Genomic DNA, 72,089 nt, shown 5'->3' with positions numbered 1-72,089 from the left:
AGGTGCTGGACAGGCACCTAAGTCAGTACCTGACCAGCCAGGCTGTGGTTCGTACGTTTGGTTGCGTGCGGCCAACAGCCGCATTATAGAATAATAAGAAAATATTATAACCTTTATATTATAATAATATGGTAAAAGGACCCCAATGGAAATAAGTCACTCTGTCTGACTTTTTTTGGGTTATCCTAGGTTCTCTACACATGTGCTGCTATGTATGATAATTCTATGTAACTGTATTTGTGTATACCTGAATAAACTTACTTACTGGTTGATCAGGCCCTGATCCACCATGAGGCCTGGTTACAGACCAGGCCATGGGGGGCATTGACCTCCAAAACCCACTCCAGGTATATTCCAGGTAATGGACCTGTTAGCCACTGCTTGTAGTTTTCATAGTACACCAGCATGAATAACCATCCTTCATGCCAACTGTGCTCACCTGGTCACACAAAGCATGAGATACCAGTTGTCCTTGGTTGCCGAGTAAAAAAAAAGAAAATGGTCCATGACTCTTTAGTAAAGCCAGTCTCTGGTGTCTGCATAGCAAAATATGTAGATTAAATCAGATCCAAAGTTATACTACAAAATGGATTCCACAGTTAATAAAAATTAATTATAAAGGAAGACTGAAGAATACAAAAGAAAAACTGCATATAGCAGAGAGGAGCTTACGACAACATTTTGGTCTGACCTGGACCATTTACAGTCACTATATGTGGGTTATTCGTGTATTGTTCCAGTCATGGTACTGTGCCTTTTTTGTTCTTCAAAGACTGAAGAAGCCCTTACTGGTAGAAAGGATGAAAAATGAGATGCATAACCACATGACTAGACTATGGATTCTGTTGATTAGAGTCTTTTCTTTAACCTCTGCTTACTTGAGTTATTAAACTTTTCTGCAATTAAAATAAAAAAAAGTAGCTTGCTACATTGATCAACATGTCATAGTCAACTGATACAAAAGTCTGAGAAGTACAGTCTGTAATTTGGCAATCCAAAAATAAAGCCCAAGTAACTGGATATGTTTCAAGAACGAGTTTCCTCGCATTTTTGCCTAGCTGGTGAAAACTAGTACCAATATTGTTCAAAAAAGAGTTGCTCCTTCTAGACAATGCCTAAAATAATTCCACTTTCAACAATTTTTTTTTTTGCAGTGTTGTACTTTAAAAAAAAATGACATACAGTGGACCCCTGGTTAACGAACTTTTTTCATTCCAGTAGTATGTTCAGGTGCCAGTACTGACGGAATTTTTTCCCATAAGGAATATTGTGAAGTAGATTAGTCCATTTCAGACCCCCAAACATACACGTACAAACACACTTACATAAATACACTTACATAATTGGTCGCATTTGGAGGTGATCGTTAAGCGGGGGTCCACTGTACTTGGTTCAGTCAATGTAATCAAGGTGCTAGCCAAGCCCATAGTTTATTGATTTAGAACATTCCTGACAAGTCAGAAAGAGATAGTAAGTCAACCCTTCTGTGGCACTGGGAAAAATTATATCATGGATGCTATTACAAGCATCTATAAATATTGGAATGAACTCATGGTGGTCACATAGTGAAAAAATCTTTGACCCAGATGTGTTAATGACTTCCATGAATTTTAGGAGACAACTGCAGACAAACACAAATTTGCAGGCCTTACCTGATAAATTCTATTTGAAGATGTCACTGAGAATGATGCAGTGGAGTTGGAGTTTCACAGAGAGACCTAGTTCAATGTTGATTTGCTGTACCTTAAATAACAGAGCTGTGATGGGAAAAGGTAGGGAGGATGACAATGTTTAAACACTAACCTCTTCGTTATCTCTGATGAAAATGTTGATGCATATCTTCCTTACTGAAGCAGGCTTGGAGGTCTTCAGAAATTAAGCTGCTTTAAGGCTGAAGCTTTACAGTTAGTAGGAAGGTCAATAATCCATTGTAGTTCCAAGAGGTACTGTATGAAGAACAAAACTAAATCTGTACAGCTTCCATGGGAAAACTATTTAAAAATACACAAATAACCCGCACATAAATGAGAGAAGCTTACGACGACGTTTCGGTCCGACTTGGACCATTGACAAAGTCACAGTGTGACTTTGTCAATGGTCCAAGTCGGACCGAAACGTCGTCGTAAGCTTCTCTCTTTTATGTGCGGGTTATTTGTGTATTGTTCCAGTCACGGTATTGTGCCTTTTTGTTATTTATTTAAAAATGGTCCCATTACAGTCAAGACAGCCTCAAAGACTATAATTACTATAAAAGCCTCTATAGGACAAACTCATAACAGCAACTATTACAACCCAGGATTCCAAATGGCCTGTTATCCCGGGTGTAATGGGAGCAAAATAAACACAGCAGAAAAAGTTTAGACTTATATTATCCTTCACCAATTTAGAACAGCAATATGTACACTATGTACAGTGATAAGTACAGTGCACTCCACAGTAAGCAAGGCAGAAATAGAAGCCACAAGCTAGCAGACCGTGCTTCAACCAGCTCTAGAATGGAAATGACAAGGGCAGACAGGAGAGTGGTACCCACATAACCTCTGCAATTGCCAAAACCATCTTCTTATTGGCTAGAACCTGGTCACTAGTTGAACGACGGGGCCCCATCATCAACTCTTAGCAACCTGGTTCGCTGGTTGGGGGAGATAGCCTGTAAATGAGGGTGTGTACATGCGCCAAATAAAGGTTATGTACTCTTTGCATGCCACACCCCCACCCCGAGAAGGCTCAGGATTAGGCTGCCACCTCCCAGTGGTAACCGTGCCGCCATGGCACAAAATAATGGGACTGCCTTTCCTCTCTACCATCCAACTCTTAGATAGAGCTCAGCTTTTCTCGTGACAAAAAGCCAAACCCTAAACTCAAAGTGAGACAGCAGTCAGTCAGGCTAGCATAGGTCCAAGATACAGGTGGACGGTACCCCGCATCCCCTCACTAAAAAAAAAACCCCACACCAGGGGATAAAAAAAAAAGAGCATGAAAAGAGGTTACCACAAATATAACACCCTAACCTAAATAAATAAAAATATTAGACTCTAGATAAAGAGTCCGCCAACACATTTTCTTTGCCGGCAATATATTTAATTCTGAGTGAGTATGGTTGCAGTCTTAGCGTCCAGCGCATGAGCCTTGTGTTGTGGTTCTTCATGGCTTGGAGATATACTAGAGGATTGTGATCACTGTAGACTGTGACCACCTGCGATGTCTGGCCCACATAAACATCGAAATGCTCCAAAGCCAGTACCAGCGAGAGGGCTTCTTTTTCAATGGTAGAGTAAGCCCTCTGATGTGGCTGGAACTTGGCTGAAAAGTATGCTACAGGCTGCAACTCCTCATTCTCGATTTGTAATAGTACTGCCCCAACCCTAGACTCACAAGCATCAACCTGTAATGAAAAAGGTTTGGAGAAGTCTGGAGACAAGAGAATGGGTGCAGTACACAATATTCTTTTTGCTTTATTAAAAGCAGTGTTACAGTCTGAGGTCCAATTAAAGGGAACTTTGTGACTGGTAAGAGAGGTAAGAGGGGCTACAATATCTGAGAAATTCTTATAGAATCTTCTGTAAAATCCTATCATGCCTAGGAAACGTTGAAGAGATTTCCTATCATGAGGAACTGGATAATCTTTAATAGCAAGAACTTTAGCAAGTTTAGGTGCAACTTTACCACTACCTACTTCATGGCCTAGAAAAGTGACAGTGGCCTGGCCAAAGGAAGATTTAGATAAATTAACTGTTAAATGGGAACTCTTAAAGGTCTCAAAAAGAGCCTTAAGTCTAAGTAGGTGTTGATCCCAAGTATCAGACACCACAACAATATCATCTAGGTACGCTGCCGTGCCTTCAAGTCCTTTAATAACTTGATGGAGAAGTTTCTGGACTGAAGAGGGGAGATTCGTCTGTAAAAACTTGCATTTGTGGTCACAGAGAATTTTTCATTCCAAAGGGGGTAACTGTGTATTGATAATGACCTCCTGGAATTGCAAAGGCAGAGATTTCCTTCGCCTTATCCGTCAAAGGTACCTGATAGTAGCCTTTAAGATCTAACTTGGACACAAAAGTAGCCTTACCCACAAAGTCAATTACGTTATCCAGACGAGGAAGAGGGTAAGCATCTGTAATTGTGACCTCATTCACCTTACGGTAGTCTGTACACATACGAAACCCTCCATCAGCCTTCTTCACAAGGATGCACGGTGAAGCCCATGGACTAGATGACTCCTCCACTAAACCATGCTTTAACAAAAATTCTACTTCCTGCTGAAGTAGCCTCTGCTTTTCAGGATTAGCTCTGTAGGGGGAGAGTTTAATTGGTTTAGAGTTTCCCACGTCTACATCATGATAACCTAACGTACATTTTTTCGGCACATCCGAAAAAATATTAGGATATGACTGTAGAAGCTCAGTTAAATTTGTTGCTTGCGTTTCAGATAGTCCCTACATTAAAGGGCTAGGATCCTTGAGGAGGACAGAATTTGAAAGTTTAATATTAATTTCAGAGATAGAGTGCAAAGAATCAGAGTCGTCCTCAGAGGTAGAGGACAGAGTCATTACTGGGACTTTATCTGGTGTATGGAAATATTTTAATTGATTAATGTGGTAAGTTTTAGTTTTTGAGGTCTTATCAATGGGAGCTACAACATAATTTACATCAGATAATCTACTTACAATCTGCATAGGTCCTGTAAATCTAGCTTTCAAGGTGTGGCCAGGTATAGGTTCCTGCACCAACACCTTGTCTCCTGGATGGAAGGAGCAGAATTTTGCATTTCTGTCATACCTCTGTTTCATCTTACTTTGAGCTGTCTTTAGGTTAGCCTTGGCTAACTGACGTGCCACCTGCAACCTTGAAGACGGGTTGTAGAGTGTTGAGCTAACGTCTTCTCCCATCCATCCTTCTTTGAGCACCCGAAGAGGACTTAGTACATTGTGTCCAAAGATCACCTCAAATGGACTATACCCTGTAGACTCTTGCACCGTCTCTCGTACTGAGAACAGCAACAAAGGTAGTGATTCATGCCAGTCTGTAGGAAAGTGCATGCAAAAAGTTCTCATCATAGTTTTTAACGTCTGATGGAATCTTTCCAAGGCGCCTTGGGACTGAGGATGATAGGCAGTGGATAAGTTGTGGATTACCCCTAACCTAGTTAATACTTCCCTAAATGCTTTGGCAGTAAAGTTAGTACCTTGATCACTTTGAATAGTTTTAGGAATGCCAAAACAAGAAATGAATTTTGTTAAAGCTTTGAGAATAGCTTTAGTATTAATACTGCGCATGGGAATTGCTTCAGGATATCTGGTTACTTTATCCATAATCGTAAATAAATATTGATTTCCAGACTTTGACCTAGGTAGTGGACCTACACAATCTATAATTAAATCTGCAAAAGGTTCTCCATCAGCAGGTATAGGTTGGAGAGGTGCAGGTTTAATGGAATGTCCAGGTTTCCCTACTTGCTGACATTCTCGGCAACACCTAATATGATTCTTCACATCTTTCTTTAATCTTGGCCAATAAAATTCTTTTGTGATTCTATACAAGGTTTTTGTAATTCCTAAGTGACCTCCTAATGAAGTATTATGAGCTATATTTAATATTTGAGGTCTAAACTTGGTTGGAACCACTAACCTGTCATACAATTGCCGGCCCTCTATCTCCTTACCAGTCTCAGTGCAGATCAAATAATCGTTTTTAACTTCATACTTGACCGGATGACCCAAAGAGGGTTTACCCATGGCTGCCTCAAAAGCGAATTTTAAAGAAGGGTCCTTTCGTTGTTCCTCCCGGAAGGACAGTCCCTCGGGCATGGAAACAGAGACATCTGGCAATCCTGCAACCTGGGAATAGGAAGGCTTGATCGGGGTCTGTTCACTTGATTTACGAGGCTCCGGCCGGTGTGCCTCATAAAACAACGTGGCTATTCCGAGATCGGAGTTGTCCAAGGATAGGTCAACATTCTCTCCAGACAACCCTTGGGATGTTGCCCGAGTTATGGCCAACACCGGAGAAGAATTACTCATTATAGGTTCAGGACACGCACTAACAGTAGTAATGTTATTACCCAGTTAATAACATGGCATCTTTCATGGGGAATCCTTTTGAGACACCTACAGTCAAGTACCCAGTGTAATATTTGCACTGTACATAAATTTTATGTAAAGGAACAGAATATATAGCTCCTCCAAATGCTTCCAATAAAACAGAGGAATTCAAGGAAGTGTTCTCTGAAAGGGGTAATATTCCTTCTCTTACAAGTGAGCAATATGCTCCAGTATCTCTAAAGGTCTTTACTTCAGTTGTTTCTGAGTTTTCCTGAAGGGAAATAAGACTCTTGCAATAATAAGTGGCCATACCTTTTTCTACTTCTCTAGGGGACATGTTACTAGGGACATTAGAGATTTACCCAATGGGTTGGGGTTTGTGGGGGCAGTTGGGACGGATATGACCTACTTTGTTACAAAGGAAGCAGACGACAGGCTTGCCCTTTACTCCCTGCGGACGTTGCAAATGGTGTCGTTCTGGCTGGTGTCTCTCTGGATACTGTTGTCGAGATGCACCATGAGTAGTTTGTCTCTCCGCAGGTGGACCATAAGTTGAGAAGAGTGGCTCACCAGGTGACTTAGTTGGCTGACGTAGACATTCTCCCTCCGGCTGGCACTTCATTCTCCAAGGTTGACGATCTCTGCTCATGCCAGGCTGTTGAAAAGAGAGACGGGACTGCTCGGAAAAGGAGCGGTTAGTTTCGAAGGTTTCAGCCAACCTGGCTGCCTCCAATGCAGTGGTTAAGTCACGATCCTGCAGAAAGACTCGAACCTCTGGTCCCACAGACTCCAGCAGGTTATCAATCAGAATAAGCTGTACCAGCTCCTCAAAGGTAGAGACACCACTTGCTTTATACCAGCTGGTAAAAGCTTTGGTTTACTGTCTCACAAAGTCCACTAGGGATTGACCAAGCTGCCGCCTGCTTAATTTAAAAAGCTTAGGGTATTTGGCTGGGATACATGTATATGCTCCCAACACTGTGGTCTTCACTACTTTATAATCAGAAAATTCAGCGTCATTTAATGCTGACGTAAATTCCTGTGCCTTACCCAATAATGCTGTATGAACCAACGATGCCCAATGCTGTTCCGGCCACCTCAAGGCTCGAGCCTGATTTTCGAAGCTTTCGAAAAATTGTTCTGGTTCGGCCTCATTGAAGCGGGGAACAAGCTGTACTGCTTTTTGTAAACTAAAATCATTTACAGAATGCAAAAACTGCCTCCTTTCTCTTTCCCTATCAAATTCTTCCCTTGCGAATGCTCTCTGTTCCCTAGTTTGCTCAAGATTGATTTTTGCCAGCTCAAGTGCCAACGACGCTGATTCACCTTGAGACAACCCAGCTGCACTATACTGACCATTTTGCTCCGTAGGTGTATCATCTTCCTCCTGCGAGAACATAGTAGTTTTTGCCCTAGCTCCTGTAGAGGGAGGAGTCTGATGTGCCATCTCTTCTTCTATAAGTTTGCCAGCAATCAGTGAACGCAGTTGCGCAGCTGTGAGAGTGCATTTGTATTTAATGCCAATGGAACGAGCAATTTGCCAACAACGCTGTAGGGACAATTTAGGTAGGTTATGCAAAGTATATGCCGACACCAGACGTCTGACTCGTCTAGGTGGCATAAGTTATTCGCTATGCACAGTACGATTGCAGAATACCCCAACGTAACAGGTTAATTTGCAGAACACGCTTAACTATGCACAGTACGATTGCAGAATACGCATACAAGCAAAGCTGACTGCAAAATTCTCCACACCGAACAGGCTAGTAACAACTGACATGCAAAATTTGTAAAGCAATGCCAGACAGCTACACTGTTCTAGAAGATTGACCGTAGCGAAGCGAGCACATCAAACAAGCTAGTAGCGAGCTGTTGAACGATCACAGAATAACAAGGCTGACCATAACAGTAACTGACACACAAAATTTGTAAAGCATAGGCAAAGCTAATGCAATGCCAGACAGCAAGCTGCACAATGTTCCTGCTACGAGCTTCACCCTAAGCTCAACCGTTTCTCTAAGTCCAGCTCCAGCTCTCGGACAGGCTACCCATATTACAACCCAGGATTCCAAATGGCCTGTTATCCCGGGTGTAATGGGAGCAAAATAAACACAGCAGAAAAAGTTTAGACTTATATTATCCTTCACCAATTTAGAACAGCAATATGTACACTATGTACAGTGATAAGTACAGTGCACTCCACAGTAAGCAAGGCAGAAATAGAAGCAACAAGATAGCAGACCGTGCTTCAACCAGCTCTAGAATGGAAATGACAAGGGCAGACAGGAGAGTGGTACCCACATAACCTCTGCGATTGCCAAAACCATCTTCTTATTGGCTAGAACCTGGTCACTAGTTGAACGACGGGGCCCCATCATCAACTCTTAGCAACCTGGTTCGCTGGTTGGGGGAGATAGCCTGTAAATGAGGGTGTGTACATGCGCCGAATAAAGGTTACGTACTCTTTGCATGCCACAGCAACCATTGTCCCAAAACTGATTTCCCAGAATGAACCTGCCTTTTCCTGTCCCTCCAACTAAAACCTAGCTTAACATCTCTCAAGTCATTATGCCAATCCAGTCATGGAGGGTGAATATTTCTAGTACAGTACTGCATTTAGTCTGTTTTTATTTTAACAGTACAGTATTATGTTATGCTGTCATTTTATGCATACACACCATAAGTACACATTCAGTGCTTTTATAAATTCAGTACTATTATTTTTTTTTTTTTCAACAAGCCAGCCGTCTCCCACCGAGGCAAGGGTTATTTGGTAGTAATCAAATTGCTTGGATTTTTTTTTTCTCAGGGATGCAGTTCCAATTAATTAACAGAAATCTACGGGAAAATGTAGTCAATTATATTGCATGAAGTACTTTTTGTTGAAAGGATTTTGTGGAAAGTAAGTCATTAAACAGAGCATTCCTGTACACACAATACAGTGGAACACCTACTTACGGGTTTAATCCATTCCGTGACCTTGCTCGCATCTCGATTTGCTAGTTTGTCGAGTCAATTTTCCTCATTTAAATTAGTGAAATGGAATTAATCCGTTCCAGTGGAATTCCGGCAGGACAAAATGTTTCAATATTTCCTTAATATCAACTCTACGCCTTATTTATCTATCGAAATTCATCTAATATGACATGATAAACAATATAAATAACATTATACTCTAGAATGAATAAAATATGTCATTACATACGTAACTACGTAAAGGTGCCGACAGCGAACGAGAGTTTGTTTGGAGACAGGACAAAATACTCCTTCAATATTTCACTAATATCAACTCTACAGCTTATTTGTCTATCAAAATTCATCTAATATCACATAATAAACAATATAAATAACATATACTCTAGAATAAATAAAATATATTATGTGACAGGTGGAGGCAACCATAACCGCTCCCGCATTGTTGTGGTATTCACTGCCAACTGTTGGCCTTTTGAAGCCGTCTATTATAATTATTATTATAGCACATTATTATTATACATGTATTATTATTATATGTATTATTATTATTTATAAGTATGTATGTACACCTACCATCCGACTTATGACCTGCTCAACTTACGACCACTCGACTTATGACCGTGTTTTTTATGCCAAATTTCTGGGAAATAAACAACTATTTGTGTTGTACACAGTGTTTATCCTAAACCTTGCAGTATAAAATACAGTACTAACAACATAAAAAGTAAAGTAAAACATGAAATGCCAAAATAAAACAATAAAATAAAGTAATTACAAAAATGTTGATATTCAGTAGTAAAGTTCGACTTACGACCATTTCAACTTACGACCGGTTTCTCGGAACCGAACTCGGTCGTAAGTCGGATGGTAGGTGTATTCTTAAAATAATTTATATTATTATATTAGGTATACGGTATTATATAATTATATTATATGTATTATTATTATTTATTATTGCATATGTACATATTCTTATAATAATACTCTTGTTTACCATTTGGAATTTTTATTCACACAAAAAATAGAAGATTTACTGTAATGTAGACTACTGCATTATTGTAATAATTGTATAAATAATGTCAACCCATTCATGACTGCGTATTGGAATGACCAGTCGGACAGGTATTGGACGGTGATGTCATTTGTTTACTCTTGAACATCGCCAAAGAATCAAACATTTCTGCTACTTTGAGCTCAATTTCAAGGTACTTTTCATCGTGAAACCAATCAAAATCATATCTATTTCTGTAATATATCTTCCATTCTATCAAATGAGACCAAAAAACGAGAATACAACCATAAAAACCATACGAAAATATACCGCTAAGGGGCACCTAATGACTGAGGAGTGAGCTCTGTTATTTATGGTCTGATTTCTTTCAATTTTGGTGTACGTTAAGAAGCATCTTTCCATACATTGCCCAAGTTTCAATAAGATAGTCCAACAAACAACTGAGATCCAATTCCCTAGATCAAGAGCAAGAGCCTCTCACCAGCATCAAGGAACCTCCCTTGAGGCCCACTCGCATCTGGAGACAAAAAATCGACCGAATGACTGCTCATATCTTGAAAAATTCACACGTTGGGGCACTCGCAAGTAGAGGTTCCATTGTGTCCCAATTCACTCATCCAAATTGAAAATGAGGGCTATGAGGAGGTCAGGAGTATGTAGAAGTAAGAATAGGAAAGTGATCACTGTCATGCAAATCTGGGAGAACAGACCATGTGTAATCAAGTGCAACTGACGAGGAGCAGATAGAAAGATCAATGCAAGAGACCGAGTGTGAGAGTCGAAATGGGTGGGAGCCACTCATATTTAAAACATGAAGAGAATGAGAAGTGAGAAGTCTTTCCAACTGATCACTACGAGAAACAATGAGACCCTCTCCAAAGATAATAATGAGCATTAAAATCACCTAACAAGATGAGCAGCAGCAAAGAAGAGATCAAGAGTGCAACATCCAAGATACTTAATGCACAAGAATAGAGCAATAGAGATATAGAGATATAGAGAGAATAGAGATATAGAGAGCAAACTGTATACCACCTGTGCAGATAGATACAGGCCTGAGTATAATGCAGCAGAAATCAAACAAAGACCTGTTGAAATGGTATACCAATGTACACAAGAAGTGCACTCTCATTAAAAGGTTTATCAGGAAGGGGATCAAAAGAATGGAACAGCACACAGCCCAAAATGGGACAAATAACAGCAGAACGAACTTTAGGCTCTTGTAACCCGACACACACTGGAAAACTGGAAGAGCAACACCTGGAGCTCTCCCCAATTACTCCAAGGCCACGAATATCCCACTGTAAATAAGTCATTATTCACAAAAATGGGTATTCCAACAATGAGAAACAATAAAAATCTAGGGGCTAGTAGGGTCAGTGAAATCAACGTGTGGAGGCAACGGAAAGTGAGTAAGCAGGGAAGAATCGAAATGCTGTGAAGGAAAAAGACTGCTGCAAGGGTTGTGAAAAATAAGAAGGGGCATGAGGGGGCGCACCGGTGTCCATTGAGGGTTTCGTATCCACAATATATTCGGAGGTAGCTTTAAGTGTTTCAGCGGACAAGGAAGACGCCGATACCATGACTTCAGAGACACGTGAAGGAGAGCAAGTAGAGATCAGGGAGGCAATGGAGGAAACCAAAGAGGTCTGAGAAAGGAGGGGAGTATGAACCTGGGGAGAGACCTGTGGGGAAGAGGAGACAACATGAGGGCAAGGGTGAACCTCTACCTTTGTGAGAGACTAGAGAGGGTGGTGAGAACTGGGCTCCGAGGCCGAAAAGGAGAGATGTTGGGGAATTGTAAGCGCTGGAGGAATGCGAAGAGACTTGGGCTTACGGAACAGGTTCAAGCTCGCAGGTGAAAGGCGTGAAGAAGGTGCAGGCATGCGAGGTCTCGTAGACTTAGAAGCTAGTGGGCGAGAAGATAAAGCAAAGGTAGTAAGAGGTAAGGAGGTGGGGCTTTCAGAGGGCAAAAACCACAAAAGAATTAGAGACGTGGGTAACTGCAGAAGACACGGCACAGGAGGAGCTGGTAGGTGGAGGGACCGCTGAGGTCGGAGGTCTCCTAGCCACTCGAGAATAAGGAACACGAGGAAGATTTCCCTGAAGGCGGAGCCGAGAGACAGCCATAGCATAAGTAAGGCCCCACTCTCCTATGACAATGAATTTCATGTTAGACCTGACATCGGTGGGAATAAGAAGGGTGAGCTTTGTTTCAATTAAGTGGAGGAAAGTCTGCAAAATGTATCGGCATGATCCGCAGCACTGCACATTGGGCACTCCGCCAAAGACTTGCAGTATTTAGCTGGGTGGCCGAACAGCCAACAATTTTGACACTGTTGGGGAGTAGGGACCACCTTATGGACCCTTAAGCGATATTCTGTGATATAATTGGAGGACAGAAGCTCACGGTAGTCAAAGGTTAAGCAGGCAATGTTACTGGGGAAGCTCCTCTGCCCGTGGGCAGGCAGGACATACGTATCTACTTTGTGAATCAGAAGGTCCTGGAGGACTAATTGCGCTAAAATATTGTTACCCGCAAGATAGAAAATCACACTGTACAATGGCATGTGGCAAGACCACCATACCACTGCAAGAATTCAGAGTAGCGTGCTTATGAAATGTGATAGGAACGTTATCAATAGAAGTAAGATGGGAAAGATCATGAGCTTGGCCCATGTTCTGAACTGTAACAATGCATGCACCACTCGGAAGAGTGTGAAAGGATATACTTTGGCCAACATGTCGTAAGAGAACTTTACCAATACACGTACTATGGTGTGAAAGATAGTAGGAGAAAAAGAATTTGGTCCACCATGTACTTGTAAATGTGGTACGCAAAGGAAGCAGATGTTGTGTAGGTCATTTCTGAGCTGAATGAGCAGAAATCAAAGGAACATCATCAGCAAATGGTCTGGAACGTTCAGGCGTAGGACTGCAGGTGGCCCAACCTGAGGCAGGTAGGTGATAAGAAAATTGTCACACCACATTTGGGGAAGCCGGATGCATAGTCAAAGACGTGCAAGGGTCAGAGGCACTAGAAGAGATAGGTAGAGCCTCGGCACCTGGAGCAGGTAATGAAGCATCACCAGCAGAAGGTACAGGGGTATGGGAAAAGTCTGAAGAATGGTCCAATAACAAAGCTGGTCAGAACAGGATGCGGTAATAAAGAGAGGCCTGGGGGGAGAAGGGGGGTCATGGAATGAAGACTCCATGATTGTGGTACTTCTTTCTTATTATTATTTTAAGAAAAAAAGAAGGAAAGAAAAAGGAGGGAAAGCAGAGGGACAGTTACTAAAAGGCATGAAAGGGCCATAAGTTCCCCTCTGCATCCAAGAGGGCCTTGACACTGCCAGCAGTCCTGATGCAATGTGGAACCTGTGCCACACCCCTACCCTTCATGCCAGTAAACCAGCGCTCCAGGAGAGCAACCACACATCCACCAAGCCACCTCGGCGGACAAAAGAGAGGGCAGTTGGATACCCATCACAAAAAGCATACCTCCCTTGGCTGCCACCTCCCAGAACTGACAGGCAGCCTCTGGAGATACACCCATCATCTGCTCTGCAGGAATCCCGCCCCACCCCATGGAAATCCGGGAAGGGAGCAGGGACCCTCCAGACGATCCAGATTCCAGGGCAAACTACACCACCCCCGAGGGACCTCATGGAATGGGATGAGCCCTGGCACACTTCCCTCTACCTAGGAACCATAATGCCTGAGGGGAGGACCCCAGAGGCTACAAACAGGATGAAAAAAAGAGAGAGATGTGAAGGAAGGAGGAATGGGAGGGAAGGACAGGACTGGGGGGGGGAAGGACTTAGGTTCAGAGGAAGAAGACCAAAGGGTCTAATTCCTCAGACTGAGATTGTTACCAGAAAAGCATACAACAGAATCACCAAAAATTCATGTGCTACATTGGCAAACTAGACAACAGTTTTCAAATGTGACACTTACCAATCATGTCCTTCCTTATTTGATGCCTGGGGACAATATGTGTTATGGTGCCCCCTTTGCAGCTACTACATTTCTGGTTTATTGGGGTCCTGCAGCTTCCCCTTCCTGAGGCATCCCTACCTTACACTGCAGATTTTCTTCTTCCTAAAGAACTGGTCAACTTGCTCTCCATGGATCACCATGGTAATGTCTGGATGATGGTCTCACTCTCTCCATTACTCATAATGGGATCAAGCTCTTCTTCTGTGGGGTTTTCTTGAATCTATTCCTTCAGCCCATTTCTTCTTCTGTGATTCCCTCGTTGGCTCCCTCGATGCTTGTCCTCAAGTTACTGAAAACCTCTGAGATTATCTTGTAGAACATAAACTGGATGGAGCTACGTACTTTTATCAGCCAAGTCTTCCTTACGCAACAGTATGGGAAATTGTTACATCCAGGACCTGAATAAGACCCTGAGTTTTCTCTTAAATCTGACCTTTTTCAAGATGGAATATGTCTTAATGGTTAGAACCTTCCTTGTTTCCTTCGAGCGGGCTGCCAGAAGTGACTTCTACAAATACTTTATTGCATCACACTTCAACATGATTTCCATAAATTCTCTTGTCACCTTGATGGGTTGCAATACCAATTTGTGATTATGCCCTTTGGTTTCAGGACAAGTGTCCTGATTCCTCATGCAAGTCTTGCCTACTGTCTCTTGTATTTGCATGAAATGGCAGAGTCTTTTGACTTAAAAGGGCATTATCCCTTTAGGTTATTATATTTTGCTGCCAGCTTATTCACTAAATACAGAGGTTATAATATTTTGAACAATTCTTATATGATCATTTGGTGTTGATGACAATGTTCCCAGAGTTCCTATGACCAGGACATACCCACTTAGAATCTCCTACCCCCTCCTTCAAAAGCTGCCTCTTCTGTCTTGGGTTCTGGTTGATTTCAGGTTGTTATATACTAGAAAATTATGATTTGATCATAACAAAAATGCATTGCTGTGTTTGAAGCCTTGGAGGTACTAGGTGTTAAGTGTTTCAGCTGACAACAGAATCCCAGATTACTTTAGGAGCTCCAGGTAAAGTTGACCATAACAAGCACATGACACATGGCACTTGGAAGTAAAAGTCATTAGTATGGCTGAAAGTATGTATGCAAACCTTGCTGGGGATTAGAAAGGTGAGTGTACCTGTAGGTGTGAATGAGGTATACCATATGCAGATAGATACTCCAGGGCCTCTAATACAGATATCTGTTTCTTGTTAACCCTTAAACGGTCCAAACGTATATATACGTTCTTACACGTAGCGCCCCAAACGTATATATACATTTTATTTTTCCTGCCTTCAAATTTGGCACGATTGGCCTGAGATGCCTTGTCAGCATAGAATGGGTCCTAACACTCAGTGTGTGCGGTATTAAAAAAATCTGGGACCACTTAGTACCTTGTGGGAGCATCAGTTAAATTGAGCGCCAGCTAGAGCAAACAGTGCGGCAAACACCAAGGATTCACTGATGTAATGTCACATTAACACTCCACTTTTAAGAGGAAAGTGATATTAACCCCAAGTTTAGGGTCTGTCTATCTCTGTCTTCCTTTGTCTATCTGTCTGTCTATCTGTCTGTCTACCTCTGTCTATCTCTGTCTCTATCTCTGTCTACCTCTGTCTCTACCTCTGTATCTGTCTCTGTATCTGTCTTTGTCTATCTGTCTCTGTATCTCTTTCAATCTATATCTCTTTCTCACAGGTACACATAAATACAAGTATACATAGTGTAAATTACCTAGGATAACCCAAAAAATCCAGACAAAGTGCTATACTCTGCTTGAAGATGTGAGTAAACGTGATGACGACGCAGTCTTGTGGCTCTCTCTGAGACAGAGAGCTAGACAGATAGACAGAGAGCTTGACAGACAGACAAATAGACAGACAGACATGTTTGTGTACCAGCGAAAACAAAGTGAGGGCAATGCTCATCAAATATCACCTCTAATCTTTTCTTAAAAAAACCATACCACGGGCGGGATTTGAACCCGCGGTCAGAGAGTCTCAAAACTCCAGACTGTCGCGGTCTGCACCCTCCCTCACCCTCGTGTATGCTCATCAAACATCAGCTCTTATCATTTATCTCATCTTATCATGTCACTGTCAGGGGTGGACTTTGTTTTCCATGCTTTAAGGGAACCTATTATTACGTATTATTATTCTTCTCCTCTACTACTACTACTACTACTACTACTACTACTACTTCTCCTCCTCCTCCTCCTTCTCTTCCTCCTCCTCCTTCTCTTCCTCCTCCTCCTTCTCTTCCTCCTCCTTCTCCTCCTCCTCCTCCTTCTCCTCCTCCTCCTCCTTCTCTTCCTCCTCCTCCTTCTCTTCCTCCTTCTCCTCCTCCTTCTCGTCCTCCTTCTCATCCTCCTTCTCCTCCTCCTTCTCCTCCTCCTCCTTCTCCTCCTCCTCCTCCTTCTCCTCCTTCTCCTCCTCCTCTTCCTCCTCCTTCTCCTCCTCCTTCTCTTCCTCCTCCTCCTCCTCCTTCTCATCCTCCTCCTCCTCCTTCTCCTCCTCCTTCTCATCCTCCTCCTTCTCCTCCTTCTCCTCCTCCTCCTTCTCATCCTCCTCCTTCTCATCCTCCTCCTTCTCCTCCTCTTCCTTCTCCTCCTCCTTCTCCTCCTCCTCCTTCTCCTCCTCCTTCTCCTCCTCCTTCTCCTCCTCCTCCTTCTCCTCCTCCTCCTTCTCCTCCTCCTTCTCCTCCTCCTTCTCCTCCTCCTTCTTCTCCTCCTCCTCCTCCTCCTCCTCCATCTCCTCCTCCTCCATCTCCTCCTTCTCCATCTCCTCCATCTCCTCCTCCTCCTCCATCTCCTCCTTCTCCTCCATCTCCTCCTTCTCCTCCTCTTCCATCTCCTCCTCCTCCTTCTCCTTCTCCTCCTCCTCCTCCTTCTCCTCCTCCTTCTCCTTCTCTTCCTCCTCCTCCTTCTCGTCCTCCTTCTCCTCCTCCTCCTTCTCCTCCTCCTCCTTCTCCTTCTCCTCCTCCTTCTCCTCCTCCTTCTCCTCCTCCTTCTCCTCCTCCTCCTCTTCCTCCTCCTTCTCCTCCTCCTTCTCCTCCTTCTCTTCCTCCTCCTCCTTCTACTCCTCCTCCTCCTCCTTCTCCTCCTCCTTCTACTCCTCCTCCTTCTACTCCTCCTCCTTCTACTCCTCCTTCTACTCCTCCTTCTCCTCCTCTTCCTCCTTCTCCTCCTCTTCCTCCTTCTCCTCCTCCTCCTTTTCCTTCTCCTCCTCCTTCTACTCCTTCTACTCCTCCTCCTCCTCCTCCTCCTCCTCCTCCTTCTCATCCTCCTCCTCCTCCTTCTCATCCTCCTCCTCCTCCTTCTCCTCCTCCTCCTCCTCCTCCTCCTTCTCCTCCTCCTTCTCCTCCTTCTCCTCCTCCTTCTCCTCCTCTTCCTTCTCCTCCTCCTCCTCCTTCTCCTCCTCCTTCTCCTGCTCCTCCTCCTCCTTCTCCTGCTCCTCCTCCTCCTTCTCCTCCTCCTCCTTCTCATCCTCCTCCTCCTTCTCCTCCTCCTCCTCCTCCTTCTCCTCCTCCTCCTCCTCCTTCTCCTCCTCCTCCTGCTCCTTCGTCCTCTTCCTCCTCTTCCTTCTCTTCCTCCTCTTTCTCCTCTTTCTCCTCCTCCTCCTTCTCCTCCTCCTCCTCCTCCTCCATCTCCTCCTCCATCTCCTCCTCCTCCATCTCCTCCTCCTCCTCCATCTCCTCCTTCTCCTCCATCTCCTCCTCCTCTTCCATCTCCTCCTACTCCTCCATCTCCTCCTCCTTCTCCTCCTCCTTCTCCTCCTCCTCCTCCTTCTCCTCCTCCTTCTCCTCCTCCTTCTCCTCCTCCTCCTTCTTCTCCTCCTCCTCCTCCTTCTCCTCCTCCTCCTCCTTCTCCATCTCCTCCTCCTCCTCCATCTCCTCCTTCTCCTCCATCTCCTCCTTCTCCTCCATCTCCTCCTTCTCCTCCATCTCCTCCTCCATCTCCTCCTCCTTCTCCTCCATCTCCTCCTCCTCCTTCTCCTCCATCTCCTCCTCCTCCTCCTTCTCCTCCATCTCCTCCTCCTCCTCCTTCTCCTCCATCTCCTCCTTCTTCTCCATCTCCTTCATCTCCTCCTCCTTCTCCATCTCCTCCTCCTTCTCCTCCTTCTTCTCCATCTCCTCCTTCTCCTCCATCTCCTCCTCCTCCTCCTCCATCTCCTCCTTCTCCTCCATCTCCTCCTCCTCCTCCATCTCCTCCTCCTCCATCTCCTCCTTCTCCATCTCCTCCTCCTCCTCCATCTCCTCCATCTCCTCCATCTCCTCCTCCTCCATCTCCTCCATCTCCTCCTTCTCCTCCTCCTCCTCCATCTCCTCCTCCTCCATCTCCTCCTTCTCCTCCATCTCCTCCTTCTTCTCCTCCTCCTCCTCCTCCTTCTCCTCCTCCTCCTCCTTCTGCTCCATCTCCTCCTCTTCGTCTTTCTCCTCCTCCTCCTCCTCATTGTTATTATATACTTCCACATATCCAAAACATTGCTGGGACATAAAAATACTTTGTAGATATTCCAAGACAATAGTAAATGGCTAAGGCAGGTGTAAATGTCCACCTGTAAGTGTGTTTGTGACAATTTGACTACAATTTCAGTGCCTAATACTAGTGTCAGAACAAAGATTGGTTATAAAATGACAAGAATTACTACAAATTGTAATTATCAGAACATAAAAATTACATAAAATAATATGAAAAATAGAAAAAAAGGTATATCGGCAACACTTCTACAAGCAGCAAGACTCGATGATGCTGTCACATGAGCATCCAGTGCCAACTTCTTGGCCTCATATCTCGGTAAGTACTGACCCTAAATTTTTTTTTTATTTCAAAATACTTACAAAAATGTGCTCTTTTTTTTCTATAAAAAAAAAATTATTCTTCTTTTCAAAATGTTCGGGGTGCTGCGCGAGTAAACGTATATATACGTTTGGACTGTTTAAGGGTTAAGGTCAAAACAATTTTATGAAGGTTTATACCAGTGCATAAATACTGTAATGAAGTTCCTGCATCTGGTTCTTCAGCAATGAAAGTGCACACTGGATGTACAGTATAGGCATTAAAATAAAATTATTTATATATATGGTACAACATATTTCACACAAATTATTTTCAAATATTGATGTATGAATTCATGACAATATTTAATGAAGAACTTTATATTTTTCAGGAATAGCTGTTTATTTGTCACCAATTTTGAGTAATAATCATTAACTATATTATGAGGAAAATCTGCAAAAAAAGATTTGCAATGCCTACAAAAATCAATATCTGGAATACATGTATGCATATAATTATAAAGCCTTTCTTCTTCACACCATTTATAACTTAAGAGAACACTCAGGATACATGCAGTTTATAAATTAATATACTATATTGTTTAGAACTTACCTACCACTTTTGGTAAATACATTTACTAAGTTATAAAAAATCAAATTGCAAACAAGATATAATATGAACATCTGAAAAATAAATGTCCATAATATAACAGTGTTGCCATATAAAAAAATTTAAATTATAATGAACATAAAATATTCAGTCTCATAATGAAAGACCGTGTAGAAAAATACCTATTGATGCTTTATTTACATTATGACACCCTGTGTTTCTTGCATTAATAAATTAAATTTACTCAACTAAACACTGTCCTCCTAACATGCTCAATTATTTCTATATGCATACAAGAACACTGCACATATATAAAGACCAGAGACAGATAGCACAAAGATGAGTTTCCATATATAATTCAGCATATTGTCTAAATCACAGGCAGAAACAGTCCTTCAGTCATTAACTGAATGATCTTAATGTAAAATTTGTGCTACTACCCAGTTCAGCAAATTATGTTCACAGCATATGCATTATGTTCAAAGCATATGCATTATGTTCACAGCATATACATTATGTTCACAGCATATGCACTATGTGCACTATGTTCACAGCATACACATTATGTTCACAGCATATGTAGTAACATCATGCCACCGATAGCTCCTATGACTGTTCATTATGTGACAAACATTACACATGGGTATGTGCTACTGGCCACTAAATGAGAAGTCCACATCTGACCAAACAGCTTCAAGGTCACTTTCCTCCACTTCTCCCTGGAAGAGAAATACAAAATCAAATTATAAAATGTGTCCTGTATATGTTGTCGACTCCTATCCCCATGGTAAGCACCTATTGCACAATGTTATGCCCTGCCTTACAAATTCACCTTGGTCATCTTACTTCACCTTACTCATTGAGATTGAGTAGCCTTATAGAAAGCATGTCAAAAAGAGAAATGGCAGAGATCAATTATATACAGTTAAGGAGACAAGGTAGAGAAGTTAGCTACAGCAAGTACTAATAATGACTAAAGGCAAATTAGTGATCCTTTAAGTTAGGATGGTCTGGAGTTGCGATAATTTTGAGCTACGATTTACCCTCATAAAGAAATTTAGTTTTGAGCTACATGAAAAATTTGATACACACACATTTGTGGTTTATTATGCCATCTTTTGTACTACCAAGTTATCATGGCCCCTAAAGTGTGCAGTAAATAGGCAAGCACTCTGAAGATCATGAAAAGAAAGAAAGAAAGAAAAAGAGAGAGAGAGAGAGAGAGAGAGAGAGAGAGAGAGAGAGAGAGAGAGAGAGAGACAGAGAGAGAGACAGAGAGACAGAGAGAGAGACAGAGAGAGAGACAGAGAGAGAGAGAGAGACAGAGAGAGAGAGACAGAGAGAGAGAGAGACAGAGAGAGAGAGAGACAGAGAGAGAGAGAGAGAGAGAGAGAGAGAGAGAGAGAGAGAGAGAGAGAGAGAGAGAGAGAGAGAGAGACAGACAGAGAGAGAGAGACAGAGAGAGAGACAGAGAGAGAGACAGAGACAGAGAGAGAGACAGAGACAGAGACAGAGAGAGAGAGAGAGAGACAGAGAGAGACAGAGACAGAGAGAGAGAGACAGAGAGAGAGAGAGAGACAGAGAGAGAGAGACAGAGAGAGAGAGACAGAGAGAGAGAGACAGAGAGAGAGAGAGAGAGAGAGAGAGAGAGAGAGAGAGAGAGAGAAAATTATATATATATACAGTGGACCCCCGCATAGCGACCTTAATCCGTGCAAGAGGGCTGGCTGTTATGCGAAATGTTCGGTATGTGAATGAATTTTCCCCATAAGAAATAATGGAAATCAAATTAATCCGTGCAAGACACCCAAAAGTATGAAAAAAAAAAATTTTTACCACATGAAATGTTAATTTTAATACACACAAACTGAAAAAGGCATGCACAATTACATGACACTTACTTTTATTGAAGATCTGGTGATGATTGATGGGATGGGAGGAGGGGAGAGAGTGTGTTAGTGTTTAGAAGGGGAATCCCCTTCCATTAAGACTTGAGGTGTCGAGTCCTTTTCTGGGGTTACTTCCCTTCTTCTTTTAATGCCACTAGGACCAGCTTCAGAGTCACTGGACTTCTTTCGCACAACATATCTGTCCATAGTGGCCTGTACCTCTCGTTCCTTTATGATTTGTCTAAAGTGGTTCACAACATTGTCATTGTAACAGTCACCAGCACGGCTTGCAATAGCTGTGTGAGGGTGATTTTCATCAAAAAAGGTTTGCACTTCAAGCCATTTTGCACACATTTCCTTAATCTTTGAAGTAGGCAATTCCTTCAATTTCTCTCTCCCCTCCTTTGAACCAGTTTCCCCAGGTCTGGCCTCTTGCTCTGAAGTTGATCTATCAGCTCATCAGTGGTTAGTTCTTCATTGTCCTCCTCCACCAACTCTTCCACATCCTCCCCACTAACCTCCAACCCCAAGGACTTCCCCAATGCCACAATTGATTCCTCAACTGGTATACTCCTCTCAGGGTTAGCCTCAAACCCTTCAAAATCCCTTTTGTCTACACATTCTGGCCACAGTTTCTTCCAAGCAGAGTTCAAGGTCTTCTTAGTCACTCCCTCCCAAGCCTTACCTATAAGGTTTATACAATTGAGGATATTAAAGTGATCTCTCCAAAACTCTCTTAGAGTCAGTTGAGTTTCTGAGGTCACTACAAAGCACCTTTCAAACAGAGCTTTTGTGAACAGTTTTTTGAAGTTTGCAATAACCTGCTGGTCCATGGGCTGCAGGAGAGGAGTGGTATTAGGAGGCAAAAACTTCACCTTAATGAAGCTCATGTCCCCATAAAGTCGCTCTGCCACGTCTGTAGGATGACCAGGGGCATTGTCTAACACCAGGAGGCACTTAAGTTCTAATTTCTTTTCAGTTAGGTAATCTTTGACATTGGGGGCAAATGCATGGTGTAACCAGTTATAGAAAAAGTCCCTAGTGACCCATGACTTACTGTTTGATCTCCACAGCTCACACAAATTATCCTTGAGGACATTCTTTTGCCTGAACGCTCTGGGAGTTTCAGAGTGATACACTAATAAAGGCTTAACTTTGCAATCACCACTAGGATTGGAACACATCAACAAAGTAAGCCTGTCTTTCATAGGCTTATGTCCTGGGAGTGCCTTTTCTTCCTGAGTAATGTAGGTCCTGCTTGGCATTTTCTTCCAAAACAGGCCTGTTTCATCACAATTAAACACTTGTTCAGGTTTCAGTCCTTCAGTTTCTATGTACTCCTTGAATTCCTGCACATATTTTTCAGCCGCTTTGTGGTCCGAACTGGCAGCCTCACAATGCCGTATCACACTATGTATGCCACTACGCTTCTTAAATCTCTCAAACCAACCTTTGCTGGCCTTAAATTCACTCACATCATCACTAGTTGCAGGCCTTTTTTTAATTAAATCCTCATGCAACTTCCTAGCCTTTTCGCTTATGATAGCTTGAGAAACGCTATCTCCTGCTAGCTGTTTTTCATTTATCCACACCAATAAGAGTCTCTCAACATCTTCCATCACTTGCGATCTCTGTTTCGAAAACACAGTTAAACCTTTGGCAAGAACAGCTTCCTTGATTGCCTTTCTGTTGCCCACAATAGTACAGATGGTTGATTTGGGTTTCTTGTACAACCTGACCAGGTCGGTGATACGCACTCCACTTTCATACTTATCAATGATCTCTTTCTTCATCTCTATTGGAATTCTAACCCTTATTGCTGTAGGGTTGGAACTAGAAGCTTTCTTGGGGCCCATGGTCACTTATTTTCCAGAAACAGCACCGAAAACACTGTAATAATACGAAATATTCCGATTGTATGCTTGAATGTTACCGCGGAGGCTGGCTGGTAAACAATGCCACCGGCGGAACATATGAGGCTGGCTCAGGCCGCACATTGGACGCGTCTCGGACGAAGGGCGCTGAGCGGGTTTTTGGGCGGTATGCGGGGCAAAATTTTAGCGATCAAAGCGTCTGGTATGCGGATTGTCCGTTATGCAAGGCGTCCGGTATGCGGGGGTCCACTGTATATACATATATATGCAATAAGATCACAGTAAACAGGTGATTTTAAAATATGCAAAACAACCACTCTGAAAGATTAGAGAAATTCCAAGCGCTTTCGTGACTACTCACATTATCAAGGAACTATAATGTGAGTAGTCACGAAAGCGCTTGGAATTTCTCTATTCTTTCAGAGTGGTTGTTTTGCATTTACACATTATATATATATATATATATATATATATATATATATATATATATATATATATATATATATATATATACAGGAAGGCCCCGGCTTTATGGCGTTTCACTTTATGGCGTTCCGCTAATACGGATATTTCAAATTATGACCAAAACTCGCTATACGGCTCCCCCCACCTGACTTTCTAATACGCTCACCGTGCCCCACCCTGTTTGTTTACATTCTCCATGAGCTCAGTAAGCACTAAGTCTCTCCATTTTGTCTGGAAACTCCAAAATTTCAAATGTTTTTAAAAGTTATTTCATATTTTATATATACTCTGATAATTATACTTATGTATACCTGTACCTAAATAAACTTACATACTGCGCTGGCATGCAGGTACACATTAAAATTGGTAAGTGTCTTATGTCTCCAGACGTCATATTAGTAATGATAATAATAATCATCGAGTCATTTAAATGTCGTATATTACGTTAATATACACATTTTCATTAATCCATCCATGATATTTTTTTTAAATTATATAATAAACACGATACATAACATAAAAAGATGATAAATACACCCCACAATAGAATAAATAAACAAATATAAGATGTGGGAGCCACATAACTTGTACAAGTGATGGCAAAAATAACATTTTCTCTAATCTAACATAAGAGAAAATGTGTTACTGGGGGTAACTGTAGAAAATTATTCCTTTCGTATGTATGTAAGTAAGTTTATTCAGGTATACACAAATACAGTTACATAGATTATCATACATAACAACATATGTGTAGAGAACATAGGATAACCCAAAAAAAGTCAGAGTGACTTATTTCCATTGCCTTCACTCAGAGCATCATTTCTTCTCAAAATGATGTTACATGAGAATGGGAGTGTTCTTCTTTATTTATTCTACCGTATCAATGTAGAGACAACCTGTACACAATGTAACTTGTACACAAACCAGACGTGTACACTGTTTACAAAACTTACCTTCGCCTGGTTTGTTTACATAACTCTGCGCCTGTCCTCTCTCATGCACTCATTCTTTCTCTCATTTATTCGTTTTATCTCATTTACTTACTCCTGACCCTACATTAAGACTATAAATATTTTAAGGTAAGTAATGAGTGAACTGTATATACATTTTATCGCTCTGGGATGCTTAAATATCATAGAATAGTATGTGTGGGTGGGTTGGCCTGGTATGGTAGCCTGGCTGACACCATACATACCACACTTGATTTCTTACAATAAATACTACTTGTCTCACCCTAGATTAAGACTATAAATATTTTAAGGTAAGTAATGAGTGAACTGTATATACATTTTATCGCTCTGGGATGCTTAAATATCATAGAATAGTAGGTGTGGGTGGGTTGGCCTGGTATGGTAGCCTGGCTGACACCATACATACCACACTTGATTTCTTACAATAAATACTACTTGTCTCACCCTAGATTAAGACTATAAATATTTTAAGGTAAGTAATGAGTGCACTATGTGTGTATTGTACTTTTTTATTGTTTTTTGATGCCTGGTTCTATTGCTAACATAATATATGTTAGTGTAAACTTGTTATCTAGTGTTTGTATGCATTTGTAAGTGGAAAAAAAGGGTGTTCCACTTTACGGCGGTTTCCGCTTTACGGCGGTAGCCTGGAACCTAACCCGCCGTATAAGTGGGGCCCTCCTGTATATATATACATATATATATTTATATATATATATATATATATATATATATATATATATATATATATATATATACATGTATATATATATATATATATATATATATATATATATGCAAAACAACCACTCTGAAAGAATAGAGAAATTCCAAGCGCTTTCGTGACTACTCACATTATCAAGGAACTACAGTAAAGCATCCAAGGAAGCTATTTAAGGGGTCTGGTCGGCACCTCACTATCAGATCCCACAACGGTTTAAACACGGACGCGCATCCAACTTGGAAAGGTCCTTGGCACAACTCACCCCTACAAACTATTCTACCCAAGAAATAAGAAATTTTAAAGATTATTTGTCCAGTGTATTATTAAATTCTTCCCAAATTCTATTAATTATAAATGGATCTAATTTATATAAACCAAAGGAAATATTCATTCCCCCCAAAATGCTGATGGATGTGTCTATAAGATTCCTTGTAAAATTTGCAATAAAGTTTATTACGGTCAAACTGGTAAAAATCTCGAACTAAGATTAAAACAACATAAATATAACATTAGAACTGGACAAGATTCCAATGCTCTATTTATTCATGTAAGAGATTTTAACCATCCAATTGATTTTCAAAAAGTTGAGAAAGTAGTATCAAGCAAGTCCATGGTCGACAGGAATATAATTGAATCTTGTTTCATAAAAAGCAGTTTTGACAATAATATGAATATTTCCTTTGGTTTATATAAATTAGATCCATTTATAATTAATAGAATTTGGGAAGAATTTAATAATACACTGGACAAATAATCTTTAAAATTTCTTATTTCTTGGGTAGAATAGTTTGTGGGGTGAGTTGTGCCAAGGACCTTTCCAAGTTGGCTCGCCGCGCGTCACGTGTTTAAACCGTTGTGGGATCTGATAGTGAGGTGCCGACCAGACCCCTTAAATAGCTTCCTTGGATGCTTTACTTTCATAGTTCCTTGATAATGTGAGTAGTCACGAAAGCGCTTGGAATTTCTCTATTCTTTCAGAGTGGTTGTTTTGCATATTCTGAAATCACCTGTTTACTTTGATCTTATTGCATATATATATATATATAACTATTATCAAGCAAAAAATAAATTATAATGAATATTAAAGTGACTGACAAATCTATTAACCCTTTGACTGTTTCAGTCATATATATACATCTTACGAGCCAATGTGTTTGACGTATATACAGTGGACCCCCGCCTGACGAACGCATCGCGTTACGTTAAATCCGCCATACGAAGCATTTGAACGCAAAAATTTTGCCTCGCATCACGATAAAAAACTCGCCTTACTTGATTCATCCGGGACATGTCCCACATGTGGCCTCAGCGCCAGTGTTTACAAGCCAGCCAGTGCGGTCGCATCTACGCATACATTCGGTACATTTAACATTATCCCAGTGTTTTTAGTGCTTGTAACTGCAAAATAAGTCACCATGGACCCCGAGAAAGCTTCTAGTGCCATCCCTGTGGTAAAAAGGGCGAGAATTAGTATGGAAGTGAAAAAAGAGATTAAGGAAATGTGTGCTAAGTGGGTTAAATTGCAAATCTTTATGGATGAAAATCACCCTGACACAGCTACTGCAAGCTGTGTTGGCAACCTGTACAATAACAATGTTATGGCCCATTTTAGATAAGTCTTAATCCTTTCAGGGTCCACAGGCCCTCTCAGAGACTTGTTCTCAGGGTCTCCCAAATTTAAAAAAAAAAAAAAAAAAAAAAAAAAAAAAAAAAAAAAAAAAAAAAAAAAAAAAAAAAAAATTCTTATGAAAAGATAGATAATATTTTCCCGATCATAATGACACCAAAAGTATGAAATTTGATGGAAAACTTACGGAATTATGCTCTCATGAAGTTAGTGGTCTCACCGATGTTCACGAATTGGAAATTTTGCCCACTTTGAGCCCTATTTTCAGCCAATTACAGTGTACTAGTCGACAAAAATCATACCTATTTTGCTAGAACTCCATTTTTTCTATAGAATGAGTACAAGAAACCACCCACTTACCGATTACAACTATCCAATACAGTGGTCAGAATTTAGCAATTTTGCCAATTTCACACAAATTTCAAAAGATGCCAATTTCCAAATAGGGTCCAGAATAAACAAGAAACACATTCCTGGCACTAAAATAACATTTCCTCTGTTCATTAGTCATGTCCCCATGCCCCTCTTACATTTTCTTGCTTTCCATTTTGAATTTTTATTCTCACAAAAAATAGAAGATTTACTGTTATGCAGACTACTGCATTAGTGTAGAAATGGTATAAATAATATCGGCACACTTGTGAAAGAATATCAGACTCACCAGTTGATGTGTATTGGACGCTTAGCATGATTTGTTTACTTTTGAACTTTGGTAAAAATCGAACATTTCTGCTACTTTGAGCTCAATTTCAAGGTACTTTTCATCGTAAAACCAGTCAAAATCATCTCAATTTCTGTAATATGTCTTTCATTCTATCAAATGAGACCAGGAAAACTAAAATACAACAATAAATACCATACAAAAATACAGTGCAAAGTCGCTGTTTTAATCCAAAAACACGGTCAGAGTTTTTTTTTCTCATTATGCACTGTGTTCTGCAGGATTTTTTTTATGCTGCGCACACTGACCACATAGACACATTCTTTCAAATGTAGGCCTACCAGCTTTCTCTCACTAGATTTGAAGGCGCTAGAATTTATGAGTACTAGTACGTCAAGGACCCTGGCACATAAGCCGTACTAGTACAGCCGAAACCCTGAAAGGGTTAAAGGAACGGGAGGCACAGAGCTCTATGGACAGATTTGTTGTGCGGCAAAGGCCCAGTGACTCTCAAGCTGGTCCTAGTGGCATTAAAAGAAGAAGGGAAGTAACCCCGGAAAAGGACTTGCTACCTCAAGTCCTAATGAAAGGGAATTTCCCTTCTAAACAATAACTTCCACATTCTCCCCTCCTCCCATCCCATCAATCATCACAAGATCTTCAATAAAGGTGTCATGTATTCTATTCTTAGTATAGTAATTGTGCATGTCTTCTTCAGTTTGTGTGTATTAAAATTAATATTTCATGTGGTAAATTTTTTTTTTCATACTTTGGGGTGTCAGGAACGGATTACTGTAATTTGATTTCCATTATTTCTTATGGGGAGAATTAATTCGGCTAACGATAATTTCGGCTTACGATGAGCTCTCAGGAACAGATTAATATCGTAAGGCAGGGGTCCACTGTATACTCAAAAATTCTAGCGACTTCAAATCAAGCAGGAGAAAGCTGGTAAGCCCACATGTGAGAGAATGGGTCTGTGTGGTCAGTGTGTGCAGTATAAAAATAAATCATGCAGCAAGCACTGCACAATGAGAAAAAAAAAAACTGACCATGTTTTTGGATTAAAATGCCGACTTGGTGGTGCATTTTCGTATAGTTTTTATGATTATATTCTCATTTTCAGTCACATTTGATAGAATGGAAAACATTATAGAAATGGAGGTGATTTTGATTGGATTTTACTATGGAAAGGACCTTGAGATGGAGGCCAAAGTAGGGGAAATGTTTGATTTTTGCCGATGTTCAAGGGTAAACAAATGTCCAATAAATGTCCTACTAGCCATTCTAATACACAGTCACGAATGGGTTGTTGTTGTTTATACAATTATTACAATATTGCAGTAGTCTGCATAACAGTAAATCTTCTATTTTTTGTGTGAATAAAAATTCAAAATAGAAAGCAAGAGTATTATAACAGGGGCCTGGAGACGTGACTGATGAACAGAGAAAATGTTATTTTAATGCCAGGAGTGTCTCCACTGTGCATTCTGAACCCTATTTTGAAACTGACATATTTTTTAATTTGCATGAAATTGGCCAAATTGCCAATTTCTGACCACTTTATTGGGTAGTTGAAATCTGTAACTGGGTGGTTTCTTGTGCTCAATTGATAGAACAAATGGAGTTCTAAAGAAACAGCTATGAGTTTGGTCAACTGGAACAATTAAAATGACCGAAAATAGGGCTGAAAGTGTGCAAAATCGCAGATGCGTAAATGTCGCCGAGGTCACTAACTTTGCGAGAGCGTAATTCCCTAAGTTTTCCATCAAATTTCGTACTTTTGGTGTCATTATCATCGGGAAAAGATTCTCTTTCATTTCATAAGAAATTTTTTTTTTTTTTTCAAATATTTTGTGACACCAGGAGACACTTCAGGATTTGGGGTTACGACAGTCAAAGGGTTAAATCTGCCAAGCAATTATGGCACCCAGTAGGCATACAAGTGTTGCTGAAAGTGCCAAGAAAAGGTTTAACCCTTTGACTGTTTCCGACGTATAAATACGTCTTACGAGCCAATGTTTCTGACGTATTTATACGCATAAATTCTAGCAGCTTCAAATCAAGCAGGAGAAAGCTGCTAGGCCCACATGTGAGAGAATGGGTCTCCATGATCAGTGTGCACCATATAAAAAAAATCGGGGAGCCAGTGGTGCATTGTGGGAATGCCATTTCAGTTGTCATTTTTCAGCATGTCTAGTGGTAAGAAATATGTGATTCCCCAGCAAATCTGGGACTCTTCTCTTCCCAAGTGATGCTCTAACACAGATGGAAGTGTCAGTGAAGATCAATTTCATGATTTGGAGGAGTTTGAGACCAAAAGCAATGGAGGAGGAGGAGGGGGAGGAGGGGAGGAAGAGGAGGAGGAGGAGGAGGGAAGGAAGAGGAGGAGGAGGAGGAGGAGGAGGAGGAGAAGAGGAGGAGGAGGAGGAAGAAGAAGATGTAATAATATTGTTCCCTTGAAGCAAGAAAAAAAAAAGTCCACCCCATGACAGTGACAAGATAAGGGGAGATAACATCTGATAAGAGCTGACTTTGATGAGCGTAAAGGAGGGTAATATTACATGACCATCGCCCTCCCTTTGCTTTTGCTGGTACACAAACATTTCTGTCTGTCTATTTGTCTGTCTGTCAAGCTCCCTGTCTGTCCATCTAGCTCTCTGTCTCAGAGAGAGCCACAAGACTGTGTCATCACGTTTACTCACATCTTCAAGCAGAGTATAGCACTTTGTCTGGATTTCTTGGGTTATCCTAGGTAATTTACACTATGTATACTTGTATTTATGTGTACCTGTGAGACAGAGATAGGCAGACAGAAAGAGAGACAGATTGAAAGATATAGAATGAGGGAGAAAGATAATTAGATAGAATGGAGGAGGGGAAGCAGCATCCGACCCCATTGTTTTGACAGGGGTAGGGGTAGTGACTAATGAGATAATATGTCACTTTGACAGCTGCCGACTTCTGACTCAAAACAATTATAAGCCACACACTCGCACACAAGGAGGAGGAGGAGAAGGAGGAGAAGGAGGAGGAGAAGAAGGAGAAGAAGGAGGAGAAGAAGGAGGAGAAGAAGGAGGAGAAGGAGGAGGAGAAGAAGGAGAAGAAGGAGAAGAAGAAGAAGGAGAAGAAGAAGGAGAAGAAGAAGGAGAAGAAGAAGGAGAAGAAGAAGGAGAAGAAGAAGGAGAAGAAGAAGGAGAAGAAGAAGGAGAAGAAGAAGGAGAAGAAGAAGGAGAAGAAGAAGAAGAAGAAGAAGAAGAAGGAGAAGAAGAAGGAGAAGGAGAAGGAGAAGAAGAAGGAGAAGAAGAAGGAGAAGAAGAAGGAGAAGAAGAAGGAGAAGAAGAAGGAGAAGAAGAAGGAGAAGAAGAAGAAGAAGAAGGAGAAGAAGAAGAAGAAGAAGGAGAAGAAGAAGAAGGAGAAGAAGAAGAAGGAGAAGAAGAAGAAGGAGAAGAAGAAGAAGGAGAAGAAGAAGAAGGAGAAGAAGAATTGTTTGTTTGTTTGTTTGTTTTGTTTGTGTAAAGAAGTTTTGTAAACAATATATTGATAATTATGTTTGTGTGCTTATTGTGTTGTATACAACGAGTGTATATATATACATTGCACCTTACTTTGGTCTCATAGGCCACATAAGTTATGTGAAAAAATAAAATAGTGAAAAAAACAACAAACCTTCAAATACAAGTAAACTAAAGTTTACCGGGTGAGCGGCAGTCGCCGCTGTTGCCATACGCGGCTCATTTTCTGCAAACTTCACGGCTCTATATCTCGGTAAGTACCAATGGCAAAAATTTTTTTTTTGGACTAAAACACTCAGAAAAATAATCTTAACATTTTCATAAGAAAAAATAATTTTTTTTTTTTTGAATATTTGGCGACATAGAATGACAGTTTCAGAGAGGGGCCTGAAACAGTCAAAGGGTTAAGAATGAATTACCATAAAGCAATTTATTTTGGAATTTGAGTTATGATATGTCTTCTAGAACGGATTAATATCCTAACTCAAGGGACCACTGTATACACAATAAAGCATCTAACCTACGCTAAACTCGCACTATTCTCTAATCTATCCATACATCATGTGTGAGACTTTTGTCCGAGGATCAACAATCAACAACAATGACAAATCAACTGCCAAAACAAGCATCCAAAATAAATCACACAAACTTCAACGTCAAGCAGCACCCCATTACCATTCAAATCCCTAATAAACCCCATTTGCAAGATGTTCATATAATCCATGTGATCAACACTTGCCTTAACCCTTTAACTGACCAAATGTTCATCTACATTCCTACCACTAGCTCTCCAAAGCTCCAAAAGTAGATCAGTGTTTTATTTTCTTGCCTTCAAATTTGGCACCAGAGGCCTGATAGGCCTAGGAAGCATAGAATGGAACTTAACCCTTTCAGGGTCGAGAAGCCCTCTCCTAAACTTCTCCTCAGGGTCGAAAATTTTTCAGAAAAAAAAGAAAAAAAAATTGCTTATGAAATGATAGAGAATCTTTTCCCGATCATAATGACACCAAAAGTATGAAATTTGATGGAAAGCTTACAGAATTATGCTCTCGCAAAGTTAGTGGTCTCACCGATGTTTACGCATTGGCGATTCCGCCCACTTTGAGCAGTATTTTTGGCCAATTCCTGTGTACTAGTCGACAAAAATCATATTTATATCGCGAGAACTACTTTTTCTCTATCGAATGAGTACAAGAAACAACCCATTTAGCGATTTCAACTATCCAATAAAGTGGTTAGAAATTGGCACTTTTGCCAATTCCACACAAATTTCAGAAGATGCCAATTTCCAAATATGGTCCAGAATAAACAAGAGACATTCCTGGCACTAAAATAACAAGTTCTCTGTTCATTAGTCACGTCCCCAGGCCCCTCTTATATTTCTTTTCCTTTCCACTTTGAATTTTTATTCTTACAAAAAATAGAAGATTTACTGTTATGCAGACTACTGCATTGGTGTAGAAATGGTATAAATAATATCAGCGCACTTGTGAAAGGTAGTAGGTTGGTAGACAGCAACCACCCAGGGAAGTACTACCGTCCTGCCAGATGACTGTGAAACAAAAACCTGTAACTGTTTTGCATGATGGTAGGATTGCTGGTTTCTTTTTCTGTCTCATAAACACGCTAAGATAACAGGGATATCTTGCTACTCCTACTTACACTTTGGTCACACTTCACAGACACGCACATGCATATATATATATACATACATCTAGGTTTTTCTCCTTTTTCTAAATAGCTCTTGTTCTTTTTTATTTCTTCTATTGTCCATGGGGAAGTGGAAAAGAATCTTTCCTCCGTAAGCCATGCGTGTCGTATGAGGCGACTAAAATGCCGGGAGCAATGGGCTAGTAACCCCTTCTCCTGTATACAATTACTAAAAAAGAGAAGAAGAAAAACTTTATAAAACTGGGTTGCTTAAATGTGCGTGGATGTAGTGCGGATGACAAGAAACAGATGATTGCTGATGTTATGAATGAAAAGAAGTTGGATGTCCTGGCCCTAAGCGAAACAAAGCTGAAGGGGGTAGGAGAGTTTCAGTGGGGGGAAATAAATGGGATTAAATCTGGAGTATCTGAGAGAGTTAGAGCAAAGGAAGGGGTAGCAGTAATGTTAAATGATCAGTTATGGAAGGAGAAAAGAGAATATGAATGTGTAAATTCAAGAATTATGTGGATTAAAGTAAAGGTTGGATGCGAGAAGTGGGTCATAATAAGCGTGTATGCACCTGGAGAAGAGAGGAATGCAGAGGAGAGAGAGAGATTTTGGGAGATGTTAAGTGAATGTATAGGAGCCTTTGAACCAAGTGAGAGAGTAATTGTGGTAGGGGACTTGAATGCTAAAGTAGGAGAAACTTTTAGAGAGGGTGTGGTAGGTAAGTTTGGGGTGCCAGGTGTAAATGATAATGGGAGCCCTTTGATTGAACTTTGTATAGAAAGGGGTTTAGTTATAGGTAATACATATTTTAAGAAAAAGAGGATAAATAAGTATACACGATATGATGTAGGGCGAAATGACAGTAGTTTGTTGGATTATGTATTGGTAGATAAAAGACTGTTGAGTAGACTTCAGGATGTACATGTTTATAGAGGGGCCACAGATATATCAGATCACTTTCTAGTTGTAGCTACACTGAGAGTAAAAGGTAGATGGGATACAAGGAGAATAGAAGCATCAGGGAAGAGAGAGGTGAAGGTTTATAAACTAAAAGAGGAGGCAGTTAGGGTAAGATATAAACAGCTATTGGAGGATAGATGGGCTAATGAGAGCATAGGCAATGGGGTCGAAGAGGTATGGGGTAGGTTTAAAAATGTAGTGTTAGAGTGTTCAGCAGAAGTTTGTGGTTACAGGAAAGTGGGTGCAGGAGGGAAGAGGAGCGATTGGTGGAATGATGATGTAAAGAGAGTAGTAAGGGAGAAAAAGTTAGCATATGAGAAGTTTTTACAAAGTAGAAGTGATGCAAGGAGGGAAGAGTATATGGAGAAAAAGAGAGAGGTTAAGAGAGTGGTGAAGCAATGTAAAAAGAGAGCAAATGAGAGAGTGGGTGAGATGTTATCAACAAATTTTGTTGAAAATAAGAAAAAGTTTTGGAGTGAGATTAACAAGTTAAGAAAGCCTAGAGAACAAATTGATTTGTCAGTTAAAAATAGGAGAGGAGAGTTATTAAATGGAGAGTTAGAGGTATTGGGAAGATGGAAGGAATATTTTGAGGAATTGTTAAATGTTGAAGATAGGGAAGCTGTGATTTCGTGTATAGGGCAAGGAGGAATAACATCTTGTAGGAGTGAGGAAGAGCCAGTTGTGAGTGTGGGGGAAGTTCGTGAGGCAGTAGGTAAAATGAAAGGGGGTAAGGCAGCCGGGATTGATGGGATAAAGATAGAAATGTTAAAAGCAGGTGGGGATATAGTTTTGGAGTGGTTGGTGCAATTATTTAATACATGTATGGAAGAGGGTAAGGTACCTAGGGATTGGCAGAGAGCATGCATAGTTCCTTTGTATAAAGGCAAAGGGGATAAAAGAGAGTGCAAAAATTATAGGGGGATAAGTCTGTTGAGTGTACCTGGTAAAGTGTATGGTAGAGTTATAATTGAAAGAATTAAGAGTAAGACGGAGAATAGGATAGCAGATGAACAAGGAGGCTTTAGGAAAGGTAGGGGGTGTGTGGACCAGGTGTTTACAGTGAAACATATAAGTGAACAGTATTTAGATAAGGCTAAAGAGGTCTTTGTGGCATTTATGAATTTGGAAAAGGCGTATGACAGGGTGGATAGGGGGGCAATGTGGCAGATGTTGCAAGTGTATGGTGTAGGAGGTAGGTTACTGAAAGCAGTGAAGAGTTTTTACGAGGATAGTGAGGCTCAAGTTAGAGTATGTAGGAAAGAGGGAAATTTTTTCCCAGTAAAAGTAGGCCTTAGACAAGGATGTGTGATGTCACCGTGGTTGTTTAATATATTTATAGATGGGGTTGTAAGAGAAGTAAATGCGAGGGTCTTGGCAAGAGGCGTGGAGTTAAAAGATAAAGAATCACACACAAAGTGGGAGTTGTCACAGCTGCTCTTTGCTGATGACACTGTGCTCTTGGGAGATTCTGAAGAGAAGTTGCAGAGATTGGTGGATGAATTTGGTAGGGTGTGCAAAAGAAGAAAATTAAAGGTGAATACAGGAAAGAGTAAGGTTATGAGGATAACAAATAGATTAGGTGATGAAAGATTGAATATCAGATTGGAGGGAGAGAGTATGGAGGAGGTGAACGTATTCAGATATTTGGGAGTGGACGTGTCAGCGAATGGGTCTATGAAAGATGAGGTGAATCATAGAATTGATGAGGGAAAAAGAGTGAGTGGTGCACTTAGGAGTCTGTGGAGACAAAGAACTTTGTCCTTGGAGGCAAAGAGGGGAATGTATGAGAGTATAGTTTTACCAACGCTCTTATATGGGTGTGAAGCGTGGGTGATGAATGTTGCAGCGAGGAGAAGGCTGGAGGCAGTGGAGATGTCATGTCTGAGGGCAATGTGTGGTGTGAATATAATGCAGAGAATTCGTAGTTTGGAAGTTAGGAGGAGGTGCGGGATTACCAAAACTGTTGTCCAGAGGGCTGAGGAAGGGTTGTTGAGGTGGTTCGGACATGTAGAGAGAATGGAGCGAAACAGAATGACTTCAAGAGTGTATCAGTCTGTAGTGGAAGGAAGGCGGGGTAGGGGTCGGCCTAGGAAGGGTTGGAGGGAGGGGGTAAAGGAGGTTTTGTGTGCGAGGGGCTTGGACTTCCAGCAGGCATGCGTGAGCGTGTTTGATAGGAGTGAATGGAGACAAATGATTTTTAATACTTGACGTGCTGTTGGAGTGTGAGCAAAGTAACATTTATGAAGGGATTCAGGGAAACCGGCAGGCCGGACTTGAGTCCTGGAGATGGGAAGTACAGTGCCTGCACTCTGAAGGAGGGGTGTTAATGTTGCAGTTTAAAAACTGTAGTGTAAAGCACCCTTCTGGCAAGACAGTGATGGAGTGAATGATGGTGAAAGTTTTTCTTTTTCGGGCCACCCTGCCTTGGTGGGAATCGGCCGGTGTGATAATAATAATAAAAATTGTGAAAGAATATCAGACTCACCAGTTGACGTGTATTGGATGCTTGGCATGATTAGTTTACTTTTGAACTTTGGTAAAAATAGAACATTTCTACTACTTTGAGATCAATTTCAAGGTACTTTTCATTGTGAAACCAGTCAAAATCATCTCAATTTCTGTAATATGTCTTCCATTCTATAAAATGAGACCAGGAAAACTAGAATACAACCATAAGTACCATACGAAAATACAGTGCACAAAGTTGCTGTTTTAATCCAAAAACACGGTCAAAGTTTTTTTTCTCTCATTACGCACTGTGTGTTGCAGGATTTTTTTTTATACTGCGCACACTGACCACATAGACCCATTATTTCATATGTAGGCCTACAGCTTTCTCTTGCTAGATTTGAAGGCGCTAGAATTTAGGCATACTAGTACGTAAATAACCCTGGTGCATAAGCCGTACTAGTACGTCGAAAACCCTGAAAGGGTTAACACTCAGTGTGTGAAGTATTAAAAAAATCTGGGACTACTTAGTTCCTTGTGGGAGCACCAGTTCAACTGAGCACCAACTAGAGCAAACAACACGGCAAAATGCAGGGATTCACTAATGCCATGTCATATTAACACTTTCCTTTTAAGAGGAAAGTGATGTTGACCCCGAGTTTAGTGGCTAAGAGATGGATGAGGCCACAAGAGGTTGAGAAAATACTAAAAACGTTGATAATAACTCGTGGAACATTTGTTCTGCATCATTTCAATTTTGATGCAACTGGTAGTGTCATCCTGCCAGACAATCCTATCACCTATGCCCTAAGGAAAGAAGCAAGGAAGGAAGGAAGGACTTCGACTGCTTGACAGAGTGGAGAACAGAGCAAGACATCTCATCTCTCGCCTGGACCCATCCTGGATAGATCTGTCATTTCAGCAGAGCCTTCAACACAGGAGGGATGTGGGTGGCCTTACTGTTATGTACAAGGCCAATATTGTCAAAGTACCACACTTGGATCCACTTCGAGGACAGCATGAAACAAGCTTTTATGCCACAAGACGGGCAGAAAGCAGCAACTTCACTCTGGCTGTACCCTTCTCCAGAACATCACTCCATCTGAGATCATATATACTCAGGATGACTCGAGTATGGAACACATTTGTACAGCATAATGATGTCAACGAGATAACGTCAGTTGATCAAATGAAAATGCTGGCCCACAGATGGCTCCAACTTCATCCTGTTCCCTACTTGTATGTCTCATAACAATAAAAATGCTTTCAAATGAACTGATGTAGGTAACAGCTCTTAGCTTGTCAATAAAGTTAGGAATCCTTAACCTGTAAATAGCTTGTCAATAAAGTTGGGGATCCTTAATTAAACCTTGTCAAACCCTGTGTAAAAAAAAAACTTTCATCATTGTTCAACACTTTCCACCATCAATTCATACATAATCACTGTCTTTGCAGAAATGTTCAGAAATGACATTTTAGATGTCACTCCAAACAGCCAATATCCCAAACCCTTCTTTTAAGGTGCAAGTATTGTACTTCCCACCTCCATGGATAATATTTTTTTGACTCCACAGATACCTCAAAGCATCACTCACCCTTTTTTTCATCAAATCTATGGTTAACCTCATCCTTCATAAACCAATCTGCTGACAAGTCAACTCCCAAATATATGAACACATTTACTTCTTCCATACTGTATCCCTCCCTCCAATGTGATAACCAGTTTTCACTTTCTCTAAATCATTTGATATCCTTATCACCTTCCTCTTATCTATGTTCACTTTCAACTTTCTACCTTTACCTACCCTTCCAAACTCGTCCACTAACCTTTGCAACTTTAGAATATCCCAAAAGCACAGCATCATCAGCAAAAAGCAAGCATGCCAATTACCATTTTGTATTTGATTCCCCATAATTTAATCCCACCCCTCTCCTCAACACCACAGCATTTACTTCTTTTACAACCCCATCTATAAATATGTTAACCATGGTGACATTGCACATCCCTGTTTAAGGCCTATTTTTACTGGACAGTAATCTTCCTCTCTCCTCCATACCCTAACCTGAACCTCACTAACCTAATAAAAACTCTTTACAGTACTTAGTAACTTACTACCTATTTCACACACTTGCAACATCTGCCACATTGCTCCCTTATCCACCCTATCATATGCCTTTCCTAAATCCATAAATGAAATGAAAACTTCCCTACATTTTTCTAAATACTGTTCACATATATGCTTCAATGTAAACACTTGATCTACATATTCACTGCCCATTCTAAAACCACCTTGTTCATCTGCAATCCTGCTCCCTGTCTTACCTCTAATTCTTTCAAAATTAACCCTACCATACACTTCACCTGGTATACTCAGTACACTTATTCCCCTATAATTTTTACAACCTATTTTGTCTCATTTTCCTTTATATAATGGAACTCTCTGCCAATCTCTAGATACCTTCCCCTCTTTCATACATTTACTGAACAAAAATACCAACCACTCCAACACTATATCCCCACCCCCCTTGCTTTTAACATTTCCGTCATGATACCGTCAGTTCCAGTTGCTTTACCCCCTTTCAATCTATGTAATGCCTCCTGCACCTCCCCCACACTCACATCCGGCTCCTCTTCACTCCTAAAAGATGTTATACTTCCCTAGCCAGTGCATGAAATTACTGCCTACCTCTCTTCATCAACATTTAACCCTTTGAGGGTTTCGGACGTACTAGTACGGCTTACGACCCAGGGATTTTGACGTACTAGTATGCCTAAATTCTAGCGCCCTCAAATTTAGTGGGAGAAAGCTGGTAGGCCTTCATATGAAAGAATGGGTCTATGTGGTCAGTGTGCACAGTCTAAAGAAAATCCTGCAGCACACAGTGCATAATGAGAAAAAAAAAACTTTTACCATTTTTTTTTAATAAAACAGCGACTTTGCACTGTATTTTCGTATGGTATTTATTGTTGTATTCTAGTTTTCTTGGTTTCACTTTATAGAATGGAAGACATATTACAGAAATTGAGATGATTTTGACTGGTTTTACAATGAAAGGTACCTTGAAATTGAGCTCAAAGTAGCAGAAATGTTCGATTTTTACCAAATTTCAAAAGTAAACAAATCGTGCCAAGCGTGCAATACACGTCAACTGGTGAGTCTAATATTCTTTCTCAAGTGCACCAATAATATTTATACCATTTTTTACACTAATGCAGTAGTCTGCATAACAGTAAATCTTATATTTTTTGTGAGAATAAAAATTCGAAGTGGAAAGCAAAATAATATAAGAGGGGCCTTGAGACGTTACTAATGACCAGAGGAAATGTCATTTTAGTGCCAGGAATGTCTTTCTTGTTTATTCTGGACCCTATTCGGAAATTGGCATCTTTTGAAATTTGTGTGAAACTGGCAAAATTGCTAAATTCTGACCACTGTACTGGATAGTTGAAATTGGTAAATGGGTGGTTTCTTGCACCCATTCGATAGAGGAAATGGAGTTCTAGCGAAATAGTCATGTTTTTTGTCGGATAGTACAGTGGAATTGGCCGAAAATGGGGCTCAAATTGGGCAAAATCGCCGATGCGTAAACATCGCCGAGACCGCTAACTTTGCGAGAGCATAATTCCGTAAGTTTTCCATCAAATTTCAAACTTTTGGTGTCCTTATGATCGGGAAAAGATTCTCTATCTTTTCATAAGAGAAAATAATTTTTTTTTTTTAAATTTGGCCGACCCTGAGAACGAGTTTCGGAGAGGGCCTGTCGACCCTCAAAGGGTTAACCCTTTGACTGTTTTGGTTGTACATATACAGGTCTCCCTCAACATTAGCATTTTCAACTTTCACGGGCTTCACACATTCGCGAATTCCCAACCACTAAATTCCCAGCCGCCAAATCATATTTAAGTTTCCCGCCACCTGCGAGTCCCTACTACCCTCCCTCTGACCCCCGCAACTGGCAGTCAGCCCTCCCACCACTGTGTGGCGAGTGTTTTGTTTGTTCATTATTTGCTATTAAACTACAGTATAAATAATGTAAACCCATTCATGACTGCATATTGGAATGGCTATTCGGACAGGTATTGGACGGTGACATATGTTTATTCTTGAACACAGCAAAGAATCAAACATTTCTGCTACTCCTAATAATAATAACAATAGTAGTAGTAGTAGTAGTAGTAGTAGTAGTAGTAGTAGTAGTAGTAGTAGTAGTAGTAGTATAGTAGTAGTAGTAGTAGTAGTAGTAGTAGTAGTAGTAATACGATAGAATTGAAGGAAATTGTACAAAAATACGAGGGCTGAAGCTATAGTGGAGGGAGTGGTTGACACATCATCAGTGTGGCTTTGTTTATGCTGGAGTGAGCATTAGTCTCTGTGCTCTTCCAAACATTTCACAATAATTCATTGTGTTTGCCTCACCCACTGAGGCAGTGGGTGAGGCAGCGGTTGAATCAGCAGTTGAGGCAATGGTAGAGGAAGTGGTAGAGGCAGCGGTTAAGGCAGTGGTTGAGGCAGTGGTTGAGGCAGTGGTATTTAATAACATATATGTTAATAATAATAATAATAATAATAATAATAATAATACAGTGGACCCCCGCCATACGATGGCATCACGCTACGTTAAATCCGCTATACGATACATTTTAACGCAAAATTTTTGCCTCACCTCACGATAAAAAACTCGCCAAACGTGATTCCTCCCAAACCTGTCCGTCCAGCCTGAGCGCTTCAGCTTCCCTGCCATCATTGTTTACAAGCCAGGGTGGCCAGTTGCATGCATACATTCGATACATTTTGTATTATTCTATTGTTTATAGTGCTTGTAACTGCTAAATAAGCCACCATGGGCCCAAAGAAAGCTTCTAGTGCTAACCTTGTGTTAAAAAGGGTGAGAAATACTATCGTACCACAGTCAGGTGTTGCTGTACCACGGTCAGCTGTTGCTGCACCACAGTCAGCTGCTGCTGCATCACGGTCAGCTGTTGCTGCACCACGGTCAGCTGTTGCTGCACCACAGTCAGCTGTTGCTGCACCACGGTCAGCTGTTGCTGCACCACGGTCAGCTGTTGCTGCACCACGGTCAGCTGTTGCTGCACCACGGTCAGCTGTTGCTGCACCACGGTCAGCTGTTGCTGCACCACCGTCAGCTGTTGCTGCACCACGGTCAGCTGTTGCTGCACCACCGTCAGCTGTTGCTGCACCACGGTCAGCTGTTGCTGCACCACGGTCAGCTGTTGCTGCACCACGGTCAGCTGCTGCTGCTGCACCACGGTCAGCTGTTGCTGCACCACGGTCAGCTGTTGCTGCACCACGGTCAGCTGTTGCTGCACCACGGTCAGCTGTTGCTGCACCACGGTCAGCTGTTGCTGCACCACGGTCAGCTGTTGCTGCACCACGGTCAGCTGTTGCTGCACCACGGTCAGCTGTTGCTGCACCACGGTCAGCTGTTGCTGCACCACGGTCAGCTGTTGCTGCACCACGGTCAGCTGTTGCTGCACCACGGTCAGCTGTTGCTGCACCACGGTCAGCTGTTGCTGCACCACGGTCAGCTGTTGCTGCACCACGGTCAGCTGTTGCTGCACCACGGTCAGCTGTTGCTGCACCACGGTCAGCTGTTGCTGCACCACGGTCAGCTGTTGCTGCACCATGGTCAGCTGTTGTGGCACCATGGTCAGCTGTTGCTGCACCACAGTCAGCTGTTGCTGCACCACGGTCAGCTGTTGCTGCACCACAGTCAGCTGCTGCTGCACCACAGTCAGCTGTTGCTGCACCACATTCAGCTGTTGCTGCACCACCATCAGCTGTACTACTGGAAGATGTGGAGTGTGTGTTGTTGGTGTGGCTTAACGGGAAACAATTACCGAGAAACGATTAACCCCAGAGGGTTAGCCACCCAGGATAACCCAAGAAAGCCAGTGCATCATCAAGGACTAACTTATTTCCATTGGGGTCCTTAATCTTGTACCCCAGGATGCGACCCACAGGTGAACAGGAAAAAATGCCTGGAACTAGTGCTCATATTGGTGAATTTAAGGCCAGCAAAGGTTGCTTTGAGTGATTTAAGAATTGTAGTGGCATACACAGTGTGATAAGGCATGGTGAAGCTAAAAAATTCCAACCCAAACAAGTGTTCAGTTGTGACGAAACAGGCCTGTTCTGGAAGAAAATGCCAAACAGGACCTACATTACTCAGGAGGAAAAGGCACTCCCAGGACACAAGCCTGTGAAAGACAGGCTAACTCTCATGTTTTGTTGTAATGCTAGTGGGGAATGCAAAGTGAAGCTTTTACTCATGTATCATTCTGAAAATCCCAGTGTGTTCAAGAAAAACAATGTCTCATCACTCATCAATACTCTTCAATAAAGGTAAGTGTCACTTTAACATTTATTTATGTAGTTATTGTGCATGTTTTCTTTATAGGGAAATGTATATTTTTTTTTAATACTACTGTTGGCTGTCTGGAACGGATTAATTGGATTTCCATTACCTCTTATGGGGAAAATTAACTCGGCTAACCATAATTTCGGCTAACGATAAGCTCTCAGGAATGGATTAATATCGTTAGGCGAGGGTCCACTGTAATACATATTAATAATAACATGTACTATTATTATTAATAACATATGTTATTAAATACAACTGCCTCATGTTATTAATAATAATAGTATATGTTATTATTAATAACATGTATTATTATTATGATTATTATTATTAATAACATGTATGTTATTAAATACCACTGCCTCAACCGCTGCCTCAACCGCTGCCTCACCCACTGCCTCACCCACTGCCTCAACCGCTGCCTCAACCGCTGCCTCAACCGCTGCCTCAACCGCTGCCTCAACCGCTGCCTCAACCGCTGCCTCAACCACAACCTCAACCACTGCCTCTACCACTGCCTCTACCACTCCAGTTGCACTCAATCTACAAGCACCAAACACAATGAATTATTGTGAAATGTTTGGAAGAGCACGGAGACTAATGCTCACTCCAGCATAAACAAAGCCACACTGACGATGTGTCAACCACTCCCTCCACTATTGCTTCAACCCTCGTATTTTTGTACAATTTCCTTCTTCAATTCTATCATATTTATTATTATTATTATTATTATTATTATTATTATTATTACTACTACTACTATTGTTATTATTAGCAGTAGCAGAAATGTTTGATTCTTTGCTGTGTTCAAGAGTAAACGTATGATGTCACCGTCCGTATAGCCATTCCAATATGCAGTCATGAATGGGTTTACATTATTTATACTGTAGTTTAATAGCAAATAATGAACAAACAAAACACTCACCACACAGTGGTGGGAGGGCTGGCTGCCAGTTGCGGGGGTCGGAGGGAAGGTAGAAGGGACTCGCAGTGGTTGAGGCAGTGGTATTTAATAACATACATGTTATTAAACCATAACATGTTTGTATTTAGTACAATTTACAACGTTTTCATGTATTTTATGATTGTTCATGGTTCAAGAAGTTAAGGAAGCAGTATTGTATTATACAGTGGACCCTCAGCTAACGATGGCATCACCTAACGTTAAATCCGGCTAGCGATACATTTTAATGCAAGAATTTTGCCTCAGCTAGCGCTAAAAAAGTCACCCAACACGATTCGTTCGAGATTCGTCCACGTGTGGCCTGAGCGCACCTCACTTGTCCCGTGGGTACCAGTGTTTACAAGCCAGCCAACGTGGTCACATCCAAGCATACAATTGAAACATTTCATATTATCACAGTGCTTTTGGTGATTGTACCTGTAAAATAAGTCACCATGGGCCCCAAGAAAGCTTATAGTGCCAACCCTTCAGGAAAAAGGGTGAGAATTACTATGGATATGAAGAAAGAGATAACTGCTAAGTACGCAAGTGGAGTGCGTGTCTCCGAGCTGGCCAGGTTGTATACGAAACCCCAATCAACCATCGCTACTATTGTGGCCAAGAAAATGGCAATCAAGGAAGCTGTTCTTGCCAAAGGTGCAACTTTGTCTTCGAATAAGAGATCGCAAGTGATAGAAGATGTTGAGAGACTGTTATTGGTGTGGATAAACGAAAAACAGATATCAGGAGATAGCATCTCTCAAGCGATCATATGTGAAAAGGCTAGGAAGTTGCATGAGGATTTAATTAGCATTTGCATTTGCCCCCACTGTGAAAAATTACCTCCTGGAAAATAAATTGGACCTTAAGTGCCTCCTGGTATTAGACAATGCTCCTGGTCATCCTTCAGACATGGCAGAGTGACTTTCTGGGGACATGAGCTTCATTAACCCTTTGAGGGTCGACAGGCCCTCTCCGAAACTCGTTCTCAGGGTCGGCCAAATTTAAAAAAAAAAAAAATTATTTTCTCTTATGAAAGGATAGAGAATCGTTTCCCGATCATAACGACACCAAAAGTTTGAAATTTGATAGAAAACTTACGGAATTATGCTCTCGCAAAGTTAGCGGTCTCGGCGATGTTTACGGATCGGCGATTTTGCCCACTTTGAGCCCCATTTTCGGCCAATTTCACTGTACTAGTCGACAAAAAACATGAATATTTCGCTAGAACTCCATTTTTTCTATCGAATGGGTGCAAGAAACCACCCATTTATAAATTCAACTATCCAGTACAGTGGTCAGAATTTAGCAATTTTGCCAATTTCACACAAATTTCAAAAGATGCCAATTTCGGAATAGGGTCCAGAATAAACAAGAAAGACATTCCTGGCACTAAAATGACATTTCCTCTAGTCATTAGTCACGTCTCAAGGCCCCTCTTATATTCTTTTGCTTTCCACTTTGAATTTTTATTCTCACAAAAAATATAAGATTTACTGTTATGCAGACTACTGCATTAGTGTAAAAAATGGTATAAATATTATTGGTGCACTTGTGAAAGAATATTAGACTCACCAGTTGACGTGTATTGCACGCTTGGCACGATTTGTTTACTTTTGAAGTTTGGTAAAAATCGAACATTTCTGCTACTTTGAGCTCAATTTCAAGGCACCTTTCATTGTAAAACCAGTCAAAATCATCTCAATTTCAGTAATATGTCTTCAATTCTATAAAATGAGACCAAGAAAACTAGAATACAACAATAAATACTATACGAAAATACACTGCAAAGTCGCTGATTTATTAAAAAAAAATGGAAAAAGTTTTTTTTTTCTCATTATGCACCGTGTGCTGCAGGATTTTTTTTAGACTGTGCACACTGACCACATAGACCCATTCTTTCATATGAAGGCCTACCAGCTTTCTCCCACTAGATTTGAGGTCGCTAGAATTTATGAGTACTAGTACGTCAAAAACCCCTACGCGTAAGACGTACTAGTACGACGAAAACCCTCAAAGGGTTAAGGTCAAGTTTTTGCTTCCTAATACCACTCCTCTCCTGCAGCCCATGGACCAGCAGGTCATTGCAAACTTCAAAAAATTCTACACAAAAGCTATGTTTGAAAGGTGTTTTGTAGTGACCACAGAAACTCAATTGACTCTAAGAGAGTTTTGGAGAGATCACTTTAGCATCCTCAATTGTGTAAACATTATAGGTAAGGCTTGGGAGGAAGTGACTAAGAGGACTTGTAGATGAATGGTTTGGAGAACCGACATCATGTTGAATTAGACACATGTGCAACTCTTGGGTATCTTTATTGAGGAAACGTTTCGCCACACAGTGGCTTCATCAGTCCATACAAAGGAGAAACTTGAAGAACAGGAGGAGAATGAGGTAATCAGTCCCTCAGCCTTGAGTCGATGTGTTCAGTCCATCAGTCTTGAGTCGATGTGTTCAGTCCATCAGTCTTGAATAGAATGCGGCATATGAGCGGAGAAGCAGCTTATTAACCGTAGACAGGAGAGGTGCAGCAGTCGTAGGTGGTGCCACATTTGTCCAATGTGGAAGTAGGTCGTGCCCAAGGGTTAGGCAAGTGAAGAATTCCCAAGTATTAAGATCCCAAGAAGTTGCAGTGTCTGACAGGATTGTAGATGAATGGTTCGGAGAACCGACATGTTGTTGAATTAGACACATGTGCAACTATTGGGTATCTTTATTGAGGAAACGTTTTGCCACACAGTGGCTTCATCAGTCCATACAAAGGAGAAACTTGAAGAACAGGAGAATGAGGTAATCAGTCCCTCAGCCTTGAGTCGATGTGTTCAGTCCATCAGTCTTGAACAGAATGCGGCACATGAGCGGAGAAGCAGCTTATAAACCGTAGACAGGAGAGGTGCAGCAGTCATAGGTGGTGCCACATTTGTCCAATGATGAAGCCACTGTGTGGCGAAACGTTTCCTCAATAAAGATACCCAAGAGTTGCACGTGTGTCTAATTCAACAACTGACTAAGAGGACCTTGAACTCTGTTTGGAAGAAACTGTGGCCAGAATGTGTAGACAAAAGGGATTTTGAAGGATTTGAAGCTAACCCTGAGAAGTGTATGCCAGTTGTGGAATCAATTGTGGCATTGGGGAAGTCCTTGGGGTTGGAGGTTAGAGGGGAGGATGTGGAAGAGCTGGTGGAGGAGGACAATGAAGAATTAACCACTGATGAGCTAAAAGATCTTCTTCAACAGCAAGAGGCCAGACCTGAGGAAACTGCTCTGGAGGAGGGGATAGAGAAATTGAGGAAGTTGCCTACTTCAAAGATTAAGGAAATGTGTGCAAAGTGGCTTGAAGTGCAAACCTTTTTTGATGAAAATCACCCTCACACAGCTATTGCAAGCCGTGCTGGTGACTATTACACTGACAATGTTGTGACCCACTTTAGGAAAGTCATAAAGGAACGGGAGGTACAGGCCTCTATGGACAGATATGTTGTGCGACAGAGGTCCAGTGACTCTCAAGCTGGTCCTAGTGGCATTAAAAGAAGAAGGGAAGTAACCCCGGAAAAGGACTTGCTACTTCAAGTCCTAATGGAAGGGGATTCCCCTTCTAAACATTAACAACATCCACACTCTTCCCTCCTCCCATCCCATCACTCATCAACAGATCTTCAATAAAGGTAAGTGTCAGTTTGTTTGTATTAAAATTAATATTTCATGTGGTAAAAAAAATTTTTTTCATACCTTGGGGTGTCAGGAACGGATTAATTTAATTTACATTATTTCTTATGGGGAAAATTAATTCAGCTAACGATAATTTCAGCCAACGATGAGCTTTCAGGAACGAGTTATTATCATTAGCTGAGGGTCCACTGTATTGGGGCACCAAACATTCGTGATTTTTCAACATTCGCGAGGCTCTTGATCCCCTAACCCTCGTGAATGTTGAGGGACACCCGTACGTCTTTCGAGGGACTGTGTTTGACGTATTTATACGCATAAATTCTAGCGGCTTCCAATCAAGCGTGAGAAAGCTGGTAGGCCTACATGACAGAGAATGGGTCTTAGTGGTGGGTGTGCACCCTGTGAAAAAAATTGGGGACTCAGTGGTGCATTGTGGGAATGCCATCTTGGTAGTCCATTTTCACCATGCCTTGAGGTAAGAAGTACCTCACTCCTCAGTGGATTGGAGGTCTTTTGTTCCCAAGTGATACCTCTAACAGTGATGGAAGTCCCAGTGAAAGTGAATTTCATGGTTTTGGAGGGGGTGTGACCGAAAGCAGCGCCCAGGATAACGTAATTAGTGATGGAAATCCAGATGACCCTCAACCTTCTACATCTGGTGCTGGGCCGTCTCATTCACGTTCACCTGTACCAGGACGAAAGAGGAAACTATTTGCCCGTGTACAAGACTCGGATGTGAGTAGTGAAAGTGATAGTGATTGCAAAGCTATTGAAAGCAGTTCTAGTTGTGAGTGAGGGGTGAATATTCTCCAGTCAAGCGGCAGTATATACGACGTAGCATGCGTTCTGGTAGTGTGTCATATATTGTTCCAAGGGGAAGGAGTAAATCTCAGAGTACATCCTGTGGCCCTACACCACGAACTGATAGTGAAGATGACGATATTGTTACAATGGGTATGAATGATGTGAGTGAGGCAGCAGGTGGTGGTGGTGAGAGTGGTGGTGGCATGAATCATGTGGCACCGCAGCGGGCCACACTACTACCGACGCTGTTAACTCAGCACAACCACAACCAGCCTCAACCAACCCCACACTCCGACAACATCCACAACCACAACCACCTTTCAATATCCAGAACCCACCAGCAGACCACATCTGGGATTGGCAGCAAGGTGACAATTTTGTTACCAATCCCCATGACTTTGATGAAACACAAAGTGGAATACGGCCATCATGTACACTTGGGAACAATGCTAGTGAACTGGAATGCTTTCACTTATTCTTTGATGAACCCCTGATGGACATTATTATCAGGGAAAGCAATACATACTTTGAGTACACCATGGCAAACACAATTCTTTCACCAAGATCATGCCTACACCAAAGGAAGAACACAACTGTGGTAGAGATGTATCTGTTCTTTGCCACAATAATGCTCATGCCACGTGTATAAGCACAGTGTCAACACATACTGGTAGACAGATCGCCTGATTTCAATCCCAGCTTTCAGTGACATTATACCAGTGAATAGATTTGTGCTACTGTTACGTATGCTACACTTTTCAGACAAAACAAGGCCTGACAGAAGCGACAGGTTATATAAGAACAGAAATGTGTTTATGTACCTGAAACAAAAGTGCTGTATGTATTGTTATCCCTTCAGGAAGCTTGTTATTGACGAGTCTTTGATTTTGTTCAAAGGCAGACTGTCATTCAAGCATTACATGCCAAGCAAGTTATATGTACTGTGTGATTGCAAAAGTGGTCTGGTTTTGGATATAATTGTGTACACTGGCAGTAAAACATTGCAAGATACCAGGAAGTTACTGGGTATCTCTGGTGATGTGGCTAGAAATGTAAGCATATACCTAGGTTCGATGCTGGCACTCATAGAGGTGATGTTCAAGTGTTTGCTGCCAATGACATCATGGCATTTCGGTGGCATGACAAACGTGATGTCACACTGTTGGCATCTGTTCACCGACACGAAATGGTAGACAGTGGCAAGCAGAAGAGAGAGACCAATGAACCCATTGTACAACCTGCAGCTGTGAAGGATTACAACCTCAATATGCAGTTAGTGGACGAATGTGGCATGTAGATTGGGTTTGCTGATTGTGTTCCCAGGAGTTATAAGTGGTACATAAAACTCTTTTTCCATCTTCTTGACACTTCCATGCTGAATGCTTATTATATGTATAAGTTGAAGACCATCAACAAACCGAAATATGGTGAACTTTGTTTGTCAGTCATCAGACAAATAATATTCAAGTACCAAGGAACAACACTTGCAATAGACCAGCGCCCACGAAATTATCAACACATGCCCTCTCGTCTGAAACCTGGTGATCACTACCCCAAACCACTATCTGCTACTGCTTTCAAGAAAAATTGCTCAGAAGAGGTGTTATGTCTGTGCACATACTACAAAATGCCCACAAAAACGCAGACACACTCGTTTTATGTGTGAGGAGTGTAAAACACCACTGTGCATACACCCACGTTTCAGGGAATTCCACAAGCTGCAGCAGTTCTAGAAAAGTGTCCAGTAATTGTACTTTTTTTTTTTTTTTCAACAAGTCGGCCGTCTCCCACCGAGGCAGGGTGACCCAAAGAGAAAGAAAATCCCCAAAAAGAAAATACTTTTATCATCATTCAACACTTTCACCTCACTCACACATAATCACTGTTTTTGCAGAGGTGCCCAGAATACAACAGTTTAGAAGTACGTATATACGTATAAAAATACACAATATATCTCTCCAAACTGCCAATATCCCAAACCCCTCCTTTAGAGTGCAGGCATTGTACTTCCCGTTTCCAGGACTCAAGTCCGGTTATAAAAAAATAACCGGTTTCCCTGAATCCCTTCACTAAATATTACCCTGCTCACACTCCAACAGATCGTCAGGTCACAAATACCATTTCTCTCCATTCACTTCTATCTAACATGCTCACGCACGCTTGCTGGATGTCCAAACCCCTCACCCACAACACCTCCTTTACCCCCTCCCTCCAATCTTTCCGAGGATGACCCCTACCTCGCCTTCCTTCCCCGACAGATTTATACGCTCTCCATGTCATTCTACTTTGATCCATTCTCTCTAAATGACCAAACCACCTCAACAAACCCTCTTCACCCCTCTGACTAATGCTTTTATTAACTCCACACCTCCGAATTTCCACACTCTGAATTTTCTGCATAATATTTACACCACACATTGCCCTTAGACAGGACATCTCCACTGCCTCCAACTGCCTCCTTGCTGCAGCATTTACAACCCAAGCTTCACACCCATGTAAGTGTTGGTACTACTATACTTTCATACATTCCCTTCTTTGCCTCCATAGATAACATTTTTTGCCTCCACATATACCTCAATGCACCACTCACCATTTTTCCTTCATCAATTCTATGATTAACTTCATCCTTCATAAATCCATCCGCTGACACGTCAACTCCCAAATATCTGAAAACATTCACTTCTTCCATACTCCTCCTCCCCAATTTGATATCCAATTTTTCTTTATCTAAATCATTTGATACTCTCATCACCTTACTCTTTTGTATGTTCACTTTCAACTTTCTACCTTTACACACATTCCCAAATTCGTCCACTAACCTTTGCAATTTTTCTTTAGAATCTCCCATAAGCACAGTATCATCAGCAAAAAGTAACTGTCACTTCCCATTTTGTATTTAATTCCCCATAATTTAATCCCACCCCTCTCCCGAACATGCTAGCATTTACAGTAGAACCTCAAAAATCGAACGTATCACATATCGAACGTTTCGAAAATAGAACCATTTTTTCGGACAAAGTGTGTTGCTATTATCTAACGCGCCCCTATTTTCGGACCGCCGGGTACAGGAACTGTCTACCCCACGCTCTGTCCGCGTCCCTGCGCAGGCGCCGTGAGCAGTCTAGCTTTGTTTATGTTTGAGTAAACGCTAACCTGCGCTCTCATTCACGCATTTTACGATTATTTCATTGTGTTTAGTGCTTGTGGGACTGTGAAATAAGCTGCCATGGGCCCAAAGAAACTTGCTAGTGGTACCCCTGTGGTAAAGAAAGTGAGAAACACCATAGATGTGAAGAACGAAATAATACAGAAATAATACAGAGTGGTGTGAGACTTGTTGAGCTTGCCAGGATGTATGGGAAAAACAAGTCGACCATCGGTTCTATCCTGTCAAAGAAAGAACAAATCAAGGAAGCTGATGTTGCAAAAGGTGTTAATATAGGGAGTGGATGAGGTGCCTTCTTCAAAGATTAAGGAGATTTGTGCCAAGTGGAATGATGTCCAAATGTTTGTGCAGAAGTACCACCCTGAGCAAGATGAAACAAGCCATCTTTGCAACAAGTTCAGTGACAGAACCATGTCCCATTTTAGGGAAATGTTAAAGAGGCACCAGAAACAGAGGACTGTGGACAGTTATTTTGTGAGACAGGGGTCCAGTGACTCTCAAGCTGGTCCTAGTGGCATTAAAAGACAGAAGGGAAGTAACCCCAGAGAGGGCTTTACCTGAAGTCCTCATGGAGGGGGATTCTCCTTCCAAACACTAACCCAACTCCCTCTCTCCTCCTCCCTATCTTCCAGATGCCATCACCAATCTTCAATAAAGGTAAGTAAAAATGTTATTTTATATGTATTACTATACATAATTTAAAAACTATAGTATTTGTTGGATGTAAAACTGTAATTAATCTCTATAAAATGTATTTTTTGTGTGAATATTTTTGGGTTTCTGGAATGGATTAATTGTATTTCCATTATTTCTTATGGGAAATATTGCTTTGAATTTCAGACTTTTCGAATTTAGAACTAGCTCCTGGAACGGATTAAGTTCGATTTTTGAGGTTCCACTGTATTTCTTTTACAACCCCATCTATAAATATATTAAACAACCATGGTGACATTACACATCCCTTTCTAAGACCTACTTTTACCGGGAAGTAGTCTCCCTCTCTTCTACACACCCTAACCTGAGCCTCACTATCCTCATAAAAACTCTTTACAGCATTTAGTAACTTACCCCCTATTCCATACACTTGCAACATCTGCCACATTGCTCCCCTATCCACTATCATATGCCTTTTCTAAATCCATAAATGCAATAAAAACTTCCCTACCTTTATCTAAATACTGCTCACATATATGCTTCAATGTAAACACTTGATCTACACATCCCCTACCCACTCTAAAACCTCTTTGCTCATCTGCAATTCTACATTCTATCTTACCTCTAATTCTTTCAATAATAACCCTACCGTACACTTTTCCTGGTATACTGAGTAAACTTATTCCTCTATAATTTTTACAATCTCTTTTGTCCCCCTTCCCTTTATATAAAGGGACTATACACGCTCTCCGCCAATCCCTAGGTACCTTCCCCTTTTTCATACATTTATTAAACAAAAATACCAACCACTCCAACACTATGTCCCGGCCCTGCTTTTAACATTTCTGTCATGATCCCGTCAGTTCCAGCTGCTTTACCCCCTTTCATTCTACATAATGCCTCATGCACCTCCCCCACACTCACATCCTGCTCTTCTTCACTCCTAAAAGATGATATACCTCCCTGGCCAGTGTATGAAATTACTGCCTCCCTTTCTTCGTCGACATTTAAAACTTCCTCAAAATATTCTCGCCATCTACCCAAAACCTCCATCTCCCCATCTCTTTTTTAACTGATAAATCCATTTGTTCCCTAGGCTTTCTTAACTTGTTTAACTCACTCCAAAATTTTCCTTATTTTCATTAAAATTCCTTGACAGTACCTCTCCCACTCTATCATCCGCTCTCCTTTTGCACTCTCTCACCACTCTCTTCACTTTTCTTTTACTCTCCATATGCTCTACTCTTCTTATAACACTTCTGCTTTGTAAATACCTCTCATAAGCTACCTTTTTCTCTTTTATCACACCCTTTACTTCTTCATTCCACCAATCACTCCTCTTTCCTCCTGCACCCACCCTCCTATAACCACAAACGTCTGCCCCACATTCTAATACTGCATTTTTAAAACTATTCCAACCCTCTTGAAGCCCCTCACTACTCATACCTGCACCAGCCCACCTTTCTGCCAATAGTTGCTTATATTTCACCCGAACTTCCTCCTCCCTTAGTTAATACACTTTCACCTCCCTCTTACTTGTTGTTGCCATTTTCCTCTTATCCCATCTACCTCTTACTCTAACTGTAGCTACAACTAGATAATGATCCGTTATATCAGTTGCCCCTCTATAAACGTGTACATCCTGGAGCCTACCCATCAACCTTTTATCCACCAATACATAATCTAACAAGCTACTTTCATTACGTGCTACATCATACATATGTATATATATTAAAGAACAATCATAATAAAAAAAAATTTATATTGTTTGTGTAAACAAGTTTTGTAAACAATATGATGATACTAGTGTTTTCGCTATAATTGTGTTACATTCAACGAATGTATGTATGAACATTGCACCATACTTTGGTCTCACAGGCCACATAATAAGTTATGTGAAAAAATAAAATAGTGAAAACAGCAAGAAACCTTTGAATACAAGTAAACCAAAGTTTACTGGGTGTGCGGCAGTTGCCGCTGTTGCCATACATGGCTCATTTTCTGCCAACTTCATACCTCTATATCTCAGTAAGTACTGATGGCAAAATTTTTTTTATTTTGGACTAAAACAATCAGAAAAATCATCTTAACATTTTCATAAGAAAATATAATTTCTTTTTCGAATATTTTTCGACACCGGGAGGCACTTCAGGATTAGGGGTTTCGGCAGTCAAGGGGTTAAAAGTTCCTCAACATATTCCTGCCATCTTCCCAATACCTCCAACTCCTGATCTACTAACTCCCTCCACTCTGTTTTTAATTGACAAATTCATTCATTCCCTAGGCTTTCTTAACTTGTTTATCTCACTCCAAATTTTTTTCTTATTTTTCAGCAAAATTTGTTGATAGTGCCTCACCAACTTATCTCTCTTTTTGCACTCTCTCACCATTCTCTTCACCTTTCTTTTACTCTTCTGCTTTGTAAAAAATCTCTCGTACACAACCTTATTCTCTTTTATCGCACCCTATACCTCATCATTCCACCAATCACTCCTCTTTTCTCCTGCACCTACCCTCCCATAGCCACAAACATCTGTTCCACATTCTAACACTGCATTTTCAAAACTATCCCACTCCTCTTCAACCCCCTCACTACCTATACTCACACTAGTTCACCTTTCTGCCTATAGCTGCTTATGTCTCACCCTAACTTCCTCCTTCCTTAGTTTATAAACCTTCACCTCTTTATTACTTGCTGTTGCCATTTTCCTTTTGCCCAATCTACCTCTTACTCTAACTGTAGATACAACTAAATAATGATCCAATATATTTGTTGCCTCTGTATAAACATGCACATCCTGAAGACTACCCACCAACCTTTTATCCACCAATACATAATCTAACTACTTTCATTATGTGTTACATCATATCTTGTATACTTAATCTATTTTTCATAAAATATGTATTACTTATTATCAACCTCTTTCTACACACAGTTCAATTAAAGGCCCCACATTTTCATTTACCCATGGCACCCCAAATTTACCTACTACTCCCTCCACAACATTTTTACCCACTTTAGCATTTAGGTCCCAACCACAAGTACTCTCTCACTTGGTTCAAAACTCCCCACACACTCACTCAACATTTCCCAAAATCCATCTCTCTTTCCTCCACACTTCTCTCTTCTCCAGGTGCATAAACACTTACCACAGATCCATATCCCTTCATCTGAAATTCTGAAATTCGAAAAGTTCCGAAAACCAAAGTTTTTTCGTGGAGTGTGGAACGTCAGTCATCTCCGTGCTGGGTCACGCCACCATGTGGTGGCATGGAGAATAATTCTGAAATTCGAAACAATAAAGGCCCCAAATGTTTCGGATTAAGGAATGTGCACCTGTATAACCCACTTTTCACATCCAACCCTTATTTCACTCCACATAATCCTTGAATTTATACATTTATATTCCCTCTTTCCCTGCCTTAACTTATCCTTCAACATTATTGCTACTCCTTCCTTAGTTCTACCTCTATTAGAAACCCATGACCTAATTCCATTTATTTCTCCCCACTGAAACTCTCCTACCCTCTTCAGCTTTGTTTCACTTAGAGCATGGACATCCATCTTCTTTTCATTCATAACATCCACAATCATCTCTTTATCATTCCCACTACATCTATGCACATTCAAACATCCCAGTTTAATGGTTTTCTTCTTATTTTTAGTAAGCCATACAGGAAAAGGAGTTACTAGCCCACTGCTCCCAGCATTTTAGTTGACTTTTAGAACATGAATGGCTTAGGGAGGAAAGATTCTTATTCCACTTCTCCACGGATATGAAAGGAAAAGTAATAACAACAACTTCTTTCTTCTTTCAATGCACCAGCCATATCCCACTGAGGTGGGGTGGCCCAAAAGGAAAAACGAAAGTTCCACCTTTTAAATTTAGTAATACATACAGAAGAAGGGGTTACTAGCCCCTTGCTCCCGGCATTTTAGTCGCCTCTTACGACACGCATGGCTTACGGAGGAAGAATTCTGTTCCACTTCCCCATGGAGATAAGAGGAAATAGACAAGAGCAAGAACTAGAAAGAAAATAGAAGAAAACCCAGAGGGGTATGTATATACATGTACATCCTTGTACATGTATGTGCAATGTGACCTAAGTGTAAGTAAATCTGTAGGGGAAGGAAGGCGGGGTAAGGGTCATCCTCGAAAAGGTTGGAGGGAGGGGGTAGAGGAGGTGTTGTGGGCGAGGGGTTTGGACTTCCAGCAAGCGTGCGTGAGCGTGTTAGATAGGAGTGAATGGAGACAAATGGTATTTGGGACCTGACCATCTGTTGGAGTGTGAGCAGGGTAATATTTAGTGAAGGGATTCAGGGAAACTGGTTACAGTGGACCCCCGGTTCCCGATGCTATCGGTATCCGATAAATCCGGTAGCCGATGCATTTGATCGAAAAAATTTTGCCTCGCTTCCCGATACAAAACCCGGTATGCGATACGATTCGTACGAGACGTGTCCAGTGTTTACAAGCCAGCCAGTGTGCGCGCATCTAAGGATACATTCGGTACATTCTATATTATCCATATTATCACTGTTTTTGGTGCTTGTTTCTGCAAAATAAGTCACCATGGGCCCCAAGAAAGCTTCTAGTGCCAACCCTTCAAGACCAAGGGTGCTAATGACTATTGAAATGAAGAAAGAGATAATTGCAAAGTATGAAAGTGGAGTGCGTGTATTGGAGCTGGTCAGGTTGTATAGTAAACCCCAATCAACCATCTCTACTATAGTGAGCAGGAAAACAGCAATCAAGGAAGCTGTTCTTGCAAAAGGTGCAACTGTGATTACAAAACAGCGACCACAAGTGTTAGAAAATGTTGAGAGACTGTTATTGGTGTGGATAAATGAAAAACAGATAGCAGGAGATAGCATCTCTCAAGCGATCATTTGTGAAAAGGCTAGGCAGTTGCATGACGATTTGGTAAAGAAATTGCCTGCAACTAGTGCTGATGTGAGTGAATTTAAGGCCAGCAAAGGTTGGTTTGAAAGATTTAAGAATCGTAGTGACATACATAGTGTCATTAGGCATGGTGAGGCTGCCAGTTCAGACCACAAAGCAGCTGAAAAATATGTGCATGAATTCAAGGAGTACATAGAGGCTGAAGGATTGAAACCTGAACAAGTGTTTAATTGTGACAAAACAGGCCTGTTTTGGAAGAAATTGCCAAGCAGGACCAACATTACTCAGAAGTAAAAGCTATCTCAAGTCCTAATGGAGGGGGATTCCCCTTCTAAACAATAGGTTCAACACACTCCCCTCCTCCCATCCCATCAATCATCACCAGATCTTCATTAAAGGCAAGTGTCAATTATTCTATTGTTATTATTTTATTGTTATTGTAATTATTCTATTGCATTAAACTTCATATTTCATGTGGTAAAAGTTTTTTTTTCATACTTTTGTGTGTCTTGCACGGATTAATTTGATTTCCATTATTTCTTATGGGGAAAATTGATTCGCTTTCCGATAATTTTGGTTTATGATGAGCTCTCTGGAACGGATTAATATCGCGAACCGGGGGTCCACTGTATTTTATATAACCGGACTCGAGTCCTGGAAATGGGAAGTGCAATGCCTGCACTCTAAAGGAGGGGTTTGGGATATTGGCAGTTTGGAAAGATATATCGTGTATTTTTATATGTATATACTTCTAAGCTGTTGTATTCTGGGCACCTCTGCAAAAACAGTTATTATGTGTGAGTGAGGTGATAGTGTTGAATGATGATGAAAGTATTTTCTCTTTGGGGATTTTCTTTCTCTTTGGGTCACCCTGCCTCGGTGGGAGATGGCCGACTTGTTGAAAAACAAAAAAAAACTCTCTATATCTCTCTTTATCTCTCTCTCTTTATCTCCCTCTCTTTATATCTCTCTCTTTATATCTCTGTTTATATCTCTCTCTTTATATCTCTAGATCTCTCTCTCTATATCTCTCTCTTTATATCTCTCTCTTTATATCTCTCTCTTTATATCTCTCTTTATATCTCTCTCTTTATATCTCTCTCTTTACACAGAGTTTGACAAGGTTAAGGATCCCTAGCTTTATTGACAAGCTATTTACAGGTTAAGGATTCCTAACTTTATTGGCAAGCTAAGAGCTGTTACCTACATCAGCTCATTTGAAAGCATTTTTATTGTTATGAGACATACAAGTAGGGAACAGGATGAAGTTGGAGTAATCTGTAGGCCAGCATTTTCATTTGATCAACTGACTTTATCTCGTTGACATCATTATGCTGTACGAATGTGTTCCATACTCGAGTCATCCTGGGTATATAGGATCTCAGATGGAGTGAAGTTCTGGAGAAGGGTACAGCCAGAGTGAAGTTGCTGCTTTCTGCCCGTTTTGTGGCATAAAAGCTTGTTTCACGCTGTCCTCGAAGTGGATCGAAGTGTGGTACTTTGACAATATTGGCCTTGTACATAACAGTAAGGCCACCCACATCCCTCCTATGTTGAAGGCTCTGCTGAAATGACAGATCTATCCAGGATGGGTCCAGGCTAGAGATGAGACGTCTTGCTCTGTTCTCTACTCTGTCAAGCAGTCGCAGATGAGAGGGGGGCAGGCAAACCAAGAAAGTGGAGCATATTCAAGGTGCGAGCGTACTTGTGCCTCGTACAGAATCTTGCAACCCCTACTGTCAAGTAGATGCGGGACACGGCAAAGTGCTGTAAGCTTTCTGGCTGCCTTGTTTGCAAGATTTACAACATGGTTCTTCATGGTTAGTTTGGAGTAAAATTTCACCCCAAGGATATCAACTTCTTCTCCAGGTGCCAACACCCTCCCATTCATCCTTACTACTGCACCAGCATTACCATCATGGTGCCTAGAGACGATCACCATTTGCATTTTCTCAGGTGCAAATGTTACTTACCATCTATTTCTCCAAGCTGATATAGCTCTCAGCTGGTGATTGATGTAGCTTAGAGCAGCTGGCATTTTTTCTCTTGGATAAGTGAATGTCAGTGTGCAGTCATCTGCATATGCATGTGATTCTGGGATGAGATGAAGAAGGTCGTTAAAGTAGACATTCCATAACAATGGTCTCAGCACGCTTCCTTGTGGAACACTTGCCCCAATAGGATGTCTTGCTGATTCCGTTCCATTGAGAACTACACTTAGAGATCTACCATGAAGGTAATCACTGAGGAGACATAGCGTAGAGCCTGCAATTCCCAGTGCTTGATGTTTTGCTAAGAGGCCCTGGTGCCACACCCAGTCGAAAGCGCCAGCAATGTCCAGTGCTACTCTTTATATCTCTCTCTTTATATCTCTATCTTTATATCTCTATCTTTATATCTCTATCTTTATATCTCTATCTTTATATCTCTATCTTTATATCTCTATCTTTGTATCTCTATCTTTGTATCTCTATCTTTGTATCTCTATCTTTATAGCTCTATCTTTATAGCTCTATCTTTATAGCTCTATCTTTATAGCTCTATCTTTATCTCAGTCTCTATGTCTCTTTATGTCTATCTGCCTTTTTCTGTCTGACTGCCTGCCTCTGTCTGACTCTGTCTGCCTGCCTCTGTCTGTGTATCTCTGTCTCTCCTTGTGTGTGTGTGTGTGTGTGTGTGTGTGTGTGTGTGTGTGTGTGTGTGTGCGTGTGTGCGTGTGTGCGTGTGTGCGTGTGTGCGTGTGTGTGTGCGTGTGTGTGTGCGTGTGTGTGTGCGTGTGTGTGTGCGTGTGTGTGTGCGTGTGTGTGTGCGTGTGCGCGTGTGTGCGTGTGCGTGTGCGTGTGTGTGTGTGTGTGTGTGTGTGTGTGTGTGTGTGTGTGTGTCTGTCTGTCTGTCTGTCTGTCTGTCTGAGAGAGTGCCACTCATGAACCAACAGGTAGTACACACACTGCAGAATCATCACATCTGAACAAGTGGAAATGCCTATTACTTGCCACATTCATGCTTATGCTTCATCTCTACAGGGGCAGTATAGCACTTTGTCTGGCTTTTTTGGGGTTATCCTAGGTAATTTACACTATGTATGATAACTGTACTTATGTGTACCTGTGCCTAAATAAACTTACTTAGTGCTTGATCCTGGTTCATGAGTCTCTCTCTGAGACAGACAAAGGCATAGAGATAGACAGAGCTAGCCAGCCATAGACATCTAGGCAGCCAAAGTCAGCCTTCCAGCCGATCAGCCAGCCAGCTGAACATGTATTACACGTTGCAGAATTGTCTCTCTCTCTCTCTCTCTCTCTACTTAGGGTATAGGTGATAGGACATTCTGGCAGGTTGACACTACCAGTTGCATCAAAATTGAATGGATGTAGCACAAAAGTTGCACGTTGACTATTATCTATGTTTTTGTTATTTCCTCGACCACTTGTGGCCACATCCAACTTAAAGCCACTAAACTCAGGCAGGGTCAACATCACTTTCCTCCTCAAAAGGAGCGTGTTAATACAACATGGCATTAGTCAATCCCTGGGGTTTGCCATGCTGTTTACTCTAGCTGGCCCTCAATGGAACTGGTGCTCCCACAAGGTACTAAGTGGTCCCAGATCTTTTAATACTGCACACACTCAGTGTGTGCAGTATATTGCCTAGGACTATCAGGCCTCTGGTGCCAAATATGAAGGCAAGAAAAATAAAACATTGATTTACATTTGGAGTGCTAGCAGTAAGAACATAAATCAATGTTTGGACAAAGGGCTAACAGATGTTTCAGTGGTGGGCAAGAGATTTGCAAAACTTAAATTACCACTTTAACCTCTTATTGACATGCTGGATTCTGGTAAGAGATTAAGAACATCCTTTGCATATGTCTCCCAAGATTTCCACTAACCATCCAGGCTTGATTTTCTGAAGTTTCAATTAGGAGCTATTAATTTTTCAACCCCAATCATTACCAAATCCCTTCACAAATAATGGCTAGACAATTGGCCAAGAAGTAAAAAGCCTCTGCAGCTTTATGCGAGACTTGTATGAATAAAATATCTGGATCAATGATAATACAATGGAACTTCTACCTTATCAGGGCCTCGGCAACTTACAAATTTAGTAAGAGTTTACAGGAAGTTTCTAAGTTTTTCCAAACTTAATCTTTTTCACATGTAAAAGTCTTTAACCACAAAACTCAAACAAACAAATAATATACTTGATCCTTTTCTGAGAATTAGGGAAGTTCAGTGATGAAGAGATTTGCTTATTCACTTGTCTAAACTTCAACTGCAAATAATACAATAAGGCTGAAATCAAGATAATATCATGCAACTTAAATTATCACAAACTATCGGAAAGGTTGGAGGGAAGGGGTAAAGGAGGTTTTGTGGGTGAGGGGCTTGGACTTCCAGCAACCATGCATGAGCATGTTTCTCAGTAGTAGTACCAGTTCCTAGTAACCAGTTACCAGTAACCAGTGTACCAGTAGATGACTCACTACCAACCATCTGTGTGAATCACTGACTGATTATTCATATTGCTGCTGACCATAGCAGGATTTCAAACATCCCTCACCCGTAGGCACTGTGGAGCAGTCAAAGATAGGTTCACAATTCCCTTGAAGCCTTAAGCAGTCTCGAGAATGACAATCCTGCTGATGATGTTGCTTCACACGTCTCTGACATAGATGATTTTGGGGATGAAGTGGAACAAATCTTTTCTGATGACAATCCACCTTTTTGTTTGCACATAACTTCCAATGCAACCATAGGCCCTATAGTGCAAGCATCTGTTCATAATGCGCCCGTTCATTTGTTCATGGACTCTGGTGCGCAAATCAATATTATCAGGTCTAGTTTGTTTAGGGATAAGCAGTTACGACATGTCCTTCTCGTAGAACCGACTCATGTGTCCTCCCTTAGTGGAGTAGCTGGTTCTCACCTGCGTGTCAGAGGTCGGACTTCCCTCACTTTTTCTATCCAAGGTAGAGACTTCACTGCTTCCTTCCTTGTTGTCGACCAGATTACTTTCCCTGGTGACCTTCTACTGGGATTTGCTTCCATGCGAGACTTACGCATTGTGCTCGACCCTTATCGATGGCATGCCCAAATTGATGACTTGATCGTACCATTTTGGGGTTACCAGCTTGGATCCGAGATCTGCCATACTGCTGCAGAGTACGACATTCAAATTAAGTCCTTACAGGCCAGTGCATTTTCCAGTAGTGTACCCAAGCGGTCAGGCACTGATGATCCTGTCACTCCTGTCTGTGTTCCTGCAACTTCAGACTTGCAAAATAGTGTCCAGTTACCTCAAGTGTCTGAGGACGCTCTGACTACCTTGAGTGCTGAGCCTATCCCTGCTAGTTCAAGTAGTAGTATCTCCACAGGGGACGCCTTGTCGGAAAACAATTACTTGCAACTAGTAATGCCCTCTCTTGTTGATGTCACATGCCGTCTGCAGAAAGACGTTTCTGTCGCGGCTAGTGCCCTCACTAGAGTGTCTGTTGTTGTTCCTAGTGTTCCAGATGGTGATAACGTCCTAGTTGACAGTGATTCCTGCAAAGTAAAAGGTCTATTTGTTGAACCATCCTTACATGTTGTAAGAGATAGTAAGATCCATTTCTTCCTAGCTAACACTTCTGGTCACAGTGTTCGTCTCAGAGAAAATACCAATTTTGTTGACCTTTGTTCACTATCCTTACCCTGTTCAGGTAGAGGATGAGTTGTCACCTGACCAGTGGGTCGGTGCTATTTCTACCGGGGAGACCTCATCCACTTCACCGGATCAATCTGTTCCACCAGTTGAGGAGAAAGACTTAGCTCCCACTGACTTCCCAGATGAAGTCAAGCGTTTGTTGACTCTGTTGAACAAACGTTGTAAAGCCATTGCCTTACCAGGTGAGAAGATGGGTATAACGAACTTATTGTCCCATCGTATCCCACTTGAACCTGGTACTAGACCTATCTACATACCTGCGTACAGAATGCCTCATTCACAAGTTGCTGTCACAGAAGAACTGATCAATCAAATGCTTGATGATGGAGTTATTGCACCTAGCAATTCACCTTGGAATGCGCCCTTGATCCTAGTACCTAAGAAGGATGGTACTTGGCGCCCAGTGATTGACTTTAGGAAGTTAAATGCGAAAACTATCCCAGATCGCTTCCCACTTCCTGTACTGGGTGATCTTTTACGTAACATCGGAGATAACAAAGTCTTTTCAACCCTGGACTTGCTACAAGGGTTTTGGCAAGTCCCTCTTCATGAGGACAGCCAAGAGCTAACTGCATTCTCCACTCCTACAGGTCATTATCACTTCCTCCGTATGGCGTTTGGATTACGATCCTCCTCTATCACGTTCTCAAGGCTCATGACTAATATCTTTAGAGGTCTCATAGGTAATGCACTTATGGTGTACTTAGATGACGTAATCGTCATGTCTAAAGACGTGGATACACACTTGAAAAGACTTGATGTAGTACTTGGTAAGCTTGAAGAAGCTAATTTAAAGATCAAACTGTCTAAATGTAAATTTTTCAGATCAGAAATTAAGTTTCTTGGTCATGTAGTCACTCCTAGAGGGGTTACGACTGACCAAAGTAAAGTAACTGCAGTACTAAATTTTCCAACTCCCAAAACTGCTGATGCCGCAAGATCCTTTGTGGGCTTAGCAGGTTTTTATAGATCTTTCATTGCCAATTTTTCTTCCATAGCTGCTCCTCTAACTGAGTTGCTTAAGAAAGATGCTCCTTTAGTTTGGACCTTCCGTCAAGAAAGAGCATTCCAAACTCTAAAAGAAAAGCTAACATCTGCTCCAATTTTGAAAATTCCAGATTTTTCTAAGCCCTTCTATCTGACAACTGATGCTAGTTCTATTGGCATAGGTGCCGTACTAGCTCAGAAGACCGATGGCAAGTACAACGCAGTTGCATTTGCTAGCCGAGTCCTTACGAAGGCTGAACGTAATTATACAGTAACTGAGCAAGAAGCTTTAGCAATAGTATGGTCTTTAAAGCACTTCCGAGACATTATTTATCAGTACAGTGGACCCCCGCATAACGATGGCATCGCATAGCGATTTTTCCGCATAACGATTACTTTTATCGCAAAATTTTTGCCCCGCATACCGATTAAAAACCCGCATACCGATTTTCGTCCGAGACGCGTCCAATGTGCCCTCACATGTGCCGGCCGTCCCATTGTTTACCAGCCAGCCTCCGCGGTAACATCCAAGCATACACTCGGAATATTTCGTATTATTACAGTGTTTTCGGTGGTGTTTCTGGAAAATAAGTGACCATGGGCCCCAAGAAAGCTTCTAGTGCCAACCCTGTGGTAAAAAGGGTGAGAATTAGTATGGAAATTAAGAAAGATTTTGAAGGGTTTGGGGCTAACCCTGAGAAGCCTATGCCAGTTGTGGAATCCATTGTGCCTACTTCAAAGATTAAGGAAATGTGTGCAGAGTGGTTTGAACTGCAAACCTTTATAGATGAAAATCACCCTGACACAGCTGTTGCAAGCCGTGCTGGTGACTATTTCAATGACAATGTTATGGCCCATTTTAGGAAAGTCTTGAAGAAACGGGAGGTACAGAGCTCTATGGACAGATTTGTTGTGCGACAGAGGTCCAGTGACTCTGAAGCTGGTCCTAGTGGCATTAAAAGAAGAAGGGAAGTAACCCCAGAAAAGGACTTGCTACCTCAAGTCGTAATGGAAGGGGATTCCCCTTCTAAACAGTAAGAAGATAATGCTCTCCCCTCCTCCCATCCCATCAATCATCACCAGATCTTCAATAAAAGTAAGTGTCATGTAATTGTGCATGCCTTTTTCAGTTTGTGTGTATTAAAATTAACATTTCATGTGGTAAAAAAAATTTTTTTTCATACTTTTGGGCGTCTTGCACGGATTAATTTTATTTCCATTATTTCTTATGGGGAAAATTAATTCGCATAACGATTATTTCGCATAACGATGAGCCCTCTTGCACGGATTAAAATCGTTAACCGGGGGTCCACTGTACTCTGTTCATGTCTTGACAGACCATGCTCCACTGATACCTTTATTCCAGAACAAACAACCTACTGGAAGGTTAGCCAGATGGACCTTGACTATCCAAGAGTTCAATCCCACCTTTGAACACTTACCTGGCAAGTCAAATGTAGTCGCAGATGCCTTATCGCGACATGTTAGTATAGTAACTGCAGACCCTCCATTTAGTGCTGAGGATGTAAAGAATGCTCAATGAACAGATCCCATGTGGTCTGGTGTGATTTGATTCCTGCTCCAGGACGATCTTGTTCTGACTGTGAAGCCACCAGCACCCATCAGTGACTTTGTCATGAACCAAGAATTACTGTATCGAACAGCTGAGTTGGGTACTCCTAGCAGAAGAGTTTACCAGTTAGTAATTCCACAGTCACTAGTGAATGTAGCCATACAGCTAGTTCACGATGTACCAGGTGTTGCGCACCCTGGTACGGATTGTTCAGTAAAACAAGCCAGATTGAAATACTTTTGGCCTCGTATGCAACTGGTATTTCTGAGTATGTTAAGAAATGTAGTGTCTGCATGCATCATAAAGGTAATGCTAATGGTCCTAATCCAATCCAAGTGTATCCAACCACTAGCGAACCGTGGGAAAGAGTTGCGCTAGATCTGTTAACTAATTTCCAATGTTCCCTCCAGGGCAACAAACATCTATGTGTTATGGTAGATCATTTCACCAGATATTGTGAGTTAGTTCCTATTGCAGATAAGACTGCCAAAACAGTAGCTAAAGCGTTTGAAGAACGCATTATCTGCAGGCATACCACCCCTAAGTCCCTAGTAACAGATAATGGAGGTGAATTCTGTAATGAAATTATTGAAAATTTGTGTACCTTGTACAAGATCTCTAAATCCACCATTGTTCCTCATCATCCTGCCAGCAATGGGTTAGCGGAACGTACCAATAAGAAAGTACTTGATGTCTTGAGAGCCACTATCAATCCCAACAGTGAAACTTGGGATGAAGTTATACCTGATGTGCAGTGTGCTATAAATTCTGCTTACAATGTTTCTATAGGTGACACTCCACATTATGCATTGTATGGTGTAGATAAACGTTTGCCTTATGAGTTGCTATATTCTAATCCGAAACCAAATTACAACCCTGATGATTTCATAGCAACTCGTACCAGCTTAGCTCAAAGTGTTTTTAGAAGAATCCGTGAAACACTTCATAAATCAACAGCAGAATTTACACGAGTCGCAAACACTTGAGCAAAGCCATCCAAAATCAAAGTAGGTTCGAGAGTTATGCTGACTAACTTTAACAAAACGTCTGCAATGCCTAAGCTTGATCAAAAGTTTGTTGGTCCTTATCGAGTAGTTGAACATATCACTGGTAATAAGTATAAGGTTAGAGAAATTAGTACTGGTCAGTATAAAGAATCGCATTTAGATCACATGAAGTTAGTATGTGATGATAATGATGTTCCAACCCAGACTAATGTGACAGACTCTGACAATCCTCCTGATCCTGTACTCTCTACCTCTGATACTCAGTCAGACGATCTACCTGAATGTCGTTATTCCCTACGTACACGACAGGTATTGAGAAATCCTCAATTATCATTTGTTACTTCCAATTCAGATTTGCCTCAAATACAGCATGAGTTAGCCAGTGCAACAGAGTTTGATCCTCCCAGAGATGACACCCATTCTGCATATGTCAATCTCACCCTAGCAGAGTTGGGGTTAAATGTAAATAACCTGTATAGATGAATAATTACAGTATCAACTTATCAGTATTCAAGAATTTTTTTGTGTGTTCACGTTCTCTCCAAATTCTGAGAGTTAACAGTCTAGATTTGAGTGCACCGAATCTGCCTTTCTGTTAAACACTTCTTTCTTTGTATATATTCCTTCCTCAGAATCCGTAGATCACATGAATACAGATCGATCGATCAAATTTTTTTTTATCACTTCTATTGTGTAATCCCAACGTTGAGTTTCATTCGATGAGTTGTGCTATATCAAACCTTGTATTGCATTACAGTTTCAATTCCATAAGCTTCCATTCCAATATTCTACTTATATATGTTATAATGTTCAATTGTTGTGTACTTTGACATTGTATAGAATCAGCCCAAGCCGTACACCTGCCGTCTCTAGTTTGTATTAGTTGTATGTCGGGACGACATACGTTAGCGTCGCTGAGCTCTCAGTAGTAGTACCAGTTCCTAGTAACCAGTGTACCAGTAGATGACTCACTACCAACCGTCTGCGTGAATCACTGACTGATTATTCATATTGCTGCTGACCATAGCAGGATTTCAAACATCCCTCACCCGTAGGCACTGTGGAGCAGTCGAAGATAAGGAGCAGAGAGAGGCAGGTCGGCTGTTGGCGCGTCCCATACTTCCCGTTATATATTATACGTACTACCAGCCTAAGTGAGTATTCTTACCCCATCCACGTATCGAAAACCCACTTGACATGTTAGATAGGAGTGAATGGAGACGAATGGTTTTTGCGACCTGATGAGCTGTTGGAGTGTGAGCAGGGCAATATTTAGTGAAGGGATTCAGGGAAACCGGTTATTTTTATATAGCCGGACTTGAGTACTGGAAACGGGATGTACAATGCCTGTGCTTTAAAGGAGGGGTTTGGGATATTGGCAGTTTGGAGGGATATGTTATATTTTTTTTTTTTTTATTATCACACTGGCCGATTCCCACCAAGGCAGGGTGGCCCGAAAAAGAAAAACTCTCACCATCATTCACTCCATCACTGTCTTGCCAGAAGGGTGCTTTACACTACAGTTTTTAAACTGCAACATTAACACCCCTCCTTCAGAGTGCAGGCACTGTACTTCCCATCTCCAGGACTCAAGCCCGGCCTGCCGGTTTCCCTGAACCCCTTCATAAATGTAACTTTGCTCACACTCCAACAGCACGTCAAGTATTAAAAACCATTTGTCTCCATTCACTCCTATCAAACACGCTCACGCATGCCTGCTGGAAGTCCAAGCCCCTCGCACACAAAACCTCCTTTACCCCCTCCCTCCAACCTTTCCTAGGCCGACCCCTACCCCGCCTTCCTTCCACTACAGACTGATACACTCTTGAAGTCATTCTGTTTCGCTCCATTCTCTCTACATGTCCGAACCACCTCAACAACCCTTCCTCAGCCCTCTGGACAACAGTTTTGGTAATCCCGCACCTCCTCCTAACTTCCAAACTACGAATTCTCTGCATTATATTCACACCACACATTGCCCTCAGACATGACATCTCCACTGCCTCCAGGCTTCTCCTCGCTGCAACATTCATCACCCATGCTTCACACCCATATAAGAGCGTTGGTAAAACTATACTCTCATACATTCCCCTCTTTGCCTCCAAGGACAAAGTTCTTTGTCTCCACAGACTCCTAAGTGCACCACTCACCCTTTTCCCCTCATCAATTCTATGATTCACCTCATCTTTCATAGACCCATCCGCTGACACGTCCACTCCCAAATATCTGAATACATTCACCTCCTCCATACTCTCTCCCTCCAATCTGATATTCAATCTTTCATCACCTAATCTTTTTGTTATCCTCATAACCTTACTCTTTCCTGTATTCACCTTTAATTTTCTTCTTTTGCACACCCTACCAAATTCATCCACCAATCTCTGCAACTTCTCTTCAGAATCTTCCAAGAGCACAGTGTCATCAGCAAAGAGCAACTGTGACAACTCCCACTTTGTGTGTGATTCTTTATCTTTTAACTCCACGCCTCTTGCCATGACCCTCACATTCACTTCTCTTACAACCCCATCTATAAATATATTAAACAACCACGGTGACATCACACATCCTTGTCTAAGGCCTACTTTTACTGGGAAATAATTTCCCTCTTTCCTACATACTCTAACTTGAGCCTCACTATCCTCGTAAAAACTCTTCACTGCTTTCAGTAACCTACCTCCTACACCATACACCTGCAACATCTGCCACATTGCCCCCCTATCCACCCTGTCATACACCTTTTCCATATCCATAAATGCCACAAAGACCTCTTTAGCCTTATCTAAATACTGTTCACTCATATGTTTCACTGTAAACACCTGGTCCACACACCCCCTACCTTTCCTAAAGCCTCCTTGTTCATCTGCTATCCTATTCTCCGTCTTACTCTTAATTCTTTCAATAATAACTCTACCATACACTTTACCAGGTATACTCAACAAACTTATCCCCCTATAATTTTTGCACTCTCTTTTATCCCCTTTGCCTTTATACAAAGGAACTATGCATGCTCTCTGCCAATCCCTAGGTACCTTACCCTCTTCCATACATTTATTAAATAATTGCACCAACCACTCCAAAACTATATCCCCACCTGCTTTTAACATTTCTATCTTTATCCCATCAATCCCGGCTGCCTTACCCCCTTTCATTTTATCTACTGCCTCACGAACTTCCTCCACACTCACAACTGGCTCTTCTAAACTGTTTTATCTGGGCACCTCTGCAAAAACAGTGATTATGTATGAGTGAGGTGAAAGTGTTGAATGATGAAAGTATTTTCTTTTTGGGGATTTTCTTTCTTTTTGGGTCACCCTGCCTAGGCGGGAGATGGCCGACTTGTTGAAAAAAAAAAAGTAAAAGTAAATAAAAAAAAGTAAATAAAAAAAAAGTAAATAAAAAATCATCCAATCAGACTCACCTCGGAATCAGCTATATCTTCCACTTCCATGTCATAGGGAGGTGCTTCAACTGTATCAGGCGCTGCCTCCATCTTCTGCATCCCTTCCAGTGCACGAGTATTGCTAGGCTCATGACTGGTGGGATCAAAATCAATCTACACTTAGATCTAATAGGATCATTATAATCTTAGCTCATGCACTGATAATCTTAAAGGACATTAGTAACTTCTGAGTGCCAAATACATCTTCAGGATTTCCAAAATTTTACACTTGCACTTACACACTTACACTTACACTTACACACACACACACACACACACACACACACACACACACACACACACACACACACACACACACACACACACACACACACACAGAGTAGTCAGGAAGTGGAATAGTTTGGGAAGTGATGTAGTGGAGGCAGGATCCATACATAGCTTTAAGCAGAGGTATGATAAAGCTCACGGTTCAGGGAGTGTGACCTAGAAGCGACCAGTGAAGAGGCGGGGCCAGGAGCCAGGACTCGACCCCTGCAACCTCAACTAGGTGAGTACAACTAGGTGAGTACACACGCACACACACGTGCACACACACATACACATGCACACACACGCACGAACACGCACACACATAGAACAGGCCTAGTGTCTAATCGACATGTACCTAGAACAAAATGGTAACTAACACTTACACACAGGAAGGACACTGCAATGGACTGGAGAATAACTAACAAGAAGGTAACAAGTAATGGTATGTGATGAGGTGTCAGAGTGGGAGCCTGTGACGAGCAGGGTTCCACAGGGGTCAGTCCTAAGACCAGATCTATTTTTGGTATATGTGAACAACATGACGAAAGAGAGAGACTCAGAAGAGTCCCTGTTTGCAGGTGATGTGAAGTTAATGAGGAGAATTAAACTGGATGAAGATCAGGTAGGACTACAAAGAGACCTGGACAGGCTGCAAGCCTGGTCCAGCAACTGGCTCCTGGAATTTAACCTTGCCAAATGCAAAGTCGTGAAGATCGGGGAAGGGCAAAGAAGATCGCAGACAGAGTATAGGCTAGGTGGCCAAAGACTGAAAACCTCACTCAAGGAAAAGCACATCTCCTGAGGCACACAACCAGATAACTGCTGCAGTATATGGGCGCCTGGCAAACCTGAGAATAGCATTCCGATGCCTCAGTAAGGAATCGTTCAAGACTCTGTACACCATGTATGTCAGGCCCATACTGGAGTATGCAGCACCAATTTGGAACCCACACCTGGTCAAGCATGTCAAGAAATTAGAGAAAGTGCAAAGGTTTGCAACAAGACTAGTTCCAGGGCTAAGGGGAATGTCCTACGAAGAAAGGTTAAGGGAAATCGGCTTGACGACACTGGAGGACAGGAGGGTTATGGATGACATGATAACAACATACAAAATACTCTGAGGAATTGACAAGGTGGACAGACACAGGATGTTCCAGAGATGGGACACAGAAACAAGGGGTCACAATTGGAAGCTGAAGACTCGGATGAGTCAAAGGGACATTAGAAATCATTTCTTTAGTCACAGAGTTGTCAGGAAGTGGAATAGTCTGGCAAGTGGCATAGTGGAGGCAGGAACCATACATAGTTTTAAGATGAGGTTTGATAAAGCTCACGGAGCAGGGAGAGACAAGACCTTGTAGCAAAAAGTGAAAAGACAGGCCAGGAGCTATGACTTGGCCCCTTCAACCACAAATAGGTGAGTACACACACACACACATACAACAGGCCTAGTGTCAAGGTGACATAGTATGTAACGAGTTGGATGCCTGTGATGAGCTAAGTTCCACAAGGGTTAGTTCTAGGGCCTGTGGCATTTCTGGTACACATGCAAATGACATGACAGAAGGGATAGATTCAGAGGTGTCCCTATTTGAAGACAATGTGAAGCTAACGTGAAGAATTCAAATGGATGAGGATCAGGTGGGAGTACAAAGGGATCTGGACAGGTCCAACAACTGGCTCCTGGAGTTTAACCCCACCAAATGCAGTCATGAAGATTGGAGAAGGTGAAAGAAGACTGCAGACAGTGTATAGGCTAGGGGGCCAAAGACTGCAAACCTCACACAAAGAAAAGGGTCTTGGGGTGACTATTATACCAAGTACATCTCCTGAGGCACACCTCAACCAAATAATTGCTGCAGCAATTATTTGGTTGAGGTGTCATTCAAGGAGTTAAGGAGTCATTCAAGACACTGTACACGTGTACATAAGGCCCATATTGGAGTATGCAGCGCCAATGTGGAACCCACACTGGGTCAAACATATCAAAAAATTAGAGAAAGTGCAAAGGTTTGCAACAAGACTAGTCCCGGAGCTGAGATGTTTGGCCAATGAGGAGAGGTTAACCCTTAAACGGTCCAAACGTATATATACGTTTTTTCAACATCTGAAAGTATGTAAAAAAATGTAGATCTTCTTTTTTGTTTTACATTTGAAAATGTGTAAAAAACTTTTATCTACATTTTTTTTGTTATATTTGAAAATATGTAAAAAAAAGATCTACTTTTGGAGCACTACGAATTTGAACATCGATCTGTTTGGACCGTTTAAGGGTTAAAGGAACTCAACCTGACAACACTGGAGGATAGGAGGGACATGATAACAACATATAAAATACTGAGATGAACTGACAATGTGGATAGGGACAGAATGTT

At 41.5% G+C, this 72,089-nt stretch overlaps 1 protein-coding gene across 1 annotated transcript; it reads right to left on the bottom strand.

Annotated features, from left to right (window-relative positions):
• Nucleotides 1–18,895: 18,895 nt before the first annotated feature.
• LOC138853202 (anaphase-promoting complex subunit 7-like) lies at nucleotides 18,896–69,538 on the bottom strand (the record flags this gene model as incomplete). Its single annotated transcript, XM_070088654.1, is given in 2 exon segments — nucleotides 18,896–20,136; nucleotides 69,424–69,538. Coding segments are annotated over 2 exon segments (184 nt in total), but the record flags the coding sequence as incomplete, so codon positions are not given.
• Between the last annotated feature and the right edge of the window lie 2,551 nt (nucleotides 69,539–72,089).

The sequence above is a fragment of the Cherax quadricarinatus genome, chromosome 25 (genome assembly GCF_038502225.1).
Source record: "Cherax quadricarinatus isolate ZL_2023a chromosome 25, ASM3850222v1, whole genome shotgun sequence".
NCBI classification, from domain to species: domain Eukaryota; kingdom Metazoa; phylum Arthropoda; class Malacostraca; order Decapoda; family Parastacidae; genus Cherax; species Cherax quadricarinatus.
Note: the sequence above shows the minus strand (reverse complement) of the source record. Positions and strands in the feature narration are given on the sequence as shown.